This window comes from Pantherophis guttatus, chromosome 3 (assembly GCF_059756535.1).
Source record: "Pantherophis guttatus breed Tessera chromosome 3, ASM5975653v1, whole genome shotgun sequence".
NCBI classification, from domain to species: domain Eukaryota; kingdom Metazoa; phylum Chordata; class Lepidosauria; order Squamata; family Colubridae; genus Pantherophis; species Pantherophis guttatus.
Window position 1 is genome coordinate 136559456 of NC_142065.1, and position 72089 is coordinate 136631544.

The window sequence follows — 72089 nt, forward strand, 5'->3', positions numbered from 1 at the left end:
CTGGGACTGACATCCCAGTTATTAAGTGAAGTTGTAATTAATTTATGCTTATGCTTTCCATTTCTTTCGTTTTACAGCCCTACAAGGTCACAAATGCAAGGATTGGTCATAAGGCTACATTTTCATCACTGTCGTAACTGTAAACAGTTGCTAGACAAGTCAGTTAATGAGGACTACTTCTAATCAACACCTTTCATGAATCCTACCACTCATAGCATCTATTTTGACTTCTTTTTGCCTTTTGCTAATCTTAGGAACATCTCCCTTGACATGTTCATTGAATCCTAATAACTTCAAGAAACTCAGAGGAAATTTTCTTTACCACCAAATGGCATTGCTTTCTTTCAAAACGTTACAACTTCCAGTCTAGTCTACAGTTCTGGGATCTCCTAGTGATTTCCCATTTAAAATAAACCCAACTCTGTTTTCTCTTTAGAAAATATACAATATATATGTGGATATGACCTTGAATTTCAGCTTTATAGCCTTGAGTATGCTCAGGATGCTGATGCTGATATTCAATAGCAAATCTCTGGGCATCATCAGTGTGATTCCCTGCCAAATTCAAGCACAAAACCAACAAATGTAGTTCCATTTAATCTGCAAATTTAAATGAGTAGACCCAGAGAACACCTTGGCTAATGTTTCAGCATACAATGAGAGATCCAGGAAAATAAGAACATTGTTTATTTGTAAAATTTATAGCACACACACACACACACACACACACACACACACACACACACACACAGATATATATATATATATATATATATATATATATATATATATATATATATATATATATATATATCCAGGATAACTGATGTCATCTTCATACCACCACCAGGGCTGAAATCTGTTGGAAATGAAGCTAGAAACCGTTTTCATCAAAAGTTCTGAAGCTGAGTCAATACCACATAATTAACTATTTTGTTTAATAGTAATGCATATGTTGCTTTTAAATGCAGCGTCTAAATAAAGACAATCTGGTAGGTCATTTAAATGCAAAATATTTTCTGGAGTGAATCTCCCTAGAGATCTCTCAAATAGGATCCCTCCAGCTTGTACTGTATATACTTTCCTTTGAACAAAAAAACTGCTGCCAAATTTCCAACTGGAAAAGGAAACTCTAAGGGGAATCCTTCTTCTTCCTTGAGTCTCCTATGGGAAAAAAAATATCCAATCTTCTTTTTTAAGCAGACAAGAACAACTTTATAACCTACCAATGAACTCCAATATATACACACAATTTGAAAGCATGTAAATGTAAGTAGATAAATGGGTATCACTTTGATGGGAAAGTAACAGGATTACATTATCACTATCTGCTTTGCATTGCAGTTTGATGTCATGCTGGCCACATGATTTGCAAAAACATCTTTGAGGCTTCACTGGCTCAATGGCTTAAAGCAGGGGCGTCAAACTGGTGCCCCACAGGCCAGATGCATCCCACACAGGCCATGCCCATCCCAGCTCCATGAAGGGAAAAAAATGTTGTGATACATCGTGTGATAGCAACGTGACACTGCAAGTTTGACACCTGTGGCTTAAAAAAACAAAGATGAGCTATGCGCCCTACAGTCAGCTACAGCTAGAAGAGTAAAATCCCCAGGGACTCCTTTTCCTTTTTCATTTCCCTTTTACTCACACAAACATACACCATTCCATGCACACAGCATATTTAAATAATCCACCTTTGCCCCATTCTTTAACAAAATGCTACGATGATAGTTGTCTCTGCAAAAGTCTCGTACAGTTGGTTTCCTCAACTCTCTTCTTTATTACTGCTTAATCCCTCCCGGATTGATTCTTCTCCAGGATGGCCCATCTAAACCTGGTCTGCTTTTCCTCCTCTTGGCCTTTCAAATCTTGATCGTCCCTCAGCGGATTCTCTGGGCAATTTCATCACTAATAAAACTGTCAGTCTTTCTTTATCCACCTTGGCCAAAATGCCAACCAATAATTTTGAATTATTTGCAGTCCCCAAAGCTGCCTCTCTCCATTTATTAGTTGCAGGAACAGAAATCCCAGCTAGCCAAAGTGGAGCAGGGGGAAAAAAGCCTTATGCTTTTCCTAGGCCTTGCTTACTCATGAGTAGTTTTGCTCCATTCCTTAACTTACAGCTTTGTCTCTTATTTGCTTTATCACCTCAGGCTGCCTTTTTTTTTCTAGACTAAATCCTTTATTGGGTGGTGAAGATGACATTTCTTTGTTTCTTTCCCATGTGAGTGCTAACTTTGTCTATTGTAGTACTCATAACTCTACTCCGAGTTTCTTTTCTTTTCTCTACTCTTTGGGAGAGATCCACTTGGCTCCTGTTCCTTTTTTACTTGCCACAAGAATTTTGCTCACCAACTGCTTCTTTCGGCTGTCTCACACTTCCCACCCACCCCCCACTTCTTTTGGCAGTCACAGTCATCAAGGATATGTTTGGTCTAGGACCATATATTAGTAAACTAAACTAAACAAACATATCATCAAATGCATTTTACATGATATATCAATACACTATTCATGCAATTGACATGTTGATTATTCAAAGTTCTCAGAACCTGCATGTATGAATTTATCTGGCATGGGCCACAATGATTTTAGATATGAGATAGCTGGCAAAAAAAGGAACAAGAACCCTACACGTACTTCTTTCTAAGAGCCCCTGATTCTGATTTCTTTTACTGATTCCAAGTTCTCCAAGGGGACTATTTGTTCACCTTTCATATCCAGACGTCTATTTTCTTAACATTTGTTGAGAATACTATTTCTTCTACTTCTGAATTATTCCAGTTTTAGACCATACTTTGTCTGATTTTGTGCTAAAATCAACCTATTGACAGGGGTGGGATTCAGCTGGTTCGGACCAGTTCAGGCGAACTGGTAGTACCCTATCCTCTCCTATATTTCCTTCTTTTTGGCTCAGCTGATTTGCGTGGCACAACTGATTTCCATGCCTCCGCTGTTCTACTTACTGGGGCTGCCTTAGAAGGTAAGCAGCTGAGCTTCAAATTGCTGTATTTTGAATGCTGCATGCACACTCTCACAGGACCGGTTGTTAAACTTATTGAAGCCCACCACTGCCTATTTACATATTTCTTCTTTAACCAGTAGGGTTAAATCTAGGAAATCTCATCAATGAAAGCACAGATACTGTATATTTTAAAGTTTTAAGAAAAAAAATGCATTCACATGCCACAGTTATACAAATAACTGTTTAAAAGTCTGGATGAAGAGAAAGATCTTTAGGAAACTTCTAACACATTATCAAGGTCGGTGTGTCCAAAAATGCCAGGGAGGGAAATGTTCCAGTGATTAGATGCCCCAAGCAGAGAGCAAACAAAAGGTCATGGCACAAATAGCAGGGCTTCCTCTTATGATTATTGCAATTATCCAATTTATAATTGGGTGGGCAGTCTGCCAGGTCACCTGGTCCCAAGTTGTTTAGAGCTTTATGCAGCAACAACAAAGCCTTTAATCTGTCTCAGCAGCTAATAGGCCACTTACTAAAGTTGCTTTCGAATAACCTGGAATTTCACTCAACAATCCGACTGCTTATGTTTTACTAGCTACAGCTTCTGGGATAAGAGCAAAGATAGCTCTACACAAATGCTTTATATTTCATCAGGAAAGGATCTGCAGCTGACATATTACCGGTAATTATAGTTAGACCATAGTTAGATCTTTATCACAAGACTCAATCTGAAACTGTGCACCCTTTTTTTAAAGGGAATTCCTAACCATTGTCGATGATGATAATTTTGGCCTGGAACACTAAGTACTTCACAATTCAACTCTGAGCTACAGATATTCTTCTCTATTCCCATAAAAGTGAACTAATGATACAGAACATGTACAGTTTTCTCTGATTCAACGTTTATACAAAAAAAGCACTGGGTACCAGAGAAAAAATATTTTTAAGAAGTAGTTTGTAACAGACATTTTAAGATTAGATGAAGCTACAGCCTTGTCTAAGGAACAGAATAAGAATTGCCTTAATCTGTCTATCACAGATTAAAGGCTTATTTTTTTTTTAAAAAAAAATCAAAATATCAATCAAATAGGAAACCCTTAAGCAAAGTATAATCTCTGTTGTTTCACAGCAACTGGTTTTCCAAATAAAACTGTCTTTAATCCTGTAGAATAGTGATCATGATTTAGTAGCCACTACTAATGCTATCCTAAATATCTCTTTAGACTGATTACCATCTATGCTGTTGACCAATTCAATAATTTAAGAATCCTCACCTTAACTGAATAGTGTCCAGTGTCACCCAATATGTGACAAATAGAGATTTCTTTCTCGCTTCTCTCTTTCAATTTCTTTTTCTCCAATCTTCCTGTGAAAGTAAATTGATTCGATATTAAAAGGCACTAAAAACAAAACTTTCTGCTTGCTTTTTCATTTATTTTCATTTTAATTTATTAGATTTATATACTGCCCTACTCCCGAAGGACTCAGGGCTGTGAACAGCCAGAAAGATAAAACACACAAACTACAAAATTTAAAAAAACAATATAAAAACCCATTAAATAATTTGGCCCAAAACAATTTAAAACACCCCTAATGTTTTAAAACCAATTTTAAAAGTTACAATTAAAAGGGAAGTTAGGCCAGGCCAGCCTATTGAAATAAATAGGACTTGAGGGCACAGCAGAAGGTGCGTAAATCCGGGATCCTCCGTATCTCCGGGGGGAGCTCATTCCAGATAGCAGGTGCCCCCACAGAGAAGGCTCTCCCCCTGGGGGCTGCCAGTCAACACTGTTTGGCCAACGGCACCCTGAGGAGTCCCTCTCTATGGGAGCGTACTGGCCGGTGAGAGGCTACTGGTGGCAGAAGGCTGTCCCGTAAGTACCCTGGTCCTTAGCCATGGAGCACTCTAAAGGTGGTAACCAAAACCTTGAAGCACACCCAGAAGACCACCAGGAGCCAGTGCAGCTCGTGCAGGAGAGGTGTCACATGGGATCGCCATGTCGCTCCCATAACCACCTGCGCGGCCGCAGTCTGAATCAGCTGGAGCCTCCGGGTGCTCCTCAAGGGGAGCCCCATGTAGAGAGCATTACAGCAGTCCAGGCGGGAAGTGACAAGAGCATGAGTGACCGTGCATAAGGAGTCCCGATCCAGAAAGGGATGCAACTGGCATATCAGGTGGACCTGATAGAAGTCCTCCCGGCCACAGCTGTCAAGTGCTCTTCTAAAGACAGCCGTGAATCCAGGAGGACACCCAAGTTGCGAGCCCTCTCCGTGGGGGCCAATGACTCACCCCCAATAGTCAGTGATGGCACCAACTGACTATATCGGGACGCTGGAAGCCACAGCCACTCAGTCTTGGATGGGTTGAGCCTGAGTCTGTTTCTCCCCATCCAGATCCGCACAGCCTCCAGGCACTGGGACATCACTTCAAGGGCATCATTGGGGTGGTCCGGGGTGGAGATATACAGCTGCATATCATCAGCGTACTGATGGTACTTCACCCCGAAACCATGGATGATCTCGCCCATGGCTTCACATAAATGCTGAACAGAAGGGGCGAGAGGACTGACCCCTGTGGCACCCCACATATAAGATGCCTCGGGGTTGACCTCTGCCCCCTGCCAATACAGACTGCGACCGGTTGGAGAGAAAGGAGGAGAACCACCGCAGCACAGTGCCCCCCCAACTCTTCCAACCGGTGCAGCATGATACCATGGTCGATGGTATCAAAAGCCGCTGAGAGATCTAATAGGACCAGGACAGAGGAACAACCCCTGTCCCGAGCCCTCCAGAGATCATCAACCAACACGACCAATGCTGTTTCTGTGCTGTACCCAGGCCTGAAGCCCGACTGGAATGGATCCAGATAAACCATTTCATCCAGATACTGGGGAAGCTGTCACGTCACCACACTCTCAACAACCTTCGCCACAAAGCGAAGGTTGGAGACTGGATGATAGTTTGCTAATATTGCCGGGTCCAGGGAAGGCTTCTTGAGGAGAGGCCTCACCACCGCCTCTTTCAAGGCGGTTTATGAAGCATTTATAATCCCCTGGAGCCAGCCTCATGTCACCTCCCGAGAAGCCAGCACCAACCAGGAGGAACACGGGTCCAATAAACATGTGGCTGCGCTCAGTCTACCCAGAATCCTGTCCACATCTTCAGGAGTCACAGGGTCAAACTCTTCCCAGATAACATTCTCAAGACCTGCCCACATCATCCCTCCTGAGTCTACCCAGTCAGAGTCCAAGTCTTCCTGAATCTAAACAATTTTGTCATACAGATACTGCACAAAGTCCTCGGCTCTACCCTCCACCGGGTCCTCCCGCACTCCCTGGTGGAGCAGGGAGCAGGTCACCCTAAACAGGGCGGCTGGGCAATTATCTGATGACACAATAAGAGCGGCAAAATAATTACATTTTGCCGCTTTCATCGCCACTAGGTAAGTCTTAATATGAGACCTTACCAGTGTTCGGTCGGATTCAGAAAGGCTGGCCCTCCAACTGCTCTCCAGGCATCTTTTCTGGCGCTTCATCTCCCTCAGCTCCTCGGTAAACCAAGGAGCCAGGTGAGACCAGTATGGGGTCAGAGGCCACAAAGGCACGACCCGATCCAAAGCTCCAGCGGCCGCCGTATCCCAGGCGGCCACTAGGTCTTCAGTCGAGGCGTGAGCCAGATCCTCAGGGAATGGTCCAAGCTCTGTCTGGAACCTATCAGGTTCCATCAGGTGCCTGGGACGGAACCATCTCATCAGTTCCGCCTCCCTGCAGCAGGGTATGGTGGTTTGAAGATCAAAGCAAAGGAGGGAGTGATCCGACCATGACAAGGGCTCAATCGTTATATCCCCTATCTTAAGATCACTTATCCACTGACCAGAGACAAAAACCAGGTCCAGCATGTTTCCCCCTGTGTGAGTAGGGCCATGGATTAACTGGTCAGGTCCATAGCCATCATGGAAGCCATGAACTCCTGAGCTGCCTCAGATGTATCACCGACGGATGGCAGGTTAAAATCCCCCATGACCATGAGCCTGGGGGTATCAACCACCACCGTGGATATAACATTGAGTAGCTCGGGCAGGGCTGCTGCCACATGGCAGAGAGCCAGGTACGTGATCAAGCCCATCTGTACCCTGACCCCACTTCACAAGAAGGGACTCACATTCGGCATCCAGTCTGAGGAACAGTGGCCTCCCTTGGCCTAAGACCTTCTTTGATAACAACTGCCACCCCCCGCCCCTCCCCTGTGACCTCGGCTGATGAAATGCATGAAAACTGGGTAGGCATATTTCGATGAAGGGGACCCCCCCTCCTGGCCCAACCAGGTCTCCATAATACCCACCAGGTCTGCTCCTCCTCCTGCACAAAATCACAAATGAGGGGGGCTTTATTTACCACGGACCTGGAGTTGCATAACATCAGCCGAAGGCCCAGGCCCTGAGGATCTGTGCAACCTGGGAAACAGGCAGAGCATTGGGGGCAGGAGTGCGCCACCGCTCGAAGACAGCAAGCGTGCGCTCCTACAACACAATATGGCCCCCTGCTCTCACCATATCTGCCCCTCCCACCCACAGTACTGATGGAAAATCCATCATCGGAACAAGCTCTAACCCCCTCTTTGACCCCGAGTCCCACACCCCCCATGCCGTGCCCCTCAGCTGGACCAGGCCCCCTCCTCGATGGGTTATCCCCCACACCCACAGCCCTAGTTCTAATCCAACCCTCCCCCGGCCTGTTTGCCTTGGGAGACCCTTATGGACATATACATGTCTGATGACATAGCCCACAATTTCATTTACCAACACAAGCCTCTTCACCTCATCAAGACCCTGATCATAGAAGGAGGCTTGTATTAATAGAGCATAATTTCCAGAATATCTAATGATTTGATAACCAACAATAATTCTCAGTGATAACCTAGTCAAACACAGTGCAATGAAAATGAACTGATTTTCTTTTTTGGTGTCTACCCTACACTGTCTCATCCTGTTCACACAAGGAAAATTGAACTTCTGTTTCTCAATCCCTGTTCTTTTTATATTGAAAAGAAGCTATGAAGGTTTCTACTCATTTTCACTTCATGTTGAGAAAAAAAAACTGCAGATGAAAGGATTGGCGTGTACAATTTTATTGATGTTCAAGTCTTGTTGTTTACCTCAACTAAATGTTGAATTTAAGCACATATGGAGAGTTCAGCAGAAAGCCAGCATTCATATTCTCATCTGGTTTATATGGAGCTTAATAACCTTTCAGGCTGAATGCTAGAATAACATTTATTTTCTCTTTTAGCTCCCACTTTCATTCCATGACATGACATTGCCTTGTTGTCAGTCATAAATCCATTCATTCTTCTTGATTCATTCATAGGAAACATTTCTAAAACTACCCAGATTTATTGTCACTAAACTGCACTATGTATCATATTCAATTAGGACATATATACATATATCCAAATTGAATAATGATACATATTCAATGCATGCATGCACACACACACACACACACACATACAGACACAGACAAATAGACTAATTGTTTCATGGGCATATGAATCATATATTATGAACCATACATACATAGATACGGTCTGTCTGTCTTTCATCTGCGAATAATCTCAGTTGAACAGGATTTCTCGATAAAATGTATAGGATTGGCTATTAGTATTATTTACCAAGACTCATTAGGAACACAATGGCCAAATAACAGATTTATTATTATGGAGGAGATCAGATATGCTATCTATCTATCTATCTATCTATCTATCTATCTATCTATCTATCTATCTATCTATCTATCTATCTATCTATCTATCTATGTAAATATCTATATCTATCTATCTATCTATCTGTCTGTCTGTCTGTCTGTCTGTCTGTCTGTTTATCTATCTATCTATCATCTGATATTTTATTTTGATGCTACCACCAAATTTTGACATAAAGATTCCGTTATGTTCACATTTTCTTGATATTAGATACCCCAGATGAGAACCTGATGGAACAAACAAGAACAATGTTGTGTTATTGCTACTGCCTCTCTAGCAATATGCATGTTTTGTTTCACTGATTAGATTTTCAAGCCCCCCCCCAAGATAATTGAATGTTATATTGTACATCTAATTAAGAGCCAGCAACCTACCACTGATTAGAACTTGAAAACTTTCAATGGACCAATCTATAAATGAGATGAAGAAAACAGTCTAACTGTGAAACCTCAGCACCTTTTTAACAAGTTGGGTGGTTCATGGTGGTGTCAGGTTTGCAAGGCTTCTCACCATTATACTGTTTGTCTTAAGTAGATTGTCTTTCATTAAAAAAAAAAAAATAAGTGAGCAATCAGGCTTGTAATCAAGCTCAGAGATTCTGTTCACAAGTCAGGATGAACCCATTATTTTTATTCCAACCTAGTCCAGTGATGTTAAATGCATTATATCCTTATTCAAAAGTCTGTCACCATTTTTATAATAATTTTATGAAACAATATAATTTAAAAAGATAATTAATACAAACCAAGAAAAAAATTCAAGGATAAAAAAATAGAAAGTGCAGAGAAGAAAAAATAAAAACAGAAAACTATATATAGTACATATTTTTACATATCGTATTTTTACATATAGTAAAAATAATAAAAAAATAACATATAAAGAAATGACTTCCCCCTTCATAACAGCAAGCATAAACAATTTTAATAACTTACATTGTCCTCTTAAAATACAAAAAAAAATATCTTCCCATAACTCATCTTTTATCTATAAGAAATCTCTGAAGTCTTATCATTCAGTCTTAATCAGAAAAAGTCTATTAAGATAAAACAACATATCTATTTTAACCCTGATCAAGTAAACCAACTTTATATGCCTTCTTTTTTACTTTTAACAATCTTGATCTTTAAACTCTTCAAATACTGTCCTAGAACTTGATTTCTTTTCATTTTTTGTCTTTCCCTTCTCACAAAAGCCTTCAAAACGTAAACAAACTCTTTTGTAAATCCAATATAGGAAAGTTATCCAGGTCATTCTTTGGTGTGTGTGTGTGTGTGTGTGTGTGTGTGTGTGTGTGTGTGTGTGTGTCCCTTTTAATCATTATTACAGCAGACATATGACATTCAAATCTTGTCCAGTAAACATCTTAACATCTTGTCCCAAAGGTGCTTTTTCAGGAGGCAAGTGGACTTTCTTGTTTTTTTTTCTTTTAAAGACATTTCACTTCTCATCCAAGAAGCTTCTTCAGCTCTGACAGGATAGTGGGGAACAGAAGGATTTATATTCCTTGCAGAAAGCTGGTAATTTGTATCCTTTTAGAGGGTCCTTGAAGCACTTGGAGGTTTATCTGTAAATTCAGGGTCACCTGAGTAGTGCTCCCAGTTCCTGTAGTCTGCAATTTTTCTTCTGGAAATCCATTCTTACTCCCACACCATTCAAAGGGGGTCCATCCCAAATTGTATAGCTAAAAGTCTGTTAGAGATTCTCAGTCATCCAGGTCATGGTTATCCCAAAGGTCAGGAGGCAATTGGACTTGGTTTTTTCTTTTGAAAACATTTTGCTTCTCATCCAAGAAGCGTCTTCAGCTCTAAAAGGATGCAAATGCCCAGCTCTCTGCATGGAATATAAATCCTTCCATTCCCCACTATCCTGGCAGAGCTGAAGAAGCTTCTTGGATGAGAAGCAAAATGTCTTCAAAAGAAAAAAACAAGAAAGCCCAGTTGCCTCCTGAAAAAGCACCTTTGGGACAACCATGACCTGGATGACTGAGAATCGCTACAGAATCTTAACATCTTTTAAATACAGTCTATTCATAATAGCAGACAATGTTAAAATTAACTTCTGAGCCCAATCTTCACAGATATACTTTAATATATCCTATGTTAAAGTATTTTACTCATTTGATATTAGTAAACCTAATCTAAATGTCCTTTAATTGTATAATTTAATTCCATTTTCATTCTTTCCAATGTCCAATCTTCAAAATCCCTATTTTTTAAAGAATTCAAAACAACAATATTCTTTCATGAAAAATATTCTTATAATTAATTTCAAAATTTTATTTCAAATCTATCTGGACCCTTAGTCTGTAACTTTCCACAATCAACATTCTAATAATCATTTTGCAGTTTATTCCAAAGGAGGAAAAAATTTTCTTAGAAGCCATAGCAGAAGTCCCAAAAATCTGTAATTATTTTTAAGGATGAATATTGGTACTCCTGTCTTGATCTGGCCTTAGTATCTTAGGCTATTAGATCTGGGCTGCAAAAAAAAAACTAGACAACTATTTGGTGGCAATAAAAGATACCTAAAACTCTAAATCTTTTCAACCATTTAGTGGTCACCCATGACTTTAACATTCTATAACACTTGGCCCAGCCTTAATGCCTTACATAAAACCTTTGGCATATTGTGTGAAAAATTGTAGGGACCATCCAGGGAGAAAAGTATTCATTTGATCTGAATGCAATTAGCAAATCCTGGGTGAGGGGAAAGCATCATAGCACAAGCTGGAAAGGAACCTTAATTGGCTGACCATAAGCCTGTTTGGGAATTTATTTCTACAGCTTGTAAGGTTACATTTTTACTCAGACTAAGGGTATCTTTCTGATATTGGTGTGGTTCTGTCTTCTTGAGTTTGCAAACTACATAGGGCTTGATGCATTGATTTCCTTAAGGACATCACTGAGATGATTTAATGCATTATTTACTTTTATTTTTTTATTATTTAACCAAGGCAGTGTTCTAGGACCAACACTCTTTATACTATACATAAATGACCTTTATGATCATATTATAAGCAACTGCGTTCTCTTCGCTGATGATGTAAAAATATTTAACACCACCAACAATGCTGCTATCCTTCAAAAAGACCTTGACTTTGTGTTGGAATGGTCAAACAATGGGCAACTCCAAATCTCAACCAACAAATGCTCTGTCTTACACATTGACAAAAAGAACCAGAACACAAAATACAAGCTGAGTGGACACAACCTTGTAGATGACCCTCACTCTGTCAAGGACCTTGGAATACTCATATCTAATGATCTAAGTACCAAAGCCCACTGTAACAACATCACCAAAAGAGCATTAAGAGTTGTAAACCTAAACTTGTGTAGCTTCTTCTCCGGTAATATCACACTACTAACCAGAGCATACAAAAATTTGCTAGATCAATTCTTGAATACAGCTCATCTGTCTGGAACCCGCACTGCATATCAGACATTAATACAATTGAATGTGTCCAGAAATATTTCACAAGAAGAGTCCTCCACTCCTCTGCTCGTAACAAAGTACCCTATGCCACCAGTCTTGAAATTCTGGGCTTAGAAAATTAAGAACTATGCCACCTTCAGTATGACCTAAGCTTAGCTCATAAAATTATCTGCTACAATGTCCTACCTGTCAATGACTGCTTCAGCTTCAACCACAACAATATACGAGCACACAATAGATACAAACTTAAGGTAAACCACTCCAAACTTGATTGCAGAAAATACAATTTCAGCAACAGAGTGGTCAATGTCTGGAATGCACTACCTGACTCTGGTTTCATCCCAAAACCCCCAAAAGTTTAACCTAAGACTGCCTACTGTTGACCTCATCCCATACCTAAGAGGTCTGTAAGGGGCGTGCATAAGCGCACCAGCATGCCTTCCGTCTCTGTCCTAATGTTTCCAATGTATCCAATCTATGCTTATGCTTATACTTATACTATTTACTCTGGTGACAAACTTCATTTATTTAGTCAGAACAGTGCTTCTTTTCTTTTCCTGTTTTGTCTTTGCTATCCAAAAAATAAATAAATAAAAAATCTTTATGGACACTTTTATTTCTTGATAAGGCATCCACTAAATCAAAAATCTAGTTCCACATAAGGAATGAATCTCCTGCTAGCTCTTTTTAAGAGAATGCCCTACATGTAAATTAACACAATTTTTAATGGTCAAGTAAAACCCATGGACATATTATGCAATGACAACCTCTGGGTATCTTAAAATCTAACCGGTTTTATCCACATGGTTTGGGGCTTTGAAAATCCTAGTAAAAAATAAACCTGTATGTAAAGCTTGTATTGCTGCTAGAGACTTATTATGTATTTAATAGTCTTCTTGGCAGCTTCTAAACAAACAGCTTCCTGGATTGCACCTGCATGTTTATGCCATTTGGCCTTGCATGACATTTCAATCTAAATCTAAAATTTTTAAGCAAGGCTGCAAAATCTGAAGCCCATGAAAAGCTGCCATGGAATTACCACATTGAAATTAAATCATCCTTTCCTTTAGTCCTGGTCTCACTCATTTTTTGGATGAAGGATCTTGGTATGTCATTCAAAGTCCAAATATAGCCCATGACCCGAAGAAAAAAAATCCTATCTTGCCTGCATCGGTTTTGAGCACCCAGTGAACTTCCAAGAACAAATAGTAATTTTAATCTAAATTTGCTTTATTCTGTTTGCTTTTCTTCTTCCAGATTTAACTAGAAAATGAGTCTCTCCTTTGTCTATATTGTGGTCCACAAGGAAAAGCAAAAAAGAGATTAGATTTGTAATTGCGGGATGACTCTTACAATACCAATTCGAACAAAATATAGGAAAGGAATTAACTTCTTATAAGTTATACAGAAGAATTGTTTCAAATTGCTTCCTGAGATGAATTTGTTACTGCAAAGCACAGATAGGAAGTAATCTGATGGATGATTGGCCAGATCAATGTAAGTCATGCTCTTTTTAGTGTGTCTTTACTGTGAAACTTACGTTTTAATCCATTCTTTAACATTGGCATGATAAATTGCATTTTTGGAATGGAAAAGGTACTCAGCAAAATCGAGGTTTTGGTTTTTGCACATTGGTGGCACACGCTACACTTCAGTTCACCACATTTATCATTGAACAATATCTAATCAATTATTGAAGAAACCAACAAAAAACAGATAGTCTAAAGCTACTGCAGCTTTGTAGAACACAAGGCTTCCAGGCAAAGCAACCCTGCATGCCAATGAATCTAACAAGATAGCTCTTTCAGGACAATAGAGAGTGAGTAATTCAGTAGGCAAGTCTTTCTTTAATAAGCAGACTGGGAGTCCCATTTAATCTATTATGTGTTATTTAAAGTTGACAATGAGTAAATCACTTCTTTGGAATGTCTATTAAATTATGGGACCTCCTAATCTTCAAAACTTGTGATTTAGTGTGCAACGGAAGACTCGAGGGTTGCCATATACACTACTTTGTCTTAGGCAGTGAGGCAGTTAGAATGCTTTAGTAAGGCTATTAGAATAGTAAGTTGTAACCATTCTCTATTATCAGTGCCGCTATGCTTCCCTTAGGAATGTGTAATTCTGAATTTAAAAATATGCAAAAACACGGAAATGTTGACACCAAAGAGATTTTTTTAGTGACTTAAAAAAAAAAATAGTTGTAGCAGGCTATCCAGAGAGTAGGGGGGAAAAATAGCTGAACTGTTTGTTTCCTAGCAACTGGGTTATGCCAAGGGTAGTGATTTTTTAAACTGATTTTTTTGCTGAGTAAAGTAGACTTTTATAGTTATATGTGGATATTGTTCCCAGGTTTACTCTAAATTTCTGGGAGGATTCTGTTGAAAAGTATTTCTGTCCATTTAAATTAACTGGGTCTTTTTTTTTTTTAATTGTTTAAGTAATGATTGCTAAATTCTTACCTCTTTGTCTCCAAATGATGGTCTGAAACCATTTTGCCTACTTAAAACTATCTGTTTCTCAAAACAAACTTTTAGGAGTAAAAGTCCACTTTTTCAAATGAAATGGATTTAGTCCTGAAATGCAGTGAATACTTTCCAAGAGGGCATTCTCTTTGTTCTATAGCAAATGGTAATATTCCAGCAAAGTCTTCAAATCTTAACTAGGCCTTCCTAATACTTTGGACACAAAAAAGTTCAAGGATTGGGGACCTCTGCTCTACATAATTGCTGTTACTATTCAATCGCTCTGCAGTAAAGACCCTTGAACTTTTTGAAACAGATTCCATTTTACCATGAAAAGAATAGAGTGTGGCAGTGGTGAAATTCAAATTTTTTTACTACCGGTTCTGTGGGTATGGCTTGGTGGGCGTGGTGAGCATGGCAGAGGAAGGATACTGCAAAATCTCCATTCCCACCCCACTCTGGAGCCAGCCAGAGGTGGTATTTGCCGGTTCTCTGAACTACTCAAAATTTCCGCTACTGGTTCTCCAGAACTTGTCAGAACTGGTTGGATTTCACCCCTGGAGTGTTGTAACATTTGTTATTTAGTAATTTAGTATTTGCAAAAAGCACATATTTGGAAGGGATGTGTAGAAACCAGACAGATATTACAGGTACACATTAAGATATTGAATCATAGCATTAGATTATCTTAGCTGACAGGGTGCCATGTGAAAATTAAAAAGGAAAACATTTATTATTAATTTGCAGTCAAATGAATGGAACATTTTTTGAAAAGATCCAAGATATGCCTAGATTATTTCTTCCAAAAGAGTTCACTGTTTATTTTTCTTCCTTTCCTTATGTTGTAAGATTCTAATTGTTGATGAAAAAAATAAAGCTTCAATTTTTCAGTCTTATTAGAGAATGATATAATAAAAATAAATAAGATGATAACGGGAAAATATTTTTAAAATGCTGGGAAATATTTGTTCTGCATGATTAACCTTTAATTATATTTTGGCAGCCTTGAAAAAGTATATTCTACAGTATTTGTCTGCATGATGCATCACTAAGTCTGTTCTGTACATTATATTGAAAAAGTTCTTTCAGATCTATTTATAATACTGTTGTTATTTTTCTCAAGGGAGCAATTTGTTAAACTTATATAGTGTGATTTCCCCAAAGAAGATGACCCTTAATTTAAAATGGCCCCTATTCCCATAACAGATTATACAGGAAAAGATAATAATTTTTTTCCATTCCTATATTTCATATAACTCTAAGACAACCCTCCTACTTTAAAGTTATATTATTTGGGGGGAAAACTATTCTTGCTATAGTTTAGGATGGACACAAAACATATTCATTTTCCCAAGGCATTTTAATTCTACTACTGGCTTTTATGTTTTATGCTCACTTTGTATTAATAGTGTTTTTATTAATATTTTACTATGCTTTGTAAGGAACTCAGAGTTGCAAATAGAGAAGGCAATATATAATTCTTCTAAACAAACAAATTAAGAAATATGGAAGATTTATTTGTTTAAAATTTACTCTGGTAAATTTTAAGGATTCACTAGACAACCCATGCCCTCTTGGGACATCCTTTCAGAGTTGTTTTCTTATCTAAAGAGAAAAACAGAATGACTATGGATGGGCAAAACACCCCCAAAAAACTTCCCCATTGATTGATTGCTTGTGGGAAACTGGCAGAGACTGCTAGAAGTCATTCCTCTTCAACTTTGGCTGAGCTTTGTCACTTTGCTGAGAGGTGGGGAACAAAGGCAGCTATGAATCTTGAGAAAAACTCCACCCCCCACTTACCATCCTGATGTGTCCCCTAGAAGCTCTTCCCTCCTTGGAGGAAAAGGACTCACACCTCAACTGCTGGCAACCCCAGACAACCCAACCTCACAAGCAAGCATCTGAATTTCTCATTGATCCTTTCCTTACTGCCCACTGTTTTTAAGAGATTTCAGATTTTAGCCTCTATTCCAAGGCAGCCAAGGCAGCTGAGCTATTCCATTTCCCATCAGGCCTTGTCACTAACTCATTGGGTGGAGTAGTGGGAATGACTTCCAACTTCCTGCCAGTTTATTTGTTTAAAGTTAACTCTGGTAAATTTTAAAGATTACTAGATAACCGATGGCCTCTTGGGACATCCTTTCAGAGTTATTTTCTTATCTAAAGAGAAAAACAGAATGACTATGCATGGGCAACACCCCCCAAAAAAAGCTTCCCCATTGATTGAGTGCTTGTGAGAAACTGCCAGAGACTGTTAGAAGTCATTCTTCTTCACCTAACCAGCAGAACTGCCTGCCATTTGGTGAGAGAAGGGGAAACAAAGAAGCTGTGGACTTCAAGGAAGTCTGCACTTCTTCTCCTGGTACCAAGGTCCTTCATCCTTCCAAGACTACTTGAAAGGTGCAGTGATACTTAAGCATGTGCAACTTTCTCAAATTTCATCCACACAAGAGTTATGGGTCCTGACAAGTTAGCCCATTTGAGTAACTTTAGTTCAATAGTTCTCACCCTGTACTTTCCAATTTCACCCAACTGAAGGTTGCAAACAAATAAACGAACAAACAGGAGAATTTTAGTAGTATATAGATTATGAATGCTATTCAGAGCAATGAGAACATTTTGAGGGTACAACTTTAACTTCATAATGAAATGGTGATAGTTACGATTTGGAATTTTGAAACAACAGACAACTCTTCTTCACTTATTTGAGGGCTATATTGACAATAAATCATAACAAGATATAGGGAAGGGCTTGATATTAAGAGCCGTGGTGGCGCAGTGGTTAGAATGCAGTACTGCAGGCTGCTTCTGCTGACTGCTGGCTGATTGCAATTTGGCAGTTCAAATCTCACTAGGCTCATAGTTGACTCAGCCTTCCAGCCTTCTGAGGTCGGTAAAATGAGGAGCCAGATTGCTGGCTCTATAAATTGCTTAGAGAGGGCTATAAAAGCACTGTGAAGCAGTATTTAAGTCTAAGTGCTATTGCTATATTTTATGACATATTCAGGATTATTGAAAATATTATAAAATAGGATAAGATCTGAGTAGTTTTATAAAAAGAACTAGAGAAATCATGAGATGCATGGATTCACATTAATTAGATATAAATAATGTAAATAATCCAAAGCATATGAAAAGTCAGTCTCATATATTAGTAGATCAAACAACTTATTTTATTATTTTAAAATATTACACCATGAGTCTTTAATAGTGGTGACAGAAGGAATGGAAGACACTGTAAATTTGAATTGCTTATATTGATAGAATCCCCCTTTATTAATGCAAGTTCAAGCTGGCTTTTCTGGATAATCATGTCCAAGAGCACGTAAATATTTCAGGGTCCTCTTTTTTAATGACCTTTCAATTATACCTCCAAACCTTTCTTAGTAACTTTGAACTTTTTGTATCAAAGGGAAACACAATTTCTTATGAAGCTTCAATTAAAAGCAGGCTTGGCTGAAGTTTAAATTATCTTATCTACAATCAGAGCTAAAAGGCTAGAAATCAAACACTAGTATTATATTCCATAAGGATGTTATCTCTAATATATACACAAACAGAAGGAGAAAAAATGGAGAGACTTCAGGAAGGCAATATTTATGTCAGGAAAAAAATTCTATGGAGGATCTTTGCCATTCATTTTCAAAGCAGTTTAAAGATCAGTTATTCCCTCCTTCACAACCTTGCCACAGAAGAATCTCAAAAGTTGTGCTATTTTGCAGATATTGGTCTGTATTTTTTTCAACCCAACTGATTCTTTTCTCCTGTTGTGTGAATGTATAAATGCAGCTGTTTGGGCTAAGAATCCATACTTAGAAAATGGGACTTTCTGTTTATATTATACTTAATAAGTCAAGGATCCTTCATAAGTAAAGGATGTATAGACTGTTAGAAACCATTTAATCTCTCCTGGTACAAACTGACATAGTGAGGAGAACCTGTGGCTTAAAGGTTAATATATCTGCCTAATATGCAAGCAAGGCCAGGTTCGAATCCCAGAAGGGTACCGCTAGCTGATGAAAGCTAAATAGCTTAAAATAGATCTATACTAGTCTCCCTTTATTGCTTTGTCAGTATATATATATATATATATATATATATATATATATATATATATATATATATATATATATATACACACATATTTACGTGTGTGTGTGTGTGTGTGATGAATATATAAATATAACAGTCATCATATTTAGAAAACCTAGTTATGACTAATCAGTATACAGTTTAGTGTTTAGTTATCATGAGATACTGTATAGGTTGCAAGATCTTTTAAACAGTCCAAGGTTGATGAGCATTCTTTGTGTTTCATACAGTCAACCATCAGAAACATTCACCCAACCTCACTGCTGCCTTTCTTGGCATTTCCCATAAATCAACCAATTCTCCCTAGCAGCAAACTAATGAGAAAGTGCCAATCTAGTGTCCAGCTACATTCTCATCCCATCAGTGTCTATTTGTTTTTTGCAGCTAATACCAGCTATTATTAAAAAAAAAAAAAAAAAAGTGGTGAAAATGATGATTTCTGGCAGTGGAGTTTAGGGAGAACTATTAAGATTTATTTTTTTTAAAAAATATGTTGATACAATGTGAAGACACCATAGAATTCATTTTAGCCAGAAGAGAGGGAAGCTGGGAATCCAGTGGATTGGTAAAAGTAGGCTTATCAACAATAAGTGATATTCAACTTTCACCTTTAATATTACATTTGCAAACCATCTCCCGCAGTATTTCCTGCTGAATCTCAGTGAGTCAGAAGCCAACTGGCTCAGCTGTACTAATCCAGGGTTGGTGCACATGCTTAAGGGTCTTCAGATCTCTTGAAACGTGTCAATTAACTTTGGGGGATGCAGAAAATTCTATGACAGCTGTGATTACAACTTACAAAATAAACATAGAGTTGAGAGCTCCTGTTTAAAGCTTCTCCAAGATATTCCATTTTACTCAAAATTTCCACCACCGCTCTGCTCCCCCAACAACAGATCAGCAATTCTAAAGAAATGCATTGGAAAGAGTGGGATGCAAGCCTGAAGAAAGTCCCTAAGAATATAAGAAGTTTACTAATGTTGGAAAGCTGGTGTGGTGCAGTAGGTAAGATGCTACATTAGTAACTGGAAAACTGTAAGTTTTAATTCTTCCATTTGGTATGAAAGTCAGCTGGGAGACCTTTGGCCAGTCTCTCAGCCAAACACACCCCAAAGGGTGGTTGTTGTAGGCAAAATGGAGAGGAACATTGTGTACATCAGCCCTTGAGTAATACAAAGACCCTTGAGAAGAGCCTTGGTGGCACAGCAGACTAAAGTGCTATTAAGTAGCACCAGCTGCCTGCAATTACTGCAAGTTCAAATCTCACCAGGTGTTGTGGCCCCGCCCTCTGAGCCTGTCCCATCCGAGGAAGAAAGCTCCGAGCATGAGGAAGAGGAGTCAGCCAGGCCTCCCTCTCCAGGCCCCTCCCCTCTGGCACTGTCTCAGGTGCCGGCCGAGGGAGAGGAGATTAGCAGGGAGACAGGTGGCTCGGATGAGAGCGAGGGAGAGACATCATTCCTGGATGCACGCCTCCGAAGGCGTGATAAATGATTGCAGCAGCTCAGGAGGCGTGCTAGGGATTAGAACTGAGTCACTGGACCACACCCCAGAGACTATATAATAGAGGGTGGTGGCCAGTGATCCTTGTGATGAACAAAAGTAAACCTTGGATAGTCACTAAAGCCTCATCCGGAAACTGTTGAGAGGAATATTATTCTGATTGGACTTTTGTACGCTAAGTATCTTATCTTTCTGTTTTGTGGAAATTAACGCACTTGGCAGACGGTGTGTAAATCGCTGCCAAGTTGGAGATAAAGACCTGGGTGTGTGCCAGAGTGTTTCCTTAACCCTCGGCTGGCTGTGTTTGTGTGTGTGTGTGTGGACGGGGACAGATCACCAGGCTCAAGGTTGACTCAGCCTTCCATCCTTTCGAGATAGGTAAAATGAGGACCTGGATTGTGGGGGCAATAAGCTGACTTTGTATAAAAAAGAACACCACTTGGGGGGGCTGAAAGCCCTACTAAGCAGGTATATACAAAAGTATGAAGGCTATTGCTTAACAAATTGTAAGCCGCCCTGAGTCTGCGGAGAAGGGCGGCATATAAATCGAACCAATAAATAAATAAATAAATAAATAAATAAATAAATAAATAAATAAATAAAATGAAGGCAGGATGTCAATCTAACAACTATAAATTAGTTCTGCTTTAATGCAACTCCATCAAGTTATCTTGTTAGTTAGCATTCTGAAAGTCTTCGATGTGTTTAATCCACATTAGAAGTATCTTTTCCTCCCTTCAGTTTTTAAATATTTTTTTCCTATTCTGCTTATCATGGGTTCCCACAAACTTACTTAATATGTCTATGAAATGTATTGTCAGATTGGCTACATAAGAAATGGGGTCAAAGAATGAAATCAATTGTTGATGCATAAAAAAATTGCTATACAACTGCTGTCATTACTTCATTTTTCCCCTCTCTCTCCGCTTTCTGCACTGCTAAGAGAGATTTCTACAGTAAATGCTTTCCAAGATTTAGCTTGACTCATTACTCAAAAATAAATCCTGTCAATTCAGTGGAACTTGCTTTTAAACATGCACAGGACTCTATTATTATTCTTAAAGCATGCATATGCACTTGGGCATGACTTATAACTTGTTGTCTTCCAGAACATCCAGGAATTGTAGACATTTAATTTTTTCTCTGGGTACCAGTTAAAAATAAATCTGTATAAGATAAGGGTTGTTGATACAGAGAAAATTTCCTTGTCAGCTTCACAAGCCATAAATTTGTGGGCAACCTGTGATTCAGTTCCACATATCTTCATTTTGCAATTAACAGTTTTAGTGTATAAGTAAGAAAAGGAAAAGATCCATGTAACATTTTTTTTAAAATTCAGATTCAATGTTTTCTTTTCAACATCACCAAGATGTTTTATTTTAAAAAAAAATCTGTAACAAAAGACAATTATTCACACTACATTAGACTATTGGTCTATGTATACCAGTGGTAATTGTTCTCCAAATTTTCAGAGTGAGATATTTTCTTTAAACTTATTAGAGACAACAAGATTCTAGCAGCTGTTTTTAAAAATAATAAAAGACAATACAAAAAAAATTCCGAAAGGAAAATTAGGGAAAGGGAACAATAGAAAGTGCACATATTTTTTTTTAAGGAAAAAGTGGAAAATAAGAAAAAAGGAACTATTTCTTTCAAAGTTCAAATCTCACCAGGCTCAAGGTTGACTCAGTCTTCCATCCTCCCAAGGCAGGGCCGGATTTAGATGAAAAGAGGCCCTAGGCTATTCCACTTATGAGGCCCTTTCACCTATAGTGAAAGTGTAATTTTAATTTTGCTAACAATTTGAATGTAGGCCCCTCTTGATCTTGAGGCCCTAGGCTGAAGCCTAGTTAGCCTATAGGAAAATCTAGCCCTGTCCCAAGGTCAGTAAAATGAGGACTCAAATTTTGGGGGACAATATGCTGACTTTGTAAACTGTTTAGAGAGGACTGTAAAGCACTGTAAAGCGGTATATAGGTCTAAGTGCTATTGCTATTGCTATTTAAGGATCTTCTTTATAGAAAACACAGAGGAACTTGATACCTCTTTCCCCTCTATAAGATTAAATGCAAGTATTTTTTCTTCCAATAACCCATATATTAATCCTACACAAATCATTAAATCATTAACATTTCAGTCCTGGTGTCGGTAAAAAGCCCATATGCATATGCAGCCCATATTCCTGAAATTTAATAGAAACATGTCTTAGTTTAAGTTTGATCAAATGAACCAACTTTGTACCCCTTCCTTTTGCTTACCAAAATGGTGATCTTTAATCATTGAGATGTTGTCATAGAATTTGATCTCTCTTCAGTTTTTTACATTTTCATCTCAAAATCTTCTCCAAGCAAATCTGTTTTATATATCCAATAAGTAGTCATTATCCAGGTCATTCTCTTGATTTGTCATATGTATTTCCATTTTGTCTGTAATCTTTGTTTTATAATCCACAATTTTTAATTTTTCAGTATGTCAACAATTAATTTACAGATTTACTGAAGTCACTACAAGAAAGCAATAACTTTTTTCAGATATGTGTTGGAGTTAACATAGTTTCTACAGATATCAATTCACAAAAACTAATTGTTCTAAAACTCTACACATCAAAATGTTTTCCAGCAAAGTTGCCTTGCAGGTCTTAGCTTAGATCTACATTTCACCATGTTTTCCGTAGGTTTTATAGCAATGAACAAGAAATATTGATTTCACTTGTTAATGAAAGGGGGAGGGGGAAACATGTTTTAAATCTTGCAAAATATGTTTAGTAGCTAATCTTCAACAAATAAATGAGGAAATGTTTTCTAATTTGGAGAAGACAAGTATTTAAAGGCAAATTATGTTTACAACAGAGATCCCTCCTCCATTTGATTGATATTGTGTTTGGATGAGTATTTGTAAGAACATTTTATGTGGAATAATTCGTTACAGTCTTATATTTAAAGTTGGTTTGCCCATAATGTTTCTTACTTGACAGTGATTATTCTATATTTTCAGGTAAGGTGTTTGGATTTTTCCCCTACCTCTATCCTTATTTTGTTACATTACAAATGAATGTACTGTTGAAACATATGATGCCACTATTTTTATTATTACTTTAATTGTTAAACCAGGTGCTAGAATAGTCTTTTCCACCTTGGTGTCCTTCAGATGGAACTCTTATGATTGTGATTCCCATTCAACATTCCATTTATGGGAAAAGGATCATTGGGAATCACTATACATCTGTCACTCTTACCTATTTAACAAGATTATTATGAGAATAAACTGTGTGAATAATCATATATTTCTCTGAACTTCATATAAAAAATATCTTTGAATTCTATTGTCAATCTGATTTTGATCAAGGGAGAAGGAAGTGATGCTAATGTCAATCTCTCTTAGCAACTAATTCCATCAAAGTTTGCCACTCCTATAAAAATCATCATATAAATCTTTTACCAGGATGTATCTACAGAGAAGTTAAGATTCTAACATGCTGAAGAATGGAGTTGTTTACATTTTCTGGATGGATGGCATATAAATATAATAAACAGCAAACTTTTTTTTTTTTTTACTTTTGTACGTCACAGGATGTGGGGACATTTTCTAATGAACAGATTCAGTGTCAGCAGTATAATAGCAAAATCCAAAAAGGTTATCACTGTCTTAGGTGGATATATTCAAAATACCCCTTTTAGCTGTGCATTAATGCTGTCTTCCACTGAGAAACTTCATGGCTTCCCAGGACACAGTTTGAAAGCTACATTTCTATTAAGAAATGAGGCAAATGGGATGTTTTGTGTTAGATAGGAATGATCATTTAGAGGCCATTCTCCCCATCTCTTTGGTGCCCAGTTGGCAATATAAAATATTCAATCTGTACCAGATGGGAACTTCTTGACACAACATTAACTTTAGCGATGCACAGATTTTGTTCTCTAATATATTCTTCTGGTTAATTTTTCAATGTCAAGTTTATAGTATTCTGTCTAGTTTTCTGGATATTTTGTCTGGCTGGAGTTATGAATTGCTAATTTTAATGGATGTAAAACTAATGGAACTGAGAGAATGATTCAATCATGTAAGTATTCAGCTTTTTTATTAAGATGCCAAATGCAATAAACCGCAGGTTGGGTGTCTTTGATCTCTTTCAAAAGGAGGGAAAACATTGTTATCATTATTTCAATTTTATCTGTCTGTATCTCAATGAAATCTAACTATCTAATAAAAAGCTGCAACTTCATTTAGCAGCATAATGTGGTTCTGCCATGTTTGATTAACATGACAGAGTTTAAATCATAATTTCCATGTTTGCTGTAGTATCTCATTTATTCAGAGTCCCTCTGTTTTCTGATCGGGAAATGCTATGGAGAAACACGCCATTATTTTCCACTGCCAAGGCCTTAGTATAATTCCAGGCAGAGGCCCATCTCTCCAACTCCCTCAAACTAATGTTTCACTTTGATCAGCAGCTTTTAAAAATTAGTTATATCTTGTAAAATTAGCAGGCTGATATGGAAGCTACCTTCCTTTGGCTTAGTTTGTGTTTCCAGTAATGTCTGGTGAGATGGTGGATGGGGGAGTCTATTTCCCCTCCATTTAGTTTTGTAGGAAAACTGAATGAATTTGCTTATGCTAAAACTCTAACTTCTCCTATATATTCTGATTACAGAACTACCACCACCTTCTATGTACAAAACATATACAAAGGGATATACAGTATATAAGACAGCAGAAAGTCCCTTGTGCACTGTGGGCTGAATTTTTAATCTTATTTAATGATTTGGCAAGTGATCCCCAAAAGATGAAGTTTAACTATCCTGATGGATGGGGTGGCTTTTGTTCAAGACTTCTCCTTATCCCAAAGAAGGGGCAGAATTATTTTGCGTATATATGAATTTTTGAGATGTTGATATTATGGTCCCTTAGTACAGTGATGAATGGAGGATTAATATTTGTATGAGAAGACCATATGCTGCTATTCAGCTGGCAGACTGTAGGGAAATGTTCTAAGCTTCAGATGTGCTTCATAAAGAATTTCAAGGTAATCCATAAAAGGTGGCTACACTTTAAGGAAGCCCAGAACACCACTTCATTTCAAAGACAATAAATATGTTTGGAATTTTGTCAAAGGAATTGCAAGTGAGTCAGCCTAATTGTAATCTTTCCTTTTGTTTAGTTTTTTTGGCTCTGTAAACCCAGCTGCACTGTCAAGCCTTCAGCCGAACACCCAGAAGGATTGAAAATGTTAAGAGAAAGCAGCTCCACATGTCGTCCCACTCCTTTCTCCTCCCTGGCCTCCATGTATTCAATTAGAGGGGTGAAGGGAAGCTGCCTCTGCATTACACATTCTTAGGAAACAGGCTCCCAAGTGAAAGGAAGCTGTGGTTGTGTTCAAGCAGACGAGATTACAGTTCTTCCTCAGTCCTGTAGTGGAATTCATGGAAGTCAAAGACAGAAACAGGCAGGGCAGGGTTATACTTCCAGTTATTCCATTTTAACCTTGCATTCATTCACCAGATTTTACCAGCTCACTGTCCTGCAGCATCAAAGTGGTATAAAAGTTATATGCAATAGAGAATTTAAATTGTTGACTCATATTAGTTAGCTATCATGTTTTAGTTAATAAAAAATAAAAGATAAAGGGTTAACAAGTATGATGCAGTGGTTAAGGCATCAGGTTAGAAACCAGAAGTCTTTGCATTTTAGTAGCACCTTAGGAACAGAATCTGTTGGTTGACCTTGGCCCAGTCATTCTTTCTTAGCCATTGGGAAAAAGCAATGGCAAACACTTCTGAAAAATCTTGCCAAGAAAACTGCAGGAACATGTTCAGGCAGTTTCCTAGAACTGAACTGGAGGAGGAGGAGGAGGAGGAGGAGGAGGAGGAGGAGGAGGAGGAGGAGGAGGAGGAGGAGGAGGAGGAGGCTGATCATTAATTATCTTACTTTGCAGGGTTGAGTTAAAGGGGACTTCAGAAGTGTTTTTAGTTTAGTCACTTTTGTTTAATGAACTAGGCATGTCTCGCACATAAAGTTAAACTTCAGTAAAGATATGAGCGTGCAAGCAAGTTCAACAGGGTTCTGCATATCCATATCTTGAAATCTTGAACATTTTGAAAAGTTATTATTACATTACCATAAAGATTCTGAAAGGATCTGAATCTCTTCTCAGATACATATATTTATAGTCTGGTTGGTAATCAGGAATCCTGCTTTACCAAAATGAATAAAAGGATTTGTGGAACAGGTTTCATCATTTTTTATTTTTTTAAAAAAAGTGTATAGCCTTTTTTTCATGTAGGGATAGGCTCTATCTTTCATTTAGACAGAGAGGATACCATTCATTTCCTCAGATCCAGGGATCTTTGAAAGCTGAAAGATGCAGGCTGCAAGGGAGAGAAGGGAAAATCCTATTATATGAGCAAGATCTGTTCATATTTCAGCCTTTTATTTATTAATAAAGATATTAGATTTAGACATCCATCCAAAGGTAGTGAGGAAGCCTCCCAGGAGTGTTCCATCAAGCTGTCTATTTGTTTTTCCTAATTAGCAACAGATTAATCATTAAAAAAATCTGATTTTTGCTTTTCTCTAATTAACAGAGGTGCTTATAGAAGTAATCACGTGCAGTACAAGAATTTCTGCAGTTCCATTTTTTAAATTATTTCTTCCACTGTCTGAAAATCACAGCAATATGATGACAGCATCCGGCCAAAAGATCACTCCTGCCTGATTTTGATGCCATTCATCAATAAAAAGTGTGAAATAATAGCAATAGAAATAGACATAAACTTATATATCGTCCCATAGTGCTTCATGACAGGGGTTCCCAATCCCCAGTCCGCAGCCCAGTACTGGTCCACGGCCATTTGGAAACCAGACTGGGCAAGCAGTGAGTGACCACATGAGCACGAAAAGCTCCATTTGTGCAAGCAGCTGGCACACGTGCGAAGCCATCCTTCTTCCCCTCCACTATCACCACCACCGCTGGCCCACAGAACCAGGAAGGTTGGTGACCACTGCTATGCAGTACTCTCTGAGCAATTTACAATGTCAGCATAAGTGTTATTTACAGCTGGGACCCAGATTCCAAGCATACTTCAGATGGTGTGGAAAAAGAATGTCAGCTTTGTTTGTCAAGGTTGTTACACCGGTTGAATCCCACCACTGCCTGTTATTTGTTATATTTTTGCTCCTACCTGCCCAATGTAGAAATAAAGCCTATATAAAAGGTATGTACCATATACTGTGTAATGCAATGTGCATGTGCGTACACCCACAAACACATATTTAGAGACAGAGAGAAAAAATATTATACAGTTATACTGTTTTTATGGTCTTGCTATGTAAAGATCTCGAAGCATCTTTCTTTCTTTCTTTCTTTCTTTCTTTCTTTCTTTCTTTCTTTCTTTCTTTCTTTCTTTCTTTCTTTCTTTTTTTACAAAGAGTGGCTATAATAGAAAATTAATTATAATACTGAACTCTTATAAACAGAACTTCACAAAATTATTTTCCCTTGGTGATGAGGGTGAGAGATCTGTTGGGCATAACTTTAGTAGCAGGTCTAATTGATCACTAGGGCACTTCATGCATTAAAGCTTTAAAAAGAGCTCCACAGATATGTAGAAAAAAATAAAAATAAAATGGTTAATGCAATAAAGCAGATGTTTTGCAACTTCAAGTACATTTGAGAAATAGCCAGAACTGAAACATTTCTCTGTTGGCTTGTATAAATGTGCATGTAAGGGCTTCAGCTGAAGTCTCCCCACCGCACCCCATATTTCCCATTTCCTTTTGCAGGTGATTTCTTCAAGCACCATATTATGTATACAAATGGCCAACCATCTGATATATGTATACACACATACAAATATACATCTGGCCTTGGGAAGGAGGTGAAGGAAAACAATAATAAGGATATAATAAATAATACTACATTTGTTTTATCTAAAGTTGATTACACATTGTATTAATGTTTAATTTTATTAAAATATGCAGTATCAAAATATACCAACAACATATTTCTCCCTACATAACAGTGGGTGGTAGATTGGCTATAGGAGATTTGCCGCAAAACTAAAATGGAGCTGCTGGAAAAAAAATAGGATCTTCTTTATTTTTCCCCTCTGTCAGGCAAAGGCTATATGTTAAATAATCTATTGTTCATGCCTATGAACAGGAATCTAGTCAACTAACAGTTAGCACTATTTTGGCACTAGATAAGGCTTAACAGAATTCAAGAAGGTTAAAATTAGACCGCTTGTGGGACAGTAGAAACTAAAGGCTGATTTCCATTCTGATACCACTCTCAGGCTTTGCTTTTCCTTCCTAAAACACTTTTGAGCTATGCCTTGTTTGTAATAAAGTTTCTGGCTTAGAGGACCAGAATCTATGGAATGTGATCAAATTATTTTGTAATAATTCCCATTGGAAGTAAAATCTGGTCCAGTTCTAAGCTGAGAGAAAGACATAGGAGGCAAGCTGCAGTTGGAAAGGAGGTCTCCATTTATTTAGGAATCAGAAGCGAAGTGACACAGCAATCAGTTCTGGGACAGCTGACAAAAAGCCTGGTGAGTGGATGGGTTTTTATGTGATTCTAGGGCTTTATGATTTAGATGCCCAGGTTCATTGTGAAATGTACTTTAATCCGCACAATAATTCTAATTATTGTTGCCTGACTCCTATTGTGGCTGGAAGGTCATGCCTTGCCTTTGGAGCTGGGTGGGGAATGTCGATTTTGGATGTCTTTGTCTCTCTACTTTTTAATCTGATCAATTCCAATCCCAGTCTTCTGTGGAGGTGGTATCTGAAGGTGCTTTGTTCATGAACGGAATAGTTTGTGAAACTAAATATCCATTCACAGGGGCCAGCCGCTTGAGGGTTTTACTTCAAGTAAAACCTTTTCTCTTCTGGGAGAGGGTGTGGGCATTTCCTTGTTAATATGGGGGCTTTCTTATACTAAAAGGGAAGGATTCTCCCTACAATCCTTTGCTTAACAGATACCATATCTAAGGAATAGCTTCAGGGATCATGGGAGTGTTTTTTCCCTCATCATAATTAGGCTTGGGTGTTTTTAGGCCTGCTACATTTCAGAGTATAAATGGATATAAATGTAAATTACAGGTCATGCTGTTGTAGGAAAAATGACGGACTAGGACAAGCTCTTCAGTGCAGGAAAGAGTTTTTATTTGCGCAAAGGTTCAAACAGTCCGAAGACCCCAAAAGTTTGAACCAAGATGGATGATTTCAACCAGATATTTATACAGTATAAAGACAAAGTTATTACGAAGAGTACAACATTTCACACGTAGAAGTTACCCTTTAATCTATCTCTAGGAAAGACATAACAGCATGGTTCCCACAGGCTCAGGCTTTCAGCTCCGGAGCTCAAGACATAACAAAAGGAGATAAGAGGCTAGAAGACGCCTCAAGGGCAATAAGGAAGCAGCACCCCTTATCCAGGGATATGCATGACATTTGGGATGCAATAAACATTAAACAACAGAATGTATCTGTTTAGGGTCAGTTTGCCCTTCTACAATTCTGTACCTACGTCAAATACCGTTTGTCATTTCAGCACCTTGGCACGGGAGAGGCACTTCTGTCTTGACCAAAGATTTGGATTTCTAATATTTGAGTTTTATCCCAATATCGAATCTTAGCCTGGCTCATACCCCCCTTTGTGACTCATCTGTTTATCCAGACGAGTCACACCATAGGTCCTCTTCCTGCTGGAGCCGTTTGTAATCCCACGTAGCCATCACCTGAGCAGTTGTCTTACGTTCCACCAGCAAGGATAGACTTTTAGAGATAGTTTAACAAACAGAGGTAAAATACACGGGAGAAAAAGACACCCTTGCAGCTATTAATCCTACCAGGCCAAAGATGGCCTGCAGGCCAGGTAACTTTGGCCACCATCCTGAAAACATATCCTGTAAATTAAGGCCTTTCCAAGTCTGGACTGACACATGAGCTATTTTAACCATTTTGTCTATTATTTCCTTAATAACCTTTCCGCTTTCATCAACTTCTATACAGCAATTAGTCCACATACCCCTCCTTCCTTGGCTAACAAATAATCTAAAGCTAACCTATTCTGCATAATATATGTCCTTGATTTGACACTTTCCCTAGCTAATTGAGTAAGACCTTTTACAGTTTCGTTGGTGATGATTTCAACCACAACTTGCAGATGAATTAAACCGTTCAGAATGTATATAGGGGTCCGATAGCCATACATGCCATCTTCCGCCCATGTAGCCGGTCCATAAACCTCAATAATTCGTTCTGCAGGCCATTCTTCACTTCCCCAACTACGTTGGTTACCTCCAACCCTAACTTTCCTTATTGCTGATGTATCTACATGTCTTCTCTGTCTTAAATTTCCCACCTCATCATATACCGGGACACCTAACACCTGTCGGGTTTTAAGGGGAAGCAAAAAAAAAATCCTGGTCCAATTATTCCCAGGACCCAAGCTCCACACCAAGATTTTGGTAGAACCCCATATGCCATCTTACCACATATCCAGTATAGTCCATCAGGAGCCAGCCATTCAAGGGTCTGATTATCTGGATCCTTTAAAAAGGATAACCCGTTTACTTTAAACAGGGCCCTTTCATCAGTTCCCTCTGTGGCATTAGCTCCTGACCACCATACCTTACTTTCCCATTTTCCTGTACATATGAGGTTTCCCACCTGATGACAGCCTGGCACAATTTTTCTCCAAAAACAAACATTCCCTACCAGACTAGTAGTCAAGGTCCAGTCTCCATCCTTACCCTTATTATATGACAGATTACCTTTCTGATCCATTTCTAATATTTTGGAATAATTTAATTCCTTGAGCTTCCCACGGCCATTTTTCTCCCATGTTAGTTCCTCCACCAACAAAACAATTCGATACATTCAGAGTGTGGGCTATGTCTTCGGCTAATTTGACAAAGGTATTTGTTACATGACTAGGAATTTCAGGTATATGCAGCTTTTCCATTTCAGATAATATTACAAGGGTTCAGGATTTATTACCAAATAATATACTAGCACCTCCTCTATAATTTTCACGTCCCACTCTACCTTACAGCTTATACATAAAACACAATCAATACAGTGAGTGCAACAACAACACTCACACCCACAATTACAAAACCAACACATTTAAAGAAAATTCTCTTTTCCGTTCTTTTGCATCAAAAGGCAGCTTCCAGGGTGTCCTAAGCAGGGACTTCTTTCATCTGTAAGAGGTTCACACTCCGCAGCCGGTTGGGGAAATATTAGGAATCGGAACGACTGAGAAATCAAATGGGCCCTGGTTGTCCACAAAACCATTGCTTATATCTGTAAAACACAATAATCAATAAAGCTACTACCCCAATTACTCAAAGTGCCCACACCCAATTTGCCTCCCACATGGATCCGCAATGATCTCCAATCTCTTGTCAGGATCCAAGTTCCGGACCAATCCAAGAGAGCAGGTGCTCCATCCTCTTTTTAGCTTACAGCGGGTTACATCAGCAGATATACATCAAGGTAACCTATATATAGAATACAAAAGCTTTCTTTAAACATATTCAAATGTCAGTTTTGTTGGATGTTGTTCATCCACGGACACTTTCCAGCCAGTGTCAGCTGCTGCCTTGACTCATGTCCGATGGATCCATGATTTTGATTCTGCAATCTTAATAGCAAGTGGAGAAGTCATAATACCAATAAAAGATCCCTTCCATCTTCCACCTGGTCCCCAGGTTCAAATGAGTGACATTAAGTTACTAATCTAGGGGGTACTTATTCCATCACATATTGTTGGAATCTCTCAATTTGCTTATTAAGTTCTTGTACCATCTCCATATTCCAACCCCCCCCCCCTTTATGACCTAAATCAGGCCACCTAACATACATATTTACCTTATTTTACCATATTTACATGGTCGGGTGGAATAAACCTCCAATACCTGTAAACAATCATACTCAGAAACAGACTCCGTATGCAACAAAGTTGCTGGATTTAATCGGTTAGACACCACCAGACACACCTGTGGATTCTCACTCCTAATTGCATGATATTTTGTCAGCCTTTGCCCACTAATCCACAAATGTCCCTTAGTATCCAACACAGACTGCTCCTCATGAGGGGAGTGCATGAGTATAGGACAAGAAAAAGTAAGTTTATTACAATTCTGAATCAATTCTGCACTTGCAGCCAGCACCTTCAAACAGTGGGGCCAGCTTTTCGGCCCCCTCCCCATCCAATTACAGCAAAAGCTAGCTAGTCCTAAAAAGCTTCTCAGTTGTCTTTTTGTTCAGGGTTCTACCAGCATTAGGACCGCCCTTTTCCTGCTCTGGTCTTAAAGCTCGATAACCCTTATATTGTATCCCAAATATCTAACTTTCCTTTTCACCAATTGAGCTTTCTTTCTTGCTACCCAATAACCACACTCTAGTAACAAATCTAACATCATCGTGTATTCATCTTAGTATTCTCCCATCATAAATCCTCTGTCAGTCCTGTTGATCCAAACATCATCAACATATTACAGTATTGTGTCTCCTGGTTGTTGAGGCACATAATACTGTAAGTCTCTAGCTACCGCTATTCCAAACAATGCGGGGGAGTTCTTAAATCCCCGAGACAGCCGAGTCCCAGTATATTGCATTTTCATTCCTGTGTAAGGATTCTCCCACTCAAAATGCAAACAGTGGCTGGCTTATGGGGTGAATGGGAATTGTAAAGAATGCATCCCTTAAATCAATAACAGAAAACCACTCAGCCCGGGGTGGAATTAAACTTAACAGGGTATATGGATTCAACACGGCCGGGTGTAAAGTTACCGTGCCCCGGGCTGTAAGACCCATCTAACTGTTTAATTGGGATAATTGGAGTATTCCAGGAGGACTAAATAAGCACCAAAAACCCCGCCTCCAAATCTCTGAATGCTTTCATAAATAGCACAAATAGCTTCCCCAAAAAACGGGACGCTGCCTCATACTCACAAACTCCACTCCAGGTTTTAGTTCCACCCCCACTGGAGGGTGGCGAGCTGCAAAACCCGGCAGGTTATCCTCAGCGCACATCAAACAACTTCCAAATCTCCTCCGGAGAATGCCTTATGGTCATTCTCTGACTATCTTCATCAAAAGAAATTGTTGCCCCTAATTTGCTCAGCATATCCCTGCCTAGCAATGGAATAGGGCACTCAGAAATGTACAAAAATTCATGCTGGATTTCAGCTTCCTTAAAATCACACATCTCTGATTTCAAGACCTGGCGCCCCATGGCTTGCCCTGATACCCCCTGGACCTGGATTCTACGTGATCCAGGAGCTGCAATTTACTTATTTACAACTGATCTACCTGCTCCTGTATCCACTAAAAATGTTGTCTGCTGGCCCCCTATCCTCATTGTAACCAACGGCTCAGGCGGGGGTTCTCCCAAGCCTGGTCCCCTTCAATCTGACCACACCATGTCTGCCAATCCAATACTCTCCCCTTCTTCCTGCAAACTGCCCACGCATCCCTGACCCAAAATCTGCTCTTCTCATCCCTCAACTTCTCACCATCTGTCTTGGGCATTCCTTTTCCCAAGTAATTCCTTTTTCCCAAATAATTTTATTTTTATACCACCCTTCTCCCAAAAGACTCAGGGCGGTGTACAGCCTATTTTGTTAAAAAAACAAGACAAACACCAGAAAGGAGAAAAAAAGTTTTAAAAGCATCTCTTTTCCTCTTTCTCCCCTTCAAAGGAAGGGGGGGGGGAGAAAAACCCCCTTGCATCCCACCTCGCAGTTCTCCTACCAACAAACTAGCCTTTTTATTCATCCGTGCCTCCTGCTCTTTCTTCTCCACCTACAGCCCCCACAGCCTCCAAATCTTCCTCCTCTTCCTCATCATCATCATCCCCTCCCTCACTCTGACTGCTACCTCTAGGCGAATGACTCCCCCTGACTTTTGACTTCACGCCAGGATCACTCATACGCCTCTGATTTCCTCCTCCGCTCCCTCCAGCAGCCCCCTTACTTTTCCTGCCTGCTCAGATACACATAACCCAACTGTTTCAGCCCTACATTGCAATAAATCCTCAGCTTTTTTCAACAGGACTCTCACCCATTGATCAATATATTGAAATTGATCAGGATAGTTATCCTGATTCACTACAATCACTCCCCACAACTTATCCACTGTTTCTTCCTTTAACCATCCCTGAGGGGGAGGGGGTCAGCCCATCTCCCTTTGTGGCCACACATATTTACATAAGAATTTTAATTGATCCTTTGATCCTTTCAGATAGGAAGGGGTGCTAAAATACTTGTCAAAACCTTTTAACATGCATGCCAACGGAGTATTTGGCACGCTCTGAACCCCATCCCTTCTACCACACTGCCGTCGACTCATAGCCCCGGAAACTCACAGCCACTAATGAGAAATGCGACGGCTTAACCACCCACACAACCTGACATGGACTTCATTAGGGTAGCCTACCCCGAGTCCGAGGGAGTGATCAATTCCCTCCTTCTGCTTTCAAATGAAGCAGGTACAATTCATTTACAATATACTTACTTAAAACGTTCCCACTCCGTAGATTCCTGGCCAGGAATTTGTTCAGACCACCTTTCCTGTACCGCAGGGTTCTTGGACTCGATCAGAGCACCGTCGGGCCCACCGGGTTATCGCGGCTGTCTCCCAGAGATGTATCTCTGTGGCGCCTGGAGAATGTTCAGGAGCGACCTCCCGATGGTCCCGAGGGGTCAAAACGGTCCTCAGCGAAATATCGCCTTGTACCCAGTCCCGGCGGAGTCGCCAGCTGTTGTAGGAAAAATGACGGACTAGGACAAGCTCTTCAGTGCAGGAAAGAGTTTTTATTTGCGCAAAGGTTCAAACAGTCCGAAGACCCCAAAAGTTTGAACCAAGATGGATGATTTCAACCAGATATTTATACAGTATAAAGACAAAGTTATTACGAAGAGTACAACATTTCACACGTAGAAGTTACCCTTTAATCTATCTCTAGGAAAGACATAACAGCATGGTTCCCACAGGCTCAGGCTTTCAGCTCCGGAGCTCAAGACATAACAAAAGGAGATAAGAGGCTAGAAGACGCCTCAAGGGCAATAAGGAAGCAGCACCCCTTATCCAGGGATATGCATGACATTTGGGATGCAATAAACATTAAACAACAGAATGTATCTGTTTAGGGTCAGTTTGCCCTTCTACAATTCTGTACCTACGTCAAATACCGTTTGTCATTTCAGCACCTTGGCACGGGAGAGGCACTTCTGTCTTGACCAAAGATTTGGATTTCTAATATTTGAGTTTTATCCCAATATCGAATCTTAGCCTGGCTCAATCTAGTCCATCTCTCTGTTAATGCTATTTACAATGCAGAGTGCAACTATATTAGTCTTTCATGGATGAAGAACCTATCTCATTAAGAAGTTTTTCCTAACTATTAATCAAGATCTGTTATACTAAAGTTCCTACTTAATTTTTATGTCTCATGTAAGTAGAGAAGTTTGCTCAATCTCCCTTTCAGATATTGGAAAATATCCACCATCATTCTTAATGTTCTATTTTCTGTACTAATAATAACCAGGTTTCCTTTTATTGTCCCACAATCATTTACCATACTGCCCAGCTTTCAGATTCATCAGTGTCTTGTTTGATAAAATATATTTTTGCTTAAAATCTGACTTTCACAAATAAACAATTTACTTTAGTATTATACTATAAATATATGGGGACGTCAGTTCTCTCTCCATACCGTATCACCAAAACTATTAAAGTTCTAAATGTCACTGGATATTATCAAAATAGAATAGGATCCCTAAAGAAAAGTGTTCTTCATATTGAAGGAATAGGAATTGAATGACTGGATGTAATGTCAACATCCAGTTGAGAATAGTGCTAGTGAATATGGCTTTGGTTTTTTTTTTCTTATGTGATTGTAACTGCATGGCATATGGTAAGGAATAGTGTTTATTATCATGACATGGATTAATGGGCTTCTGTTAATGCACTTTAAGATTTTTTTTTTAGTAACAATATATGCTATTGGATCACATTTATTTTTTGGTCAACCAAGATATCTAAATCTTGTTTTATAGCGATAGCAATAGCACTTACATACCAATTCATAGTGCTTTACATCCCTCTTTAAGCATTTTACAGAGTTAGCTTATTGGCCCCAACAATCTGGGTCCTCATTTACTGACCTGGAAGGATGGAGGGCTGAGTAACCTTGAACTGGTCAGGATCAAATTCCTGGCAGTGAGCAGTGCATTAGCCTGAAGTACTGCATTCCACCACTGCTTTATAATACTGGTGCCAAGTTAAGTCTCCTCATCAGATGCTTATGCTGGTGTGTGTGTGTATGTGTTGCATCTATTTTATCTGCCTATCTATATTCTTTCAGTCTGGTCATCTCCTACATTGATGACTATAATCTAGTCTTCTAACCCACTAAGTTCATTTGAAAGGATTCTGTCTTCTCTCATATTAGGTTGCTTACTCAGTGTTTTGTGACTTGCAATTTTGCTCTACCTTCATCCGAATCATTTATGGAAACATTGAAAAGTGTAAGTTTTAGGATAGAGCCTTTTAGCAGCCCAGTTGAAAATTTCTCTTCCTTGTTTCAGTTGCTGTAATCTGAAGTAAACCTAGAATTAAATTTTAAACAGAAATGGCTCTTAACATTCTCTCAGAATGATCAATAGTAATAGTCAAGCAAGTTCTAAAGCAAGACTTTGAGAAGAATTACAGGCTTTTGCTTTCATTTATCCTGGGATTCAAAGTTATTATTCAGAGGAGGAGGAGGGAAGTATGCTGTATTTTGTTTATTAGAGGGAGAGTAATTTTTCTCCCAGTGAAGAATTGCCCTCTATGTGAGATAATACATCTTTTATTTTACATAATAATTTAACTTATATATCAAGGCAGGGCAAATAGCATTGGATAGATTTCATGCAAATGAATGATGAGAATTAAAATAATGCAATGTTTATGATGAGTGATTACATGTGTATATAATATTTTAATGAATAATTTATCCTTAGCTAGTATGTTTAGAGCCATGAGGATAGGAAAAAGGTATTCTTTACAGAGGAACATCTGTGCTACAGAAGAGCCCCGAGTTCTTTCCTGGCTCCAAAAAAACTTATCTTCTTCCCTTTCCTATATTGCTGAAAAATTTACTGAGCTACTGCTGCAAACTCATTCACAACTTTCTTATTAGAGTGCATTGTTGTGGCAATCTAGAAATGGGAGACCCCTCCCAGGACCTTAAAAACGAGATTAGGTCCAAGATCTAATCCCTCTCCCTCATTTTCATAATTTCATCAAATCCGAAGAGACAACAAAGATAATTCAATCCAGCTAGAGGAGAAGTACTAGTCCTTCGGATAAAACCAATAAATGACTGGCCGCTGCCAAGCAGCATACCCAAAAAGAATATTCCATCAATGTAAGCTGGGTGGAAAATCACAGACTTTCCAGTTCTAGATTGAGGACACCCTGTTAACTGACCACCATTCATTAGCATAGGAAACAAAGGACATTTCTCAATATTCTCTGCTTTGAAAAGGTATGATCCTTCCTCCTCTTATGAAATAAAAATAATTTGACCCACTCTCTGTGCTAATAAAAACTCACCAGTGAAGCAGAGCCTTTGAATTTCCCACTTCCTATGTTACAACTCCTATAAAAGTTCTTCCCTTTCTTTTTTAATTTTTTAATTTTTATTTTATTAGATTTATATACCACCCTACTCCTGAAGGACTCAGGGCGGTGAACAGCCAAAAAGATAAAACACACAGATTATAAAATTTAAAACAGTATAAAAACGTATTAAACAATTTGGCCCGAGATGAATTAAAACATCCCCATATTTAAAAACAGATTTAAAATTACTCATATACCATTTAAAAGGGAAAGTTAGGCCAGGCCAGCCTATTGGAATAAAAAGGTCTTGAGGGCGCGGCGGAAGGTGCGTAAATCCAGGATCCTCCGTATCTCCGGGGGGAGCTCATTCCAGATAACAGGTGCCCCCACAGAGAAGGCTCTCCCCCTGGGGGCTGCCAGCCAACACTGTTTGGCTGACGGCACCCTGAGGAGCCCTTCTCTGTGAGAGGGTACTGGCCGGTGAGAGGCTATTGGTGGCAGCAGGCGGTCCTGTAAGTATCCAGGTCCTAAGCCATGGAGTGCTCCAAAGGTAGTAACCAAAACCTTGAAGCACACCCGGAAGACCACTGGGAGCCAGTGCAGCTCGTGCAGGAGAGGTGTTAATGGGAATGCCACGTCGCTCCCATAACCACCCGCGCAGCTGCACTCTCCACCAGTTGGAGCCTCTGGATGCTCCTCAAGGGGAGCCCCATGTAGAGAGCATTGCAGTAGTCCAGGCGGGAAGTGACAAGGGTATGAGTGACCGTGCGTAAGGAGTCCCAATCCAGAAAGGGACGCAACTGGTGAATCAGGTGAACCTGACGAAAAGTCCTCCCAGCCACAGGTGTTTCCACCTATGAAACATTGCTTACTAATGTGTGGTCTCTTTCTTTTACATTTTTTTTCAGTGTTAAACCATTTAAAGGTGCAAATTACATGAAAATTCCAGTTTTGGGGTTTCAGATGCCAAATCTGATCTTGCATGAATAAGGGCCCCTATTAAGGATTATATCTTGGAACAAAGAATGTTTTGTCCTCAGAAGAGGTGGAATTTCTATGACCAAGAATAGTTACAGAGTGGGTCACAAACTGCTATAGAAAGAATGTGTGTGAGAGTTTCAGGATCTTTCGGGACAAAACAGATGCTTTACACACTAAAACCTCCCACATTACACAGGGCAAGGCATTAAAGAATGCTATGGAAAAGCTTTACAATATGATGGACAAGCGATATCAACTAGGTAATTTGCTAACATAATGGGTTTTCTGCAGGGTGAAATCCAGCAGGTTCTGACTGGTTCTGGAGAACCGGTAGCGGAAATTTTGAGTAGTTTGGAGAACCAGCAAATACCACCTCTGGCTGGCCCCAGAGTGGGGTGGGAATGGAGATTTTGCAGTATCCTTCACCTGCCACACCCACAAAGCCACGCCCACAAAGCCATATCAAGCCCACCAAGCCACGCCCACATAACCGGTAGTAAAAAAAACTTGGATTTCACCACTGGTTTTCTGTTTATATTCTGCCAACATTGATTGCCAAATTTACCCTTCTTTACCTAGACAGTTGTGTGAAACACATGCTATCCGATTATAACCTCCTAATATCCCATGACTAGGAAGGGTTGAAACCTCATAGTTATAGATCATTCTGGATTCTGGATTTCCATAAAGAGGAATAATAATAATAATAATAATAATAATAATAATAATAATAATAGGAAGAGGAGGAGGAGGAGGAGGAGGAGGAGGAGGAGGAGGAGGAGGAGGAGGAGGAGGAGGAGGAGGAGGAGGAGGAAGAAGAAGAAGAAGAAGAAGAAGAAGAAGAAGAAGAAGAAGAAGAAGAAGAAGAAGAAGAAGAAGAAGAAGAACTACTACTACAACTACTACTACTACTACTACTACTACTACTACTACAACTACAACAACCGGGGCACTTGGTACCATGTCCAAGAATTTTACAAAACACATCAAGAAATTGCAGCTTCCTGCAATAACACCAGTGGAACTGCAAAAAACTGTGCTACTCAGAACATCATATATTTTAAGAAGATACTTGGTTGATACCTAGTACACTGACAGCAACCCGTATCAACCATTAGCACCAGTCAATGGTATTTGTGATACATTTTTAAATGTTAAGTTGATTGAGTTTCATGTTTAATGAATAAAAGAGATAATAATACTAAGACACATAAGCAAGAGCCTCACTGAACAAGTGAAGCTGGTTTATGCAGATCGTATATTCCAGGACGCTTATCCCTGTTTCTAAATGAAGTGCTGCATTTGAAATGCAGCAAGGTACTTGAAACATTGGGTTTTTTGGGTGGGGGAATCTGGATTAGATTATATTTAAGTGCTTTGAATTATATGCACATACCTGACAGCCATACAACATCTGGGAGATGGCTTTTAATTTTATAGCAGCAGGTATGTTACTGCCTGTTTCAGTTGGGGGGAGGGATCTATAAAACCAAATCTCAAATAAAGCAAAAACAAATCTCAAACAAAGCAAAATCAAAAAAACAAAACAGTATGATAGTAATGTTGTTGTCCTTTTCAGAAAGAGATTTAATTGTGCCAGTTTTCAGAGGGTTGGGAATCGGGATGTAACCTCAAGATATTTAAATGATAAAAGCTATATCTATGTCATTTTGTTTCTCTACCATTAATGTTTGTAGTTTCTGACCCTTAAAAACCCTCATGATTTCAGTGTTAACCTAGTTTATAGTGAGTCTATTTTGCCTATAGTAAGGGAGAGCCTATGGACTTCTTTTAAAGCTATCCTGATTTAGAGAGAGAGAATGGCCAAATCATCACCCTAAGGAAAAAAGAACAATTGTCTATCATTAGGTTCCTATCACCCATCTCCTCCCACTTAAGACTGTATGACTGTAACCTTGTTGCTTGTATCCTTGTAATTTATATTGACTAATATGATTTGATTGCTTATTTGTACCCTATGACTACCATTAAGTGTTAGTCATAAGTACCTTATGATTCTTGATGAATATATCTTTTCTTTTATGTACACTGAAAGCATGTGCACCAAGACAAATTTTTGTGTGTCCAATCACACTTGGCCAATAAAGAATATTCTATTCTATTCTATTCTATTCTATTCTATTCTATTCTATTCTATTCTATTCTATTCTATTCTATTCTATTCTATTCTACTCTACTCTACTCTACTCTACTCTACTCTACTCTACTCTACTCTACTCTACTCTAGTAAGTGAAATTATGCTGTAGTTAAAGAGGTAACCATTAAATGGAGCTAGAATAGCTGTTTCACAACTTCCTGAACTGAGATCTCTTCAGAAGGATGGTTGCTAGCATGATAACTAAGCTTGCAATTGTCTTCATGCAGCACTCTAATAACTTGTGATCTATGGATGAATGAAATTTCTACCATGATCTTTCTCTAAAGATGAACAAAATGTTGACTTTTGATTTATAAATGCAATGTACATTTATTGGATTATGGGTGTGTCCTTTTTTAAAAAAAGTTTACAAAACTAAGCAATCGAAAGTACTTAAGTGTACATTCAAAAGCAGTGTGGTGGGTATCCCACAATTAATAGTCCTCACTTAGATTACTACTATTAGCAATAGAATAATAGGTACAGTACCTTAAAGATGATTTTACCCCTCCCAATTGGTATGCTAGATATTACCTTTTCACTAGCACAATATATTTTGGAACTTTACCAGTAAAGTTTACCACCTATGGGTGGCCATAGATTAGGGGACAAAGCACAAGTTTTGCATGAAGAAGGATCAGTCTTGGCAAACTTTTATTAAGAAGACTCGAACAGATTGCTTAGTGATATTTACAAAAATTAATTTGCTCAAATGAGTTATATCTCTGATATTATTCAGTATGAGGAAGAGTTGTGTTTGATCATATTTTTCATATTCACACATGTGTCAAAGGACATCGGCCACTAGCAAAATTTGTCGGGAAGATGCATGCTTTCATTACCACTCAGTCAATAATTTTTATGTCAAGACCTTTAGGCTACATCAGTCTCAAAGAAAGATTGAAGAAATCATTCCTCTTTAAAACAGGTATTAATCCATTCAAACACATACATAACTTTAAAAGAAGCATCTTGTTATCTTATTAGGGAAGAATCTCAACTGGTCTTATGTCTCAAAGTCTTCTGATTCTGTCTTGCAAGTAGACAGGGGAAAAAGTCATTAATCTTACAGGAAAGTGATATTAATTAGTTACCTGGATTTTACTTTTAATATATTCACAGAATAATAAATATGAAAGAACTATTACATGAACCAAAATGTAGCTGCTAATCTGTTAGTCAGTCTTACACCAACAAAATAAACTTAAAGCAAATAAGATGGATCACAACACGCAGATTTTTTTAAAAATGTGATGTATCAGCTAGTCAACTAAACAGAATTAAATAAATTGCCGTTTTAATAATTGTGGGAATGAAAAGAAGGATTGAAGAGAGACATGTGATTCTTCTTCTTCTCCTCCATTGGGACTTCTGAAGTGCAAACATTAGCTAGATAGCATTACAAATAACTAATTTAACTTTTATTATTCTTCATTCACTTTGCCTGTCAAAGAGTTTCACTGGGGATATCATGAAACAATGAGTAAAAGATATCCTTATTAATTAATAAGAAACAACTCTTTAGAGCAATCTGCCTCATGAGGACGTAACTGAGATTGCAAAGCAATATTTGAATGCAACATGAATATGTCCAATTTAAGAGAAACTGGGGAACGTATGCACAATAATCTCTATGTCAGATAGTTCAATTATCTGCATTACTAAGTTACTGTATATCAGCCTTTTTTTTTTTTTACTTGTTCTTGCTTTAGAAACCTTAAGGGACAAAAAACTGACTCAGATGGAATTTGTATAGAAACGTTTAAAAGGCTTTTCAAATAATATGATATTGTTTCAGAAGAGCAAGCATCTATGATGGGCACTGAATTTAAGGGATACATTAAAGAAACAGCAGCATAAGTATGGGTGCCCAGAAACATTTCCAAATGTAAGTTGGAATTGAAAACTAGGTATTCCATTCTCTTTTGAAAACAATGGAGGAGGAAAATGAATGAAACAAGTGTTAATATTTAATAAAAGTTGTAAGGCTGAATCACCTTTTCCCCTCTAAAATCTAAAGTATGTTTATGGTGGTCTCCTCCTCCTCCTCCTCCTCCCCCCTCCTCCTTTTCTTGTTAAATTTACTGAATATCTTTCTTCTTTTAATAGGATACACATATACAAGCGTGCAGAATAACAATACAAGGGAGACGTTCATGAGTATTCATCTTAAAAATGAAACTAGAATTAGCAATGCGATACTGTGCTGTCCCACTTATGCGTGTGTAAGCAGTCTTTATTAAAGCTTCCAAGTCTGAATTGGTAATCCCCAGCAATTTCCTGTGTCGGCACCAGCTCAACCACAATGAGTTCCGCAGGCTACTCAAATGAAGCCAACACTAGTCCTTAAGGCAAAGACAAGTCCAGTCCACTGGGCAAAAGCAAGTTCCCAAGACAAAGGCAAGTTTCAAGACAAAGGCAAGTCCACAGGCAAAGGCAAGGCAAGGCAGAGCAAGGCAATAGCTGAAGAGAACAATCCAAAGTTCAAGGTAAGAACACATAGCAAGGAAATGAATATGTTGTTCCCAGCATCATCTCCATCTGTCTGCTGTGCTAAATAGTCAGCTTCCAGTGCAGCCTGAAGCGGGGTGAGGCTGCCTCCTCCCAAATAATCTGGCTGACCTTTTCTGCTCCTGCCTTTTCTCTGCCCTATGTGTTCTTGGATCAGGTGAAGGAGTTCCTATTCCTCATCACTGACCTGCTGCAACTGCTTGCTTTCCCCACCTGAAGCCTCACGGCTGTCTTGCTGCAGTTGGGCTTCAGCCAAATTGCTCTCATAGGGTTGCTTGGATCCATTGACCGACTACCCTCCTCACCTCAGAGGTGGGTTTTAGCAGGTTCTGACCAGTTCTGGAGAACCAGTAGCAGAAATTTTGAGTAGTTCGGAGAATCGTTAGTAAACATTCTGACTGGCCCTTCCCCCATCTATTCTCTGCTCCCAAGTCCCAGCTGATTGGGAGGAAATGGAGATTTTGCAGTAACCTTCACCTGGATTGGGGAGGGAATGGAGATTTTACAGTATCCTTCCCTTGGAGTGAGGTGGGAATGGAGATTTAACTGTATCCCTCCCTGCCACACCCACCAAGCCACGCGCACAGAAAACTGGTAGTAAAAAAAATTGAAACCCACCACTGCCTCATCTGCCTGGAACTGGTTCATTCTCCTCTGAATTGACACCTGGAAATGAATCTGGGGAACCGTCCAGGGGAGTCACCACAGATACTAATGAAATTTATGTGGACAAATCAAACCTTAACTTTAACATATTTTGAAAATCACTGGCAAATGAAATGGCGATCTTTATATCTGTAGTTTTCTATACTGGCAATCAGGTTACAAACTAAGTGTGCAGTAATAAAAAGAAATCTGAAATATACAGAAAAGAATGGTAGTTTTAAGGCTAATCAAGCTTTGGAACCTTTGTCAAATCATAACACTTTTACAGCTAAACTTAATTTGAATGCATGGAGAGTGCTAGGACATTATATGTAAGAATTTATGGAAACTTTTAAATCCTTCACAACAGGAATATAGTGTTGGTTTATTTTTAACTTCATATCAGACTTATTCCCAGCTTGATTATTCCTTAGTATTACAATTAATTGATTGGATAAGTATCTGTAATATAGGGACATCTTGCAATATTCATTCATGCCATTGCAAGAAAAATATTTTTTCTATTTTCTATTTTTTTACACATGCAATTTAAATATATTTTTATTATTTATTTTGCAATTTATACAAATTTTTGAGACTTTATTTTTTAATAGCTGCTCCAAAAATAGAAAGGTTGTTTGGATATTTTTACACCATATATTTGTGGTTGGATTTTATTTTTTGCCTCATGGAAAAAAAGAATCAAGTCAAAGAAGTTTTCAATATGTAAGAATATATCATATATCAGAACTTTGATGTCTCCTAAATTGGGACTTTAATTCCTATTACACCTTTAAATAATATTTATTGAATCATATAAACCAAGAATATTGGGAGCATGTAAATATATTTGGGAATTATTATATGTTGATACTATGTGTTATTAATAGCTATACATGTTTGATACCAATATTTTTTGTTATAGTACAATAGTTTGATGTATGTATCAAACATACATTATGTATGTAAGTTTATGCACACACATACATTAATAATATTACTATAGATATACATTAGTTAAAAATCCCAGTGGGTTTATGGAAAAATTTAAATTGCACCAATGTTACTTCATAATTTACATATGTCACCCAGTGTTGCTGGGTTAGTGAGACGGGTGGCATAGACATTTAATAAATAATAATATGCATAGAGGGTTTTCAATATTAATATATTTAATGCATTTTAAACAGATTGATAAATATGTATATGGGAAGGGTGGGATCCTAGATTTAGATTAGGATTATATAATTATTATATAATGGAGATTCACTTTCTTGACTTTAAGCTATATTAGTTAGCATGGACTTTATTTTATATTTCTTGATGGAAATTCGAGTTATCAAGTCCCAAAATTATTCTAAGCATGATTAGAAAGTTAATATGTCTAAACCTTCTGAAATCATGGCAAGTACTTGTTTTGTTTTTTGCTTTTTTTTAAAAAAAATGAAGATATATTTTCAGCATTTATTATAAAAGTATAATTTTGACTGTTATTCACACAATAAATGTACATGTTGTGATGAGCTCAAACTAAAAATATAAGCTATAACAACTACCGGTATATTGAGAGCCAGTTTGGTATAATGGTTAAGGCTTTGCTGAACCTGATTCTGAACTATATGCTACACATTTGGAATCTGTCATTTTATGAATAACGAAATAAATAGTACCTGATGCCTTCATTGTTTTAACAGAGGGAATAACATTGCAATTCTGGATGTAACATCTTAGATTAATGTTATATCCTTAGTCTTTGCCTTAGAACTAATTCTCCATCTGTGTTCTTGGGAGTCAATATATGTTACTCAACATATAGTTCAATGCTATGTTTATAAATTGAACTGATTCCTACATATATTATAATTTGCTTAATTTTCTATTTTCTGTTTATTTTTTCTTTTGCTTTCCTCCCTTTTCTCTTTATTTTTTAGGGTAAAGCCAATTTTTATTCTAAACATCATATAACTGATCTAAATGTTGGACTAAACACAAGCAACACAAGAGCCGTGGTGGCACAGTAGAGTGCAGTACTGCAGGCTACTTCTGCTGACTGTTGGCTGCCTTCAATTTGGCAGTTCAAATGTCACCATACTCAAGGTTGACTCAGCCTTCCATCCTTCCGAGGTGGGTAAAATGAGGACACAGATTGTTGGGGACAATCTGCTGACTCTGTAAATCGCTTAGAGAGGGCTGTAAAGCACTGTAAAGTGGTATATAAGTCTAAGTGCTATTGTTATTGCTAACACTGACTTGCAAGTCTAACTGTGCTTCTCTCGACCCCTCTTTTACATTCAAGAGAATTAAGGAAGGTCAAATCTGAGATACTTTCTCAAATTACTTTCCTGCATTGGATTCAGATTTATTTTATCTGACCATTGCCTTGGTTGCATCTCTTGTTCCTATTCTTCAGGATGAGTATCATTGCTCATTACAGCACTGTGGGGGAAAGAAACAGATGATCAAAACAGCAAATTTGTAGTCTTTAACAATATATAAATAATTGAAGTGAAATAAGTAAAGAGAATTCCTGAAGTTACTGCCTATCAAATTGCTTTAAACATATTTATTAATATTAATACATTAATAAATACTAATAGGTAAATTTATTCATTTATGTTTAGCAAAGACAGGGCCGTACAAATGATTAATCTCAGTTTATCAGTGTTAATACTCGTTTAAATGATGAAATATACCCCTTGATTCTGTGGATGATATTTATTTATTTTATTTATTTATTTGTTTCCATTTATATACCGCCCTTCTCCAATAGGACTCAGGGCGGTGAACAGCCGAAATAAAAACAGAACATACAAAATTTAAAAGCAGTTTAAAATGATTAAATATTTTTTTGGCCGTAATTTAAAACAACCCAATTTAAAATCAATTAAAATTTAACTCAAAAACTGTGGGATCAAGCCAGCCCAGCTAGTTGAAATAAATAAGTTTTCAGGGCCCGACGAAAAATCCGGAGGTCTGTTATTGTACGTATCTCTGGGGGGAGGTTGTTCCAGAGGGTGGGTGCCGCCACAGAGAAGGCTCTCCCCCTGGGGGTCGCCAGCCGACACTGTCTGGCGGACGGCACCCTGAGGAGGCCCACTCTGTGCGAGCGTATTGGCCGGTGGGAGGCTATTGGTGGCAGAAGGTGGTCTCGTAAATACCCCGGCCCTAAGCCATGGAGCGCTTTAAAGGTGGTCACCAACACCTTGAAGCGCACCCGGAAGACCACTGGGAGCCAGTGCAGCTCGTGCAGGAGGGGTGTCACATGGAAGCGCCCCGTCGCTCCCATAATCCCACCCGCGCGGCCGCATTCTGGACCAGCTGGAGCCTCCGGGTGCACCCCAGGGGAGCCCCATGTAGAGAGTGTTGCAGTAGTCCAGGTGGGAGGTGACGAGTGCCTGAGTGACCGTGTGTAGGGAGTCCCGATCTAGAAAGGGGCGCAACTGGCGTATCAGGCGAACCTGATAAAAAGCCCCCCTGGCCATGGCCGTCATATGATCTTCTAGAGACAGCCGTGCATCCAGGAGGACACCCAAGTTACGAGCCCTCTCTGTGGGGGCGAGTGATTTGCCGCCAATAGCCAGCGATGGCGTCATATTGGGACGCCGGAAGCCACAGCCACTCAGTCTTGGAGGGGTTGAGTCGGAGCCTGTTTCTCCCAATCCAGGCCCGCAGGGCCTCCAGGCACTGGGACATCACTTCAAGGGCATCGTTGGGGTGACCTGGGGTGGAGATGTACAGCTGGACGTCATCAGTGTACTGATGGAACTCCACCCCGAAGCCACAGATGATCTCACCCAGAGGCTTTACATAAATGTTGAACAGAAGGGGCGAGAGGACCGACCCTTGTGGCATCCCACAAGCAAGGTGCCTCGGGGTTGACCGCTGCCCCCCTGTCAACACAGATTGCGACCGGTCAGAGAGGTAGGAGGAGAACCACCGCAGAACGGTGCCCCCCCACCCCAGCCCCTCCAACCGGGGCAACATGATACCATGGTCGATGGTATCAAAAGCTGCTGAGAGGTCTAACAGGACCAGGATAGAGGAACAACCCCTATCCCGAGCCCTCCAGAGATCATCCACCAACGCGACCAATGCTGTTTCTGTGCTGTGCCCAGGCTGGAAGCCGGACTGGAGCAGGTCTAGATAGACAGCTTCATCCAGGTACCGGGGAAGCTGCTGCGCCACCACACTCTCAACAACCTTCGCAACAAAGCGAAGGTTGGAGACTGGACGATAGTTAGCCAAAACAGCCAGATCCAGAGAGGGCTTCTTGAGGAGGGGCCTCACCACTGCTTCTTTCAAAGCGGCCAGCAGGACCCCCTCACTCAGAGAAGCGTTAACAATCCTCTGGAGCCAGCCTCGTGTAACCTCCCGGGAAGCCAGTACCAACCAGGAAGGACACGGGTCCAATAAACATGTGGTCGCGTTCAGCTGTCCCAGGATCCTGTCCATGTCCTCGGGAGCCACAGGATTGAACTCCTCCCAGATAATGCTCTCAAGACCTGCCTCAGTCATCCCGTCCGGACATACCCAGTCAGAGGCCAGCCCTTCCTGAATCTGAGCGATTTTGTCATACAGATACTGCACAAAATCCTCGGCTCAGCCCTGCAAGGGGTCATCCTGCACTTCCAGATGGAGGAGGGAGCGGGTCACCCTAAACAGGGCGGCCGGGCGATTATCTGATGATGCGATAAGAGCAGCAAAATAGCTAGATTTCGCCGCTTTTATCGCCACTAGGTAGGTCTTAATATGAGACCTAACCCGTGTTTGGTCGGATTCGGAGCGGCTGGTCCTCCAACTACTCTCCAGGCATCTTTTCCAGCGCTTCATCTCCCTCAGCTCCTCGGAGAACCAAGGAGCTAGGTGAGTTTGGTGCCAGGTCAGAGGCCATAAAGGCACGACACGGTCCAAGGCCCCGGCGGCCGCACTATCCCAGGCGGCCACCAGGTCTTCAGCTGAGTCATGAGTCAGAGACTCAGGAAATGGCCCAAGCTCCATCTGGAACCTATCAGGGTCCATCAGGCGCCTGGGGCGGAACCTCCCTGCGGCGAGGTGCAGCGGTTAGAAAGTCCAGTCGAAGGAGCGAGTGGTCAGACCATGACAAGGGTTCGATGGCTATATCCCCTGTATCAAGACCACTCAACCACTGACCAGAGACAAAAACTAAGTCCAGAGTGTGTCCACCTATGTGAGTGGGGTCATGAATTAACTGAGTAAGGTCCATGGCCATCATGGATACAGTAGCTTCACCAGGCTATTTTTCAAATGAAAGACTGACACATTTGCTCTACTCCTCCTTATTTTTAAAAAACAACTTCCTGATAAAATTTTAAATAACTAAAGGCAATTTTATGAAATTGCAGTTAGAGGAGAAATGACAGTAAGGGCAGCATGAATAAAATAACCTAGGAAGCCTTTCCAGTGTTTCTTTCACCATGTAATAATAGTAATTTATATCAATTGGAACTGATTTTAATTGAAAATCTTTCAAGCCACTGTATTTGCTATGATTGAGATTAATGTTAGTAAATTTAAGGCAGTTAATGCTCAGTTTTCAGAGCATGCCATCACTTCCTGTTGGATCAACATGGCAGAAAGAGCTTAAGCCTGTTTGGAATATATACACCGTCATTTTACAATTGCTGCAGGCCGATCCTACAATGAGAGACACTGGCAAACCATGAAGTATAAATATGTGGAAATGTAAAAAAAAAAAAAGTACTTGCAGTATCTATTTTTTTAATCTCTCTGAGGTCAACTCAGATATAAACACTAGATCTCCTAAAAAAAAGTGTTAGGTTACTCTAAACCAAATAAAGTACAAAATGTAGAATGCACATTACTTACAGAAGAGAATATTTGCTCAAGATTGAACTGTAGGGTCCTTGGCATTCTCGGAGCTTGATGGTTTTTGTTTTTTTTTAACAGACATTTCATTACCAAACTAGGTATCATCATCAGTGCAGCAAGCTCAGAGAGCACCAAAGACCCCACAGAAAGCACATGATCTAATGCAAGGAATGTTGATTTTTTTTTTTTTTTTTTTGGTACTGGATGAGGTGACAATATTATTAAGTATCACTATTGCCTGATCATCTAAGAATATGGGGATTAAATGCTAAACCATCTCCCATCCCCCCTTTAAATATATATATATATATATATATATATATATATATATATATATATATATATATATATATATATATATATATATATATATATATATATGCCGATCCTACAATGAGAGACACTGGCAAACCATGAAGTATAAATATGTGGAAATGTAAAAAAAAAAAAGTACTTGCAGTATCTATTTTTTTTTTAATCTCTCTGAGGTCAACTCAGATATAAACACTAGATCTCCTAAAAAAAAGTGTTAGAAATGATAATATATCAATTAATTTTGTTTCCCACCAAAATTTGCTGAGGAAATAGCATTTTTCTGTGTTGAAGGTTTACCACTGAATTTGGAAAGTATGATTTCCATCCTTCAAAAAAGACACTTTGGAACCCAGGTAACCCTTCTATGATGAAAGGGCTTTGTTTAGGAAAATATTCTAAACTGCTTAACCATCTGAAACTCTATTCAGTTTCATGTATAGGTTCTCCTCCTCCTCCTCCTCCTCCTCCTCCTCCTCCTCCTCTTCTTCTTCTTCTTCCTCTTCTTCCTCCCTCCTCCTCCTCCTCCTCTTCCTTCTTCTTCTCCTACTTCTCCTCCTCTTCCTCCTCCCCCCTCCTCCTCCTCCCTCATGTCTTTCACATTAATAGTAGAGAATTCCCTCGATGGGACAGCACTTGTCGAAACCCAAGGAATCCCCTATGGTTATCAGGCAGTGTTTCTGATCTGCTTGATGCAGAGCTGATGAAGCATCTTTAATTCAGCCAATCCTTAAGTCAATCATAAGTCTCATAAGAGTCTTCTCAAAGCATATTAAAATTCTTCCAAGGAGGAAAGCCTTTAATGTAACTAAAGCTATATCCTTGGAGTCTGATGCTCCATGCTTTTTACTTCAACTCTGTACAGGTGGATTAACAAGTCCTTGGATGTATCTGGCACGCATTATAGTCCTGATAATGAGTATATAGTATTAATGGCATCTACCAGTGAATTAATCTGATTAAATGATGTCCATTAAACCTTCTTACCTCTCCACCATTTTTAGCTGACTTCAATGTTAACTATGTTCATAGTTAGTTAGGTGACGGATACTGAAGCCTTCTACGTTTTGCTGATAAAGCCATACACAAATATAATCAGAAAAAAACCTCAGAATAGATATCTAATTTTAAAGAAGACTTTTATTAAATGTTTCTGAAATTATTTCTGAGCTTCTTTTTCTTTCTACTACTCTAATATGACAATTCCATATTGTAGCAGAAATAGCAGGCTAACAAATGAATATACCATATGGCAAAGTCTCATTAAAGAATGGTATTGTGAACAGATCTTATTACATCAGAATGAACATGACCTCATGACAAGTAATTCAAGTGTAATGTGAAACTCTACAAGTCACTTCAAGTCAGAAATGTGAACTTCTGAGGCCAAAATCAATTTACTTCAGCAGTTCATCCCCTTCCTTATTAAAATGGTTGTACATAGTCTGCCTGATGACGGGCAAATGAAGCATGAAAAGAAATGTGAATGCAAAAGTCTAGGGCAGATGAAAAGGAGTCATCTAAAGTTATCATTTGATGTTAACTGATTAATGTTTCTAATGTAAAGATATTATATCTGAAAATCTTTTTTCATTGTCACACTTTCTCATTAACTCAGTGTAGAATGATCTGTTTGGATATAAAAGAAGAAGAAGACGACAACTGTTAAGTTTGTGGATATTGAGATTGTGCTGAATACTTTTTCCAGCACATTGACTGTCTGCATGTTTATAAATGGGTGTATATTTATTCACACAACTACAAACTGTTGCTGGATTGGAACTTCTTTGGCTAAAAAATGTCCATGTCTTTGCATTTTATAAAATGCTTCCACTTCATCAAAATCTATATCCCACCTCCCACAAAGTACACTGAATTACTATGTTATGTTATACTGTTACAAGGACACTATAGTCTTCTTAGAAGAAAAATCATTGGATCCCTCCCAATGGAAGAAAAAAATAAGTAAGCTGTGGAATATCCTTTCATATCTAGAATAACTTCTGACCTTAAAAGCATATTTCAGTTCAAACTGGAAATCATTTGTAGAATATATTCTAAAACATGGATGGGATACCAGATCCAAAATTTGGGTTACCAGATCCAAAATTAAACTAGACATACAATCCATATTTCAATTGTGTGAGATATCTATACCAGGAAAAAAAATAGTAATATGTCTGAGGGATGTGGAAAGAAGTCATCTAGTGAATTTAACACAGGGTACAATTACTTTTGGTGATTTATTCTGTAGTGACCACAATTTTGACACTCATTTTTTAGTTTAAGTTTAGTAGTAATTCTTAGATGTATTATTGCATGAGCACACACACACACAACATACAAAGATATATTTCTAATTATCTATCTATCATCTATCTGTCTGTCTGTCTGTCTATCATCTATCTATCTATCATCGATATATCTATCTATCTATCTATCATCTATCTATCTATCTATCTATCATCGATCTATCTATCTTTCTAATACATGTATATCTACATCTGTATCATATCTATATCTGTATTGATATCATATCTATATCTTCAAAACGAATTATATTTCATAAAGCTATAGACACCATCTCTGATTTATTTGTCAGTGTTATAGTTTTATTCTTTTTTAACATTCCCTCTTGTACTTCAAAGTGTTCAATTAAATAGAAACAAAAATAAATAAAATGCAGCCGGAGGGCCTTGAAATTTGCATATGGCTAGGTGGAAAGGGAAGAATCTCTCCTTTACCTCCTTTTCTCCATTCTGAAAATGCTATTAGCTTTGGAGAAAGAAATACATGAATTTAAACCCCTGAAGCTATCAGCTTTTATTTTGGTAGCTAATAGCTGCTGCAAAAGGAGTTTGAAAATTAGAGTTGTAGCATTAGGATAAAAATATTAAACCAATTGTTCCCATGCTAAAGCACTGATTTAAATTCCCTGGCCTTGAATGCCTTTTATAAAAAGAAAAAAGATTGGGAATTTTGAGCATGGAACTCTCATTTTAAGTTAATGTTGCTTTTATATATTTAGATAGATAGATAGATAGATAGATAGATAGATAGATAGATAGATAGATAGATAGATAGATATAGACAGACAGACAGACAGACAGACATAGATGGATGATAGATGATAAAGATTAAACAGATAGATTAAAATTTCACACATGAAAACTAATAGTTAATCAATTGATAAAACACAGGTTTTAATACATCTTTCCTTCCTATTGGAATCAGTTTAATGCTGGACCGCATTAATTCTGAAGGAGTTGATTGCAACAAAAATAAAACTGCTAGGAAATCCATATTTTCACACCTTCCTCTAGTAGGTAGATCTGTACCTGGTATTTTTAAAAGTATTCTAGCACTGAATTCTCCATTTCATTCTAATCTCTCCCAGGGTTCAGCTGTGCCTTTCAGTCATTAACAGCCCACCGAAGCCCATCTCTCCTAGCATGTTCAGTTTCTACTAGACATAGTAGAAATTTCTTTTGTTTTTAATGAAGATTTTGGACCGGATATTTTCATTTCTACCAATTGAGAGCAGAGCCCACTCTTATCACCCCATTAAAATAGATGGATATGACCCTTCTTCTCAAAATGGACTCAGTCCTGCTTTTAATAATTAATGTTTATCTTCCACTATCGTTAAGAAAAGCTGAAACCACTGCAGTATGATTGGAGTTGGAACACTATATTAGTAAACTCAACACGGACCACCCAAAAGCCAAGGTCTTACTCGGGGAGACTTAACACTAGATTGGGACCAGATGATTACACACTATATATGAAATATCATCGTTATACACTATTGGAGATTTCCATAAGAACCAGATCCTCCCTCACATGACTTTCTAAAGACAATAGAGCAAATTTCACTGGCCTCTGTCTTGCAAAGATAGTGAATAAACTCAACCTTTTTATATCCAATGGCTCTTGGGCTGGTGACTATCCTGGCAAGAGTACATTTATGGCAGGGTCCAAAAGCAGCACCATTGAATATATCCTAACTTCTATGGACTTATTACATTACATAGAAAATTTTGAAGTGCTACCTTACCTGGAAAGCGATCATCTACCTTTGTGTATATACATGAAACCCCTCATCTGGCAGATGCCCTTTGGGGACTAATTTGTTCCTACAATTTCTCCAGCAGGCCCAACAAGATGTAGGGTCAAATGGTCACAACAACTTAACCAGAAGGTGAGGAGAGCCCCATCAGAGGACAATCTTCAAAAACTTCACTCAGCCTTTATTACAGCCAACCCTTCCCAAGGTTTACTAGAACTATATAAAAACATACTTCATAAGCTACAACCATTACTAGTACATGACCGAAACTTCTCAGCTAAGAGGCCCCGTATCGCCTCCAAACCATGGTTTGACAAAGATTGTGTAGAAGCCAAGAAAGCTCTCACCTTGGCTTATAAAATGTACAAAAGCAAGTCTGGGAATGGTAATAAAACAAGTCTTAAACATCTTATTACTCTCAAAAAACAATTTAAGCATCTGATTGCTCTTAAGAAGAGACATGACACAAGATCTTCCTGGGAACAGCTTATTGTGGTAGCAAAGCAAAAGAACTCTTCTCTATTCTGGCATCTAATAGCTAGTCATTCTGACAGAATTCAAACCTCATTAGATGTCCATATACCTCCTACAACCTGGAAACTTCACTTTTGGAGAATGTATGAAGACCCCTGTATAAGGTATACAATGAAGGATTTACCTGAATGGCCTCCAGTTTCAGAGTCTGAAATCAAATCGCTCATTGGCCAACTCAGGACTGGGAAGGCCCCAGTTCAGCTTCATTACTACTGAATTACTAAACAACAATTTGGAGTGGTGGATATCAGTTCTGGTGGTGCTATTCACTTATATTGACTCCACCGGCTATGTCTCAGAAAATTGGGGCTTGGCAATTGTCCCAATTTTTAAAAAGGGAAAGAGAGATGACCCTGCCAATTATAGACCAATAAATTTGCTAAACATAATCAGCAAACTCTATGCCAAACACCTCCAAGATAAACTAAAGGAGTGGCTGGATTTTTAGAATATGATCGCTGAAGAGCAAGCTGGGTTTAGAGAGGGGACAGGCACCACTGATCAGTGCTTAGTACTTCATCACCTGATTGAAAAATATATATCAAATAGATCTGTATTATTATCCGCCAGTTTTATAGATCTCAAGGCAGCCTTTTATACAGTTACCAGTATTAAGCTATGGGAGAAGCTGGAAGCTGCCTCAATCAACCTTAGGCTTCTTCATCTATTACGTACTAAAACATCCCTCAAGGTGAGATGTAATATGCAAGGGTCCCTCTCGAAATCAATTAAAACTCAAAAGGGGTTTAAACAGGGGTGCATTTTGGCCCCCTGGTTTTCAACTTTTACATAAATGACATGGTAAAATGGCCAAACAAACCAAATCAAACCCCCCCCCCCAAAAAAAATAGGTGAACGAAGCATCGCCCTACTGCTCTATGCAGATGATGCTGGGATCCTTTCCAGGACACCAGTAGGCCTTAAAACAGCCTTGTGAGCCTTTGTCCAGTATTGTAATTACAATAAACTGGACATAAATTATGAGAAAACAAAGATCATGGCCTTTGCAAAAAGGCCAAAACTTTATTCATGATATCTAAATGGCCACAAAATAGAGCAGGTAACCACCTTCAAATACCTAGAGGTGGTCATTTAGGCCAATGATTCAAGAAAAGCACATGGAGAATATGCAGCTGCCTTGGGCCAAAGATCAGTGAGCACCATTCTTAATTTTTTCTGCACAAAGGGAGAATATTATGTCCCTGCTGCAATTAAGCTTTTTCTGGCCAAGTCGCTAGTACAGCTTCTTTATGGGACCTTGCTCGGACTGTCAGCTTCGTGTTTTGCACCATTAGAAATAGTTCAATCCAAATTCATTAGATCAATTATCCAGATGCTGCTTTGTGTCTCAAATGCACTTCTGTGCCTGGAGACAGGATTAACAAAAGTCGAAGCAAGAATATGTATAGCATCCTTAAATCTCTGGCTAAAGCTTAACTCCTTTCCACAAGGTCTTGCTCCATTAATCCTCCAAGACAAATTCTCTTCGTCATGGATCAAGGCTGTTGAGTCCAGCTTCTCCCCAGCTGCAATACTCAAGATGGACTACGACCTAGCAAGACAAACCTTGAAACAGAGGGTGGAGGACATTGAGAGGCAGGCGGATTTAGGGAAAGCTCCACTGTTTCTGGCTCCAGATGCCATTAGATGTGTTGTTGCTCCTGCCAGCTATCTTAGTCAGTTGGAGTCAGCAAACCACTGGAAAGCATTTTCACTCGCACAGTGCCCTGCATTTTCATTGGCCATCCTTACGGCAAGTATAAAAGGATACCATTGATGGAAAGACTCTGTTCCTGCGGCTCAAGAGAGGTGAAGACTGTGTGTCACATGCTCCTTAGATGTTGCTTTTATATGGAGATTAGGAAAAAGTATATTCTGCCAATAATGCTAGGTATCCTGGCTGTTCCAACACTACCTATCTTCAGTGCTGCTTAAGGATGAACAGTCCATAACTACAGCGCAGATGGCCAGATTCTGCGCAGCAACACTGGGGATTCGTCGCAAACACGTGTCTTCTCCACCATAGCGATGTTATATAACAATTGTGGCAAATCCTTTGCACTGCTTAGTCCTTTCGCTTTTAGCGTTGAACCTACAACATAATCAGCATAATCCGACCCCGACTCCCAAGCCTGTCCTAACAGAGGAAGAGGATTCAGAAGGTAATGGGGAGGAACTGACAAGGCCTCCCTCTCTAGGACCCTCCTCTCTGGCAATGCCTCAGGTTCCATCCGAAGGCCAAGAGGAACAGCCTGGTATATGCCAGGAGGAAAGCATATCGGAACAACAACAGATAGGGAGCGAGGGTGATGAATCCTGGCTTGATGCCAGGCAGCATCGGAGGGAGAAGCGTGCGCAACAACGAAAGAGGCATGGGAGGGCCAGAGATTGAGCTGAGTCACTGAGCCACACCCCACAAGGAATAAAAGTGGGTGTGATTGCTCTTCAGGCTTTGTGACGGTCAAAATTAAAAACCTGAGAGTCACATTGCATTACCTGAAATCTGGCTTGTGCATATTTGGATTGGACCTTGGCCAATTCTTGCTTCATGGATTACTTTTTGCTACTGAACTGGACTGAGGAGAAACTCTCTCTTGCTGACTGTGAGTGAAAACTGACTTGGCAAGCATTTCGCAGTTTACTGCCAAAACTCTTATCTGCAAGGGTTTCTAGTCTGATTGCTTAATAAAATCTTGGCAGGGGTGCCTGGTTGTGTGTTTTCCTGTGTGGGGAAGGGGGACAGAACACCACGTATAATTGACAGACTGGATTTTATTATAGATTTTAGTTGTTATTTATTATTTTATACTAGAATTTTTAATTGTATATGTACTGAGTGTTTTTATTTGTTCTGGTCTCTGGACTAAGACTGTAATAAATTGAATTTGAATTTAATTAATTCTGTAGGAGCTGATTGCAACAAAAATAAAACTGCTAGGAAATCCATATTTTCACACCTTCCTCTAGTGGGCAGATCTGTACCTGGTATTTTTAAAAGTATTCTAGCGCTGAATTCTCCATTTCATTCTAATCTCTCCTAGAGTTCAGCTGTGCCTTCCAATAATTAACAGCCCACCCCAGCCCATTTCTCCTAGCATGTTCAGTTTCTACTAGATCTAGAGTTTTGTTTTGTTTTTAATGAAGATTTTAGACTTTTGAAAAGATTAATATTCCTCCCTTTGCAATGACGATGCTCTATAAAACTTTGCTTCATGTATTTTTTTTTTCATTTAGAAATATTATTTGAAGGGTGTAATTCTGCCTGCTATGATATCAACAACAAGATTAACCACCAATATATTAGTTATGATGTGAATATAAAATGCATCAGGTCAATTTTAGGGCTCTCAAGCTTTTCCCAAGATGGTATTGGCCAGATGTGTTAGTTTACAATTTCCATTAGGCTTGAGTGAGAATGTGGGGGATTATATACTAACACATCTGGAAAGCACCAGATTGGAGAATCTGATTTATATAGAGGCTCCTGTGCCTCTAACGAGAATGGCAAAACTTAATCCCTTTCTATTACTCTGAAAATCCACAACCAGATGTCATATATGAGAAGCAAGAAATAGCTGTCAAACTGCTTAAAGAAATTCTACTGCTGCCAATATATCTGTGAGATTGACATCATGGCATGCCTCTCTCCCTTCCTCCCTCCTTCCCCCTCTCTCTCCCTCCCTCCCTCCTCAGGCTAGAAGCCCTGAGTTCTAGTTCTGCCTTAAGTTAAAACAACAACAACATCCTGAGTGACCTTGGGGCAACAGTTACTCTCTCTCAACCCTAGGAATGAGACAATGGCAACCTATTCCTGAAATATTTTCAAGAAAACTGCAGAGATTTGCCCAGGCAGTCACCTGGAGTTAAGGCTAATTTATGTAAACACAACACAAACAATGGGGGGTGGGCGGCATTGATTACAGCTGCTTCTTTCATAGGTGCCAATAGTTCAAATTAATTGCATGTATTCCACTGTTAACATCAAGCCCAGCATTTTTCCAATTATATTCTGAAAGATCTGGATTTCCTTGCAAAACTATTCTTTAAAAAGATAAACAGTGGCAGTCCAACTCTTTGCTCACCTAATTCCTCTTGAGAAAAGATAAGAGTGTGGAAAGTGGGAATCAAGTGATTTTTCCTTACCCATTTTTAACACAAAGTATTTAATTCAAATTTCTAAATTGACTCTGTGCAGCACTATAATGCATCATACCTCAGAATAACTGCACAGAAGGAAATAGTATATAGTGCAGTCAAGAAACCTGTTTTGTAGATTTATCTTACATTCCTTTTAATATATGGGATACTGTTATCCCCCATATCCCAAAAGTCATGACATATGTAATTTTATGTGTTGCTGGTAGGAATTTTAGGGCTACACTGGACTTCTCTGATTTTATATATTTATATTGATGTATTTATGGGATGTGGTGGCTCAGTGGCTAAGACACTGAGCTTGTCGATCAAAAGGTCGGCAATTCAGTGGTTTGAATCCCTAGTGCTGCATAATGGGGTGAGCTCCCATTACTTGTCCCAGCTTCTGCCAGCCTAGCAATTCGAAAGCATGTAAAAATGCAAGTAGAAAAATAGGGACCACCTTTGGTGGGAAGGTAACAGCGTTCCGTGCACTTTTGTCATTTAGTCATGCCAGTCATACCATGGAGACGACTTCGGACAGCGCTGGCTCTTTGGCTTTGAAACATAGATAAGCACCGCCCCCTAGAGTCGGGAACGAGTAGCACATATGTGCGAGGGGAACCTTTACCTTTACTATTGATGTATTTAAATTTGCACCTTCAATTTACCTTGTACAGATTGCCTGCAGTGTGTTGGACATAATGACCTCCAATTCTTTTATTGTATGAATCTACCCACAGTTAGTTTCCTGCCTCCCCACACCTCCAAAAATGTGGCTTTTTTGCTATTTTTAAAGTAGTGAAGCCATTTCTTGAAAAATTGTGCCCAGAGTGGGATGATTGTTTTTGAGGATTGTGCTATTGTCTAATAGTAATTATATTTACTTGCAAGTAAAAATAATGAAAAAGAAAGAATGAAAGAAAGAAAGAAAGAAAGAAAGAAAGAAAGAAAGAAATCCTGTCATTTTGTTATCTCCACAGCATTTTAAACAAGCAATGCTGTCATGTATTGTTATAATAATATTGTATTTATTTTACAGTTTATACTCTGATTAGCTACTAACTGCTTTTAGAAAATGGTTCCTTGCCTTAAAGCAAAAAAGAAGTGGGGGGAAGGAGGGAAGGCTTATTGAATGCTTCATGCTTTGCCTATAGAGCAGCTTCAAAGGAGGGAAAACCCTCTCAGTGAAATGTGAACTATTTATCTTTAATCTGACATCATTTTCCATTCCTTCTTCCTAGACAATACAGATAAGCATCACCAGGTTGAAAAGCTGCTATGATAACTTTTTAATCAAAAATCCAAGGCAGCTGGAGAGGTAACTTATTTTTCTTTCCACTCTGTTATGCAAAGTCCTATCAATTTATTTCTAGAAGGCAGTTTCACTCTGCTGTGCCTCTGAAAGCTATGCGGTGGAAGATAAAATAATAAGATAAGAATGGCAATGCTAACTGGAATGTATGAAACAGCCCCTCTCAAAAGAGTAGATGAGGGGGTGGAACTAAAGACAATTCTATAATTCTCCACCCCATTTGTAGGTGGCAAATCTGAGTCATTTGTTGATTTATTTCAGGAAGGCACATGCCTATAATTTTCAAGGGGGAGGGAAAAGATGCAATGCTTAGCATCTGCATCTTCAGTGGCTTTCTTTTCCTGGTTTAAATTATATATTGTTTAAAATGGCCAACTGTGTCAGTTCAGGATCCATGCTGAGATGTTATAGGAGAAAAAGATCCTATTTTTTTTATCGGAATGAGACTTTTATTTTATTTCATTTATTTTATTTATTGAATTTGTATACCGCCCTACTCCCGAAGGACTCAGGGCGGTGAACAGCCAAATAAAATACATATAATACAAATGTTAAAAAACCATTAAAATACAATTAAATAATTTTGTTCAGTTCCATGTACTGCTATGAACTTTGCCCATCCTAATTAGAAGATAAAGGCATAGCTTGTCCAGATTATATTCCAGAAGTACTTCCCCTCCCCCCAAAACTATGAATTTTGCCCATCCTAATTAGATGATAAATGCATAATTTTTCCAGATTATATTCCAGAAGTACTTTTCCCCCCAGAATCAGAAGCCCAGCTTTTCAATTGTAGCATTTTCCCAACAAATATTTATTTTCAAGAATCTATGCTAACGGTAATATAGAATGAATGACAATGGGTTTTTCAAATTTCAAATTTCAAGTTGAAACATCTAACAAGTAGTCTGTGATCTACAGACCACTGTACAGTGATCATAGATTTGAAGGAGCTGGATTGAAATCAGTTGATGGAATCAAGATATTAATAATGTAAATCTGGGCTTTTGAGGCTGTTGATGGACAAAACAAAGATAGAAGCAGGCAATTTACAAGGTCACAATGCAAAGAATTTTCAGTGAGTATTGTTGTGAAAACAGTCTACTTTAAAAAAAAAAAAGTCACTAAAAACCCCAGACATTTGATTTTGATATTTGATTTTGAGTATTTATGGACAAAAAGGAGGACATGTTTTCCTTTTGCCAGTTGTCTAATAACTCTAGGTATATAAGCACTGTAAACCATGTATGCAGTTATCTGTATTGTTGAAATTTGACCGTTTGTGTTAATGCAACCGCTTTTAAAAAGAGATTGATCTACCATTAATAAGAAATTAATATGAGATATTTTGAAATATTTTCTTGTGATAATCTGACTTCAGGAAGTGAAAAGCAAAGTAGGAGTGGGGGGAGGGGGGAACTAATATGGCCTCTGATTGGATTGTTACATTATGTTTATGTGGAAGGATTGCAAGTATCTTATTTCAAATTTAAGACTGGCCAAGAATTTGTGAATATGAATTGCTGTCCCCTCTCCTTCTGCCTTATCCTTTCTCTTCTCCTTTATGTCCTTCCTATTAAATTCCTTTCCCAACAGATATAAGGAAAAGGCTATCAATAAGAAACTGAAAAAAAATTGTCTCCATATTTCCCTCTTCCTTTCTTATGCCTTTGCTGAAATATATTGTACATGTGGATAAACAGTATAAAAATATACTATGGTATAAAAATAGAGAAGATGCATTTTATTTAAAAAATCGCTTTCTTCATACCATGTTTTGTGGTTCCTTCACTCTTCTTATATGGTTCCTTAGAAGCATTAGATAATAAAGGGTGTACAAGAATTCTCCCACACATATTGCTCTTAAAAGGTTTCCTTGATTGATAGGAACTGACAGCCAGTTCCTAAAAAGAAATTTAAATTTGATTCACTATAAAAACCATGTCTTGGGATCCATACCCTTGGTCAGCCAAGCAGTCATTGTCCCTACCCGTTGCAATAAATTATAAATAAAGCTTGTTGATTGCTCTTGCAGAGCATTAAGCAAAGCTACAATTAAAGCTTGTTGACTGGGAACAAATCAAAACGACATCAGATGAATAGTATTAGAGTGTAATACATGAGGTCTTTAGAATTAGTATCTAGGTCAAATGCAATGGTGCATTTAGGACTGAAATTTGGGGTTTAGGATCTCATAGCTATGGGGTCCAAATTACTACTTTGAGGGCTGGAAATAATAGAGGCTGTGATAACATCCCATTGTGATTAATACAACTTGCTGCAGTTTCTTTTTTCCAGTATAAAAAGTTTCACTAATTTGTGTGGCCAACTAGCAGGGGTGAAATCCAGCATGTTCTGACAGGTTCTGGAAAACCAATAGTGGAAATTTTCAGCAGTTTTGAGAACCAGTAGTGGAAATTTTGAGTAGTTCAGAGAACCGGCAAATACCACCTCTGGCTGGCCCAAGAGTGGGGTGGGAATGGAGATTTTGCAATATCCTTCCCCTGGAGTGGGGAGGGAATGGGGATTTTGCAGTATCTTTCCCCTGGAGTGGGGAGGGAATGGGGATTTTGCAGTATCCTTCCCCTGCCAAGCCACACCACACCCACCAAGCTACGCCCACAGAAGCGGTAGTAACCACTGCCAACTGTTTTTTTTTCTTTACAAATGCTCATTTTAATTATTTCAACCCTAAATTTATATTTATCAATAATTTAAATTCTAAAAGTGCTTACTTTTAGTATACTGTAGTAATGCAGTACTGGAACTAAGGCTATTATCAATTATCAAGAGGCATTAGAGGAACAAGATATGTTTTATATAGATTATTGCATTGCTTTATTCCTGATATTGGCTTACATTGTATTAGATTTTATTGCTTTGACTACAATGTGCTTAGATATAAGAATGCACTAAAGAAATTTGCTACTATCATTACAGTTCATACTGGAGTCTTCATAACATCACACATCCATCATTGAAATGTTATAAACTTTGTTCTCATTACATTACTCTGGCATAATGGTTGGATGACTTTAGGCGATCCCACAAGCTGCTAGTGGGATTTGACAAGTGTCAACCAATATATGATTTTTCTTTCCCTGAGTCAAGCATAGGGGATGTGTTGATCTCCAATTTTCATAAATGCTATTTACGGTATGAAGACAGTGATGGGAGATGGTATCATAAGAGCTGCATTCCACCAACAACTGGTAGGCTGTACTAAGGTCCTCTTGAAACTTATGAGGGTTTTTCCTAAAAAGCAAGATATAAATCTATCAAACTGAAATTATCTACTAATGCTACTAAAAACATAAAAAACCACTTCTGATGGCTCTCAAACTGGGAAACATCCTAGATGCTTTGAATTCTTGTCAGGAATTCTTCAATTTACTGTATTTATTTATTGGTGAACATTGGGCCAGCCTTCATCAAACACATCTCCTTTTCCTGCTTCCTTATCATAAAAAACCATAAGAGCCTGATAGGTTCAAAGAGAATGATAAAGCAATGGCAATGTTATGAATGAAAACATTGATCACCTAACATTTTATCTAATATTTGTGATGTTCAATTTTCAGGTTAGGAAATGTAATTTCAAAAGTTGTCCAATCCTGCTTCTAATATTATGCCAGGTTTTTTCCCCCCCGTATTTGGGCTGTCATTTTCCTAATTTGTTGATGACTGAGAAAAAATGCACTGTCCATTTTTGCTCCAGATTCGTTGCTGTGAGATATTATAAAACATAAAATGGAAACTATTTTAGGTTGATTTTGATAATTGACCTACCTAAATCTTCACTGACTGGCAGCAGCTTTTTACAGTCTCGGATGAGAATATTTTCCAGCAATACTTAAACTGAAACTTGGAACTTGGTTCTACATATAATCAATCAATCTTCTCCTCTATGATGCATATTCTAAGCCTCAAATTCCTAGAAATCCCTTTCTAGGAAGTATAGAGAAAACCTCACTGTTATGCTAATGAAATTAAGGGCTGATTTAAGTCCTGTTCCTCCACATTGAAGCACAATATATTTTTTTCCTCCCCAAAAAAACCACCACAGCAGTGATGAAATCCGATTTTTTTTTACTACCAATTCTGTGGGTGTGGGTTGGTGGGCATGGTGTGGCTTGGTGGGTGTGGCTTGGTGGACATGGCAGGGGAAGGATACTGCAAAATCCCCATTCTCTCCCCATTCTGAGGCCAGCCAGAGGTAGTATTTGCCAGTTCTCTGAACTACTCAAAATTTCCGCTACCAGTTCTCCGAACTGCTCAAAATTTCTGCTACCAGTTCTCCAGAACCTGTCAGAACCTGCTGGATTTCACCCCTGCACCACACATATTGTATATTTATATCTTTCAAGAATTGTTTGGGAATGGGTGTTTGTATAGCTAATGTTTGTTTAACAATGAGGTGTTTTTGACTCTTTACTAAGTTTTAGGACAGGAAGTTTCAGTTGATAAATGTGATACTATGTTTAGTTCAAGTGTCAATCACCTAAGGGATTGATTGTGCTGCAGAATATACCACCCGAAGAGTTTTGAATAATGATCTCAAAGTAAATGCAGGAAATCATCTTCCTGAGAAGATATTCCCAGAAAATAAAGACTGACTGGTAGCCTAAAGGGGCCAAAGGAATGGCTGCACCAAAATTGCGTAAATGAATAAATGGTAAGAAGAAACACTAAAGCAGAACAGTAATTTGAGAGGAAAAAGAATCCCTGAAATCACTAGCATCATGAAACCTATGAGGTTTTCAAGGACGCTGCAAAATGGATCCCAGTGTACTTGTGCAATCACCTCCCATAATACACTCCAGAGGGTACAAGTAAGGACAGAAGGACAAATTTAGCCATTCTGCATTTTCATGCACATTTTCCCTTATTCTCAACTGGCAAATCAATATGCTAATTAAAACTTAACTACTCTTCAACATTTGGTGATGTAATTCTCCATTCCAAAATAGAAAAATACCATGTATTACTGCATATTTCAGCTGATTCATTTTCAGCTTTTAAAGGTTTCTCAGTTCTGTGCTTTGAAATACTTATTTTCTTTTGCCTCTTTCTTCTCCTGCCCTGTAATGTCTATATGTATTGCTGGGTTTTTTTAACTGACTTGTTTATGAACACTACCAAGGTCACTTTGGATTGGCCTATTCTTGGCCATGAACATACATGAAGAGCCAGGTCTATGTGACCATAAATCTTTACCCCTTGAAGGAATAAAGGAAGGAGGAGGGAGAGGTCAACCTGGAGTGAAAAACACCTGTGTGGATTCCCACTCCCATCCTCTCTTCTACACACAGAAAAGCCTTCCATCTCCTGCAAATGGTACTACTAGGAATCTATACAGTTTTCAAGGACTTTGCAAAACGGGTTCCTGTGCAGTTGTGCTGTCATCTTCCATCCATATTTTACAATAAGGTTGGCAATTCGGCAATTCAAATCCCTGATACAGGTCTCCTGCATGAGCAGGGGGTTGGACTAGATAACCTCCAAGGTCCTTCCAACTCTGTTACGGTTACTAAGTAAGAACAGACACATTTAGTGACTTTCCTTCAGTAGCTGGCTAGGATTCCTCACCAATTTTTCCTCTACTTTTCATACTTTTTAAGCATCATTCATTTACACTTCAGTGGGAAAATACCAGGGACATGAAAGGAGCCTTCTCAGGCCTCCCCTGGACAACAGTGATGCCTAATCTAGTAGGCATCTAGATGCCTAATCTCGTTGGCTAATCTAGTAGTAGCATCATTTATCATTGATATGTTGTATTTTCGCTGTAGCTGCCCCTGCCCTCAGCTTTGGTAGGTCCCACTCTCCTTGCCTTCCAGAGAGACGGCTCTTCCCAGTGGTGGGTTCCTCTTACCTTCGCTACTGGTTCGGAACCGGGAGCATGCATGTGCACTCACTTCGCTCATACATGGTGCTTCTGCACATGTGCAGGACCTTCTGCACATTCACAGACCATCCGTGATGACATCCAGGTGGGTGGGTGGAGCCTCCCACCGCTGCCACTACCATTTCGCCTGAACCAGGGCAAACCAGTAGAAACCCACCACTGGCTCTTTTCACAAGCATCAGGGAAAACTTTTGTGGTTTTATTGTTTTGTATGTTACCCATGACTGTTGGTTGTTATTACAATAACCAGATTTTCTTCTTTTCAGTAATAGTTATATCAGGTATGTTACAAACAAAATGCCTGTTTGCTTGGATCTTAAACTCGCATAAAATCTTAATCATTTTCCAAAACTTTCTCAATGTGATAGTCCCTGTACTATGCTACAGTCAAACCTTTAGGGAAGTTTCTAAGAAATAATTCTAGCAACTCAGTCAAGACACTTGTTGTTGTTGTTAGTTGTGAAGTCATGTCCGATCCATCGCAACTCCATGGACAACATTCTTCCAGGCCTTCCTGTCCTCTACCATCATCTGGAGTCCATTTAAGCTCATGCCTCCTGCTTCAGTGACTCCATCCAGCCACCTCCTTCTCTGTCATACCCTTCTTCTTTTGCCCTCAATCTTTCCCAGCATTAGGCTCTTCTCTAGTGAGTCCTTCCTTCTCATTAGGTGGCCAAAGTACTTGAGTTTCATCTTCAGGATCTGGCATTCTAAAAAGCAGCCAGGGTTGATCTCCTCTAGAACTGACCGGTTTGATTGCCTTGCAGTCCAAGGGACTCGCAGGAGTCTTCTCCAGCACCATAGTTCAAAGGCCTCAATTCTTTGGCGCTCAGCCTTTCTTATGGTCCAATTTTCACAGCCATACATTGTAACTGGGAAAACCAAAGCCTTGACTATACGAGACACTGCTTGTACTCAATTTGTGGATTTTTTCTGCAGTCACTGACCAAATGGTCATTTTTTCCCCATCCTTTTTACTATTACTTCTTAATATCATTAAGAAGTACAACACCAGATTTTTTATGCACAGAAAAAAGAATGTCCTTTTTTTTTCTGTAGAAAAACAAATCACGGACTCACCAAGTCTGATCCGATTTGCCTTAGCAGTGAATTTTCCAAGACCACAGAATGATCTTTTTAAATATTTCAAATAAAATCTTTTAACTGAAACTTCCAGTACAAGTCATATCTCTTTAGCATCATATATTTTGTGGCTCCATCTATTTCCATTGTTAAGAAAAACAACCCAAAGATATTCAAATGTAAACTCCTATCATCTCTGCAGGACTGGAAATCAGCTTTTGGGCTCAGTCAAGTGTCTGGCCTAAATATATGTCAGCTGTTGTCTTAAGCTTGAGTACTTTCTTTACAGCTAGTGGAATTAATTTTGATAAAACAATTTGCTAGCTCATGTTGCAAATGGACAAGAGAGCTTGAGATAGCCGAGTGCTGAATTCATCCCAAAGCAGTAAACCTTATAAGAGGCTTTTAAAATAATTAATAATTTCAGTAAGTTCATTATCATTTAAGATCTATTTTAGCTCCACACTTTAATATTCTGTTTTTGTTACACAGCTATTTAGATAACTGCCATTCACTGATAATAAGTCATTTATTCCTCATTAACTCTTAAGATGGATGTAGATATTCATTACTGCAAGACAACAGACTCATTTGGCTGCATACAGTACTTGATTATGCATTTGGAGCATTGGCTTGAATGCAAATGTGTATTTCACATAGGTCCCATTTACCAGTTGCCCTCTCCAGCAGCTGAGTTATCCAGACCATTATTTGCTATGTTAGCCTTTTTTTCTCTCTCTCCAAGACTAAGTCTGGTATTTATATAACAAATATTTTTATTTCATTGATCTATTGACATCGGAGGTTTATTTAATCTATGTACCCCGTGAAAGCAATTTACACGTTGAAACAGTATGCGCTTTCTACCTCTGTTGGGAACTGTTACAATGCAATCTTATACATGTCAACTCTGAGTTAAGTCCATTTGCTACTAATTCTAAGGTGAATATGTACAGGATTAAATGAAGAAATGAATTAGTTGTTTAACTGATTAATTAATGGCAACAATGCTGGAATTTCATGTAAATATTAGCCTGCAATTTTATGAGATACCTATTCTTGGTTTAAATATTCGTAACAGGAAGTATAGCAAAAACATGTTTCTTTCTAACATTCTATTCAGCATTTTAAAAGGATGCTTTCCACATTTTCCTGAAAGGAAGATGATAGGAAATAAAAGAGGGATGGATGGGTGGATGGATGGATGATAGACAAAAATTATGTTCAGTGTCTAGCTTCACCTCAGTTTATCAGTACAGTAGATGAAGTCAAATACCTCAAGTTGAAACCTATTTTGGAAATTTGTAACAAATACAAGTACTCCTTGACTTACAAACAGTTTATTTAGTGACTGTTCAAAGATACAATGGCACTGAAAAAGTGACTTATGACCATTTTTCACACTTATGACCTTTGTAATATCCCCATGATCATCTGATCAAAATACAGATCCTTGGCAACTGGTTCAGCCTTATGACTGTTGCTGTATCCCAAGGTCATATGATCCCCTTTTGCAACCTTTTGACAAGCAAAGTCAATGGGGAAGCCAGATTCACTCAACAACTGTGTTACTAACTTATCAGCTGCAGTGATTCACTTAACAACTGTGGCAAGAAAGGTCATAAAATGGGACAAACTCACTTAACAAATGTTTCACTTTAACAGAAATTTTGGGCTTAAGTGTAATTGTAAGTTGAGAACTACTTGTTTGTGGGCATGATGTGTGTGTGTGTCTGTGTGTGTGTCTGTGTGTGTGTGTGTGTGTCTGTCTGTCTGTCTGTCTATCTGTGATAGAGACAGACAGACAGAGCACTCAAAATTCACTTTTCCCCAAACACAGATAGGGCTTGAATGATTGGATGGATATAGAGACAGAAACTTAGATAGATGTTAATGGTTCTTTAAAAAAAAGCTATTTACTTTATATATTAACTCATCTTCATCTGCTATGCTAACTTCTAACCATTATCCCTTCCCCACACCAACCACCATTATATATAGAAACACTCAAATGCATACACAGATGTTCTTACTCTTTAGCAGCCCTCTCAAGCAATACAGTAAAGTCTCCAAATAGTTTTCAGAGATATCTCTATTTTTGTGTCCACAGTCATTTGTATTTCATCTTCCTTTCATGTTCTTTTCAATAACAGCCATTTTTTAAACAGCAGACTTGAATGACAACTCCCCCTGCCATTAATAGGAAGGGGGAAAAAATTGTAATATGGTCATTGTCAGAAATGATTTATACAATTTTTGGTGCTCTGTAAACAATAAATAGGTGTTCAACTCATTTAAATGATCCAGATGTTACTGTATTGAACTCCATTTACAATATTTGTTATTCTTCTACTGGTATTTTTTTATCCACTAATAATGGATGAAGCTACACTTCCCTTCTGGAATCAATTTCATAGCTTTAGAATCTATTTTTGGAAGATCAGATGGTAACCATTATAGAAAGGATCTTTTATGAATGACCTGTCCAAAAAAAAAATCTGCTCTAGTTTCCTGAATGTTTGCTTCCTCTGTGAAATAAACTTTGGAAGTATTTTTTTTTCTAGTTTGTTTTCTGGATGTAGGCGGCATTTGCAAGTTTAATTTATTGCTACAAGAATACATGACTGTGCATGACTTGCTGGTTGCCCCATTAGATGTCAGGATGTCTGAAGGAAGGAGTTTCATTATAATATATTTTCTTAAAATTTAATTAATCTATTGGGAGCCAGGGAAACTGGTAACCTCTGAAAGATGATACGATTGTGCAGTGAAGGACAGGCCACTCACTCCACCCCACTCCACTCCTGTACTTCATATCTTACCACCCATGATAATTTCATCAACATGTTCTTTTCCTTGGGGGAAAAAGTAATTTTAATGTCCTTTTGATCAAAGGATATGTGAAAAGTAAAAAAAGAAAGAAAAGGCCATTTAATATATTTAGCTAGTATATCAATGGTGTTTCATTTTAGGAAAATAAATCCAGTCTCACTTATTCATGCCTTTATTACAGAAAAATCTGAACATAGCTTAGGCAGCTATTCCTTGGGAGATTGAACTGAGATATTGTGCTCATTCTAGTAAGTAGATCAGAACATATTTCACGAAATCCTATGTTTTCTGATTGGTTGGTTTTATGTTTCAAAAACCAAGTGATTTCTGCTACAAACACTAATATTTGGGATCAGTTACGTGAGACTAAAATAGTTACTCATGTTTTAGAATTATTCTAGAGAGCCAGCTCATTGGCTAACAAGTAAGGTTAACAATAGGGCTTTCTCTATTGTGAACTATCCATTATAATATTGGGCTCACCAACATTATTGGCATATTAAATATTTTAATTAATTCCTGTCTCTCTGGCTTTCACTCAAAGAAATAGTACTATCTTAAAAGTATATTTTATTGAAACCCAAAGGTGCTTTTCAAAAGGAAACTTGACTTTCTTGGGTTTTTTCCTTGCAAACATTTCATCTGTCATCCAAGAAGCTTCTTCAGTTCTGAACTGAAGTTTTTTCTTGGATGAGAAGCAAAACGTTTTTTTCAAGGGAAAAACCAATTATGTTCATCTGCCTTTTGAAAAGCCGCTTAGGGACAACCATGACCTGGATGATTGAGAATCTCCATAGATATTTTATTGAAACCTACTTTCTATCAAAATATTACTTTATTGTGATTTGAGCAAGATAATCTCAAAACAGGGCTGAGGAATTGATTTAATATTAATAATAATTTCACAATAATCGAAATTTAATAGATGAATTGAGCTTTCATCTACATCTACATACACATATAGATAAATTACACAAAATAAAAACAATTCTAGTCATAAAATTTGTCTTTTTGGGTGGGAAATGGGACTGAATGGACTTATGAATTAACAGAATCAAAAGTGACAATCCAAATCAGAAGCATAGCAAATTCAGTTCATAGAATGAGTGTATATTGATAGCTTTTCAAAATGCAAGTGATCAAGATAGTCCTTAGCAGCAATCAAGAAATTTAGGGAAATATGCATAAGGTCCTTGCTATGTAGGGTTTTGTGCTGCATATATACTATAAGAGTTGCTTTCTCTCTTTTAGTGGGAAAAGATTTAAAAGAAAAATATTCAGTCAGTTTCTGAGAATCTAATGAGCTTTGACCTCTGTACAACCCAACACAGAATACATTGAACATTGTGTTGGTCACTGTGAACTCAGTTCTACTAATAAAATCTGACCCAAATATTTTGTTTTTGCCTGACCAAAGGACAAGGTGGCACTTCTCCTTTCCTTTATATAATTAAATTGGCAAATAATTCTTATATCAATGCTGGCAATGAGACAATATTCTACTCGGAGGGCAGTAGGCTTTTAGTAGATGACATGAATTACCTCCTATGTGCATGGCACACCCTGTTTGCTCACTATCCTGCTTGTTCATTGTCTATCAGATAGTGCAGTAAAACCTTATAAGCAGGCACACTGCTATGCTGAAAAATCTGTGGCCTGGGGCAGCTGCCTTCTTTATGTCTTGTCTACTTGAGGTCAGTAAGTCTCTGATTAAGTGAACAGTTGCCACTATGAAGGATCAGAATGCCAGAAGAAGTGATGACGAGGTGGGTTGGAATTAAAAGAAAATGATTGGATAATTGTAACAGTTACATGTCTTCTTCCTTTCATGCAGAGAGAGAGAACTACCTTACTCTTTTTAATTTTCTTAACATGATGGTAAAATTGAATTTACCACGATACAGTGGA

General features: G+C 38.6%; 1 long non-coding RNA gene across 1 annotated transcript; it reads right to left on the minus strand.

Annotated features, from left to right (window-relative positions):
• Positions 1 to 29363: 29363 nt before the first annotated feature.
• Positions 29364 to 35542, minus strand: LOC148114834 (uncharacterized). The gene is made up of 2 exons (XR_015733258.1): positions 34753 to 35542; positions 29364 to 31733 (listed from the first exon to the last, which is right to left on the minus strand). It is a non-coding gene; the product is annotated as an uncharacterized LOC148114834 (long non-coding RNA).
• Between the last annotated feature and the right edge of the window lie 36547 nt (positions 35543 to 72089).